Source organism: Electrophorus electricus, chromosome 11 (assembly GCF_041902795.1).
Source record: "Electrophorus electricus isolate QZ-2024a chromosome 11, ASM4190279v1, whole genome shotgun sequence".
Taxonomy (NCBI): domain Eukaryota; kingdom Metazoa; phylum Chordata; class Actinopteri; order Gymnotiformes; family Gymnotidae; genus Electrophorus; species Electrophorus electricus.
In genome coordinates, this window is record NC_137507.1 from 10612701 (window position 1) to 10684789 (window position 72089).

General features: G+C 41.2%; 1 protein-coding gene, 1 long non-coding RNA gene and 3 pseudogenes across 3 annotated transcripts in view; all 5 read left to right on the top strand.

Moving 5' to 3' along the window:
- Positions 1-7599, top strand: part of LOC118241740 (stabilin-2-like) — an 11467-nt pseudogene extending 3868 nt beyond the window's left edge. Inside the window, exons 7-24 of the transcript XR_014125966.1 lie at positions 402-578; positions 786-875; positions 1099-1245; positions 1425-1487; positions 1726-1849; positions 2022-2171; positions 2437-2541; positions 2647-2754; positions 3007-3200; positions 3335-3476; positions 4910-5043; positions 5138-5303; positions 5637-5743; positions 6039-6158; positions 6250-6399; positions 6561-6809; positions 6970-7077; positions 7188-7599. The product of XR_014125966.1 is annotated as a stabilin-2-like (transcript). The remainder of the gene's footprint in view (positions 1-401; positions 579-785; positions 876-1098; positions 1246-1424; positions 1488-1725; positions 1850-2021; positions 2172-2436; positions 2542-2646; positions 2755-3006; positions 3201-3334; positions 3477-4909; positions 5044-5137; positions 5304-5636; positions 5744-6038; positions 6159-6249; positions 6400-6560; positions 6810-6969; positions 7078-7187) is intronic.
- Positions 7600-9598: 1999 nt separating this feature from the next.
- On the top strand, positions 9599-21900 carry LOC118241716 (scavenger receptor cysteine-rich type 1 protein M130-like; annotated as a pseudogene).
- Positions 21901-28743: 6843 nt separating this feature from the next.
- Positions 28744-29346, top strand: LOC145659894 (uncharacterized). The gene is made up of 3 exons (XR_014126050.1): positions 28744-28822; positions 28912-29070; positions 29304-29346. It is a non-coding gene; the product is annotated as an uncharacterized LOC145659894 (long non-coding RNA).
- An 11096-nt stretch (positions 29347-40442) lies between these two features.
- Positions 40443-46389, top strand: LOC145659833 (stabilin-2-like; annotated as a pseudogene).
- Positions 46390-47982: 1593 nt separating this feature from the next.
- On the top strand, positions 47983-70332 carry LOC113568344 (scavenger receptor cysteine-rich type 1 protein M130-like). The gene is made up of 28 exons (XM_081723243.1): positions 47983-48093; positions 49970-50278; positions 52251-52553; positions 53056-53364; positions 53719-54021; positions 54684-54992; positions 55348-55647; positions 56304-56612; positions 56968-57267; positions 57914-58222; positions 58832-59146; positions 59272-59586; positions 59691-60023; positions 60411-60725; positions 64276-64581; positions 64873-64944; positions 65241-65555; positions 65753-65812; positions 65906-66058; positions 66185-66283; positions 67783-67845; positions 68296-68361; positions 68465-68542; positions 68867-68929; positions 69030-69080; positions 69200-69253; positions 69381-69443; positions 69949-70332. Exons 1-28 carry the CDS (start codon positions 48036-48038, stop codon positions 70062-70064), a joined length of 5646 nt encoding a protein of 1881 aa, XP_081579369.1. The 5' UTR covers positions 47983-48035; the 3' UTR covers positions 70065-70332.
- Positions 70333-72089: the final 1757 nt, after the last annotated feature.

Consider the following 72089-nt stretch of genomic DNA (forward strand, 5'->3'; position numbering starts at 1 on the left):
CTATTATAGAATATATGGATTATGTTCAAATACAAGGTGTGGATAGAGTTGTACATGACATAGTTGTGTCAGTAAAGGTTTAGATGTACTAGAATTGCATGGTATGATCTGTTCAGAAGTTGTCCCTGTATTGTACCATACACACGGCAGTATGGACGAGAGTGTGATGAAAGCTACAAGTCAAAGTTGGGAGTCAAGTTCATTTGTATTTGTTTGCTTGCTTTGTTTGCTTGTTTTGTTTTTATGGTTTGTTTTTATCAAATGGTTCTGGAATAAATTTTATTTTGAGCGTTCAACCATGTAAATGGACCACCCAAAGCAAAACCTTCAAAAAAAGTGTTGCTGGCTTCTGCGCTGCAGAAAACACTCCACACTTTTGTGACTTGGTCTGTTGTTGCCAGGACACGGAGGTGATGGAGCGGGTGCAGGACCGCCTCCATCAGCCTGTCACGCTCTTCCTCCCCACCGACTCCACCATGGCTGCCCTGCCTCAGGAGCAGAAGGACTTCCTGTTCGGCCTGCAGAACCGCGCCCAGCTGAAGGAGTACCTAGAGTACCATGTCCTCCATGATATGAAGGTAAGGCAGTAAGTTCATTCAGTGCAGATGGTAGCAGGCTGGACCCAGTTCAGACAGAGCTCAGGAGGACCTATGTCACTGTTTAGAGCTCCACATGCCTGCTGTGCATTGTGTTTCTGATGGAAGTTCCAGCCATAGAGGAAACTGAAGCTTGTGCCTTTGTAATCCTGGGTATATATGCAATGATTTTGTATGTGTCTTTTTTAGATGCAGTCTGCAGAAATGATTCATTTCAGTTCAATGAAGACCCTTCAGGGTTCTGACATCTCTGTGAGCTGCGTCGGAGAGGACCAAATAGTGAGTGATGGAAAAGTCTTGGACTCAGGAGAGGAGCTTCAGGAGAGCAAGGACCAATCAGGGAACAGAGAGCACTTTCCAATCTGTAGTTCAGTGTTGTGCTGTGTGTGAACTTGGGCCCTTCATCTTAAACAAGCCATGCTGAAAAGGATTGAATGTTATTTCTAAAGTTAAGTTGGCTACTTTACCATACTTAATATTATTGATATCATTCACTTTTTAGGGTGAACTGTACATCAGTGACAAAAGTTGTCGGATTGTAAAGAGGAACCTAAAGTTCAATGGAGGCTTGGTTTATGGTATTGACTGCTTGTTAACACCTCCCAGCCTTGGGGGGCGCTGTGATCAGAAGGACACTGTAGACATCACAGTAAGTTCCACATAATTCCGATCTATGCTGACAAAATCCTCTACTGATATGCAGCATGCATATTATATGCAAATTATATAAATTACATACTTCCTATTTTAAAAATGTTTCTTAACTATGCTGCACTCTCATTTTGTATTATATATAGATTATATAAATGGTTTCTTTTCCTGTGGTAGATGCCTTGCAGATATTGTGCTGTTACAGTGTCATCTGATTGCCCTTCAATAAGTAAACCAAAGGTATGTTTTCTCTAATCACAAATCCATGCCCATTTCACTATGTACACATAAATGACTACCTTTCCAAAAAATCAAAAATGCTTCATCCAACTCATACAAACACTATGTGAAAGATATTACATTTGTTTTATATGTATTTTTCCATGAAGATCTCTCATTTGAGTATGTTCCTGTAGTTACCTTAAGGCTAATCATTTCTATATGTTGCATTTTATTTTAATATGTTTTTGGAATGCAGTCTATACAGAGGTGCGACCTGCCCAGACGCTTCTCATCTGTGAATGCTGGATGTCAGTCTGTGTGCACCATGGTCATATGGAAGCCCAAGTGCTGCTCAGGTTATTACGGCAGGGATTGTCTCGGTACAGTAGTCCAGACTTCATTCACATTTTACTAAAACTCACTAATCATGTTCTTGATGTCAGCTATATTTGGGCCCTTCTGGGTTCTTAGACATTGTTGCTTTTGCATAATAACAGTGAAAGTGATGGTGGCATTGTGCGTGTGATATTGTCACTACAACCTGTTCTCCAGCCTGTCCTGGAGGACCAAGATCCCCCTGTAGTAACCATGGACAGTGTGATGAGGATCACCTAGGCAACGGCACCTGCACATGTTTTCCTGGGTACCAGGGAGTGGCCTGTGAATTATGCATAGATGGCCACTTTGGACCAGAGTGCAAAGGTCACATTCTCTACTGAACATGTAATAATCTAGTTGAAAAGTGTTTGCAAAGCTGAATAGTGAACTACAGCATGTGAATTTATGTATGCATCTTACTAGACTTTTTGCTAGTATGAGACAGTTTCATTATACATTCAGCTTTCCACACATGAATGACACAAGCACTGTGCCATAATCATATCCATGAAAAGCTTTTTCAGGTGGAGTGGAGGAAGTGGAAATTCTATTGAATGTTTTTTCTCCCCCTCACTTCCTGTCCCCACAGCCTGTAACTGTTCTGAACATGGATCATGTGATGAGAGTCCAGATGGTACAGGTTCCTGCTTCTGTGATGAGGGCTGGACTGGTCCACAGTGTGAACACAAGCTGGGTACGGCACACACCCACCACATCTCCACATTGTTTGTACAGCATAGGGGATGTGAATGTTCCTTGTATCTGTGCTGAAACCCTCGCTGCCTTTCTGATGCCGTAGTCGACAGCCCTGTGTGCGTCCCTGCTTGCCATGCAAAGGCGGTGTGTGCCAAGAACAACTCCTGTGTTTGTAAACCATTTTACGAGTGAGACGGGCTCACCTGCACAGGTAAACACTACACTTCTCCAGTCTGGCCTCAGCTCTCATCCTCCTATAACCACTCCTTCAATGTAACTACTTCTCCAGAAAGGAACAACCTGACAGACAGAAGTAGTGGCTTGTGCTCCCTTAGTCTTTGGTCTGTGTAGGAAATGAGATGCGATCGAGAAAAGCTCGACCTCTCTTTCAACAGACATATCGGACCAGCGGAGATGATGGCTCACTTGAAACCATTCTCCAATCTCTTTCCCCTGCCTCCAGTGGCTGACCTGTGCGGGTTCTGGAATGGAGGCTGCTCGAAGAACGCCAACTGCTCCCAGAAGGACGAGAAGGTGAACTGCACCTGCTTGACGGGCTACTCTGGAGACGGCCATGTCTGCTCCCCGGTGGACCCCTGTGTTACGGATGATAACGGAGGCTGTCACGAGCATGCCATCTGTACAATGACTGGAGCAGTGAGCAGGCTTCTCTTCCTCTACACCTACACCTTCCTCTATATATGTATATTTTTTATATGCTGTGTGTGTGTGTGTGTGTGTGTGTGTGTGTGTGTGTGTGTGTGTGTGTGTGTGTGTTTGTAAAACCCCAGAATAAGAAGAAGTGTGAGTATAAGCCTAACTACATTGGTGATGGTCTGGAGTGTGAGCTGAAGGTGCTTCCAGTGAATCACTGCATGCAGGATAATGGCCAGTGTCACTCTGATGCTCAGTGCACTGACCTGCACTACCAGGGTGAGAGTTTCAGCCTCTCTCTGTGTAACTGGAATGTCCTAATATACAATAGATTTGGTAAGTGATTGGACAGTAGTACTGTACACCTTTTCTGTAATCCGGTTCTACACGTAGTCCATTTCATGGTCACAGGAGTAGTAGGATGTGCAAAGAAGCCCAGGTGTCTGTTTCTTCTTCCAGCTTCTCCTGTGGGATCCAGGCTTCCCCAGGCCAGCTTGAAGACGTAGTCCCTCCAGAATGTCCTTGGTCTACCCATAGTCCTCCTCCCTGTTGGCCATGTCTGGTATACCTATGGCAGGAGGTGACCACATGGCATCCTTATCAGATGCCTGAACCACTTCAACTGGCTGCTCTTAACAGCGGCTCTGCTTTACGCTCCTCCAAAGTTCATGAGCAGGTTATGGTTGGGAAATAGCAAATTGAGAACTTGAATTTATAGCTCAGCTCCCTCTTCACAGCTACAGTCTGCCACAGCGACCACATTACAGAAATTGCTGAACTTATCCTATGGTTGATATCACAATTCCTCTTGCCAACACTTGTGACCTCAGTTACTTAATCTCCTCCACTTGGGGTCAGGTTCTCGCCCAGAGGGAGTGTGCCACTCTTTCCCAGGAGATCACCATGTCCTTCAACTTGCCTCCTTTTCTGCTTAATGGTGTCCCTCACTGTTAAAGTCCACAACCGGGTTTTTGGGTTGACGCTATACCAGGCACTGAAAAAGATTTAGCCACAATGAACCTGCTTCCACAATGGAGATTTTGAACAGAGTCCACCCATACTCAGTGTCCCCAATTACTCCAGAAAGTACAAGAAGCTCTCTTCAAATCATTTGGGAAAGTGTTTCCAAGCAGACCCTCACTATATGTTTTGGGCTACCAGGTCTGACCGAGAATGTTCCCTGCCATCTGATCCAACTCAGCACCAGATTGTGATCTATTGACAGCTACGCACCTCTCTCCACATGAGTGTTCAAAACATGGCCTCAGGTCAGATGACACAACCACAAAGTTAATCACTGACCTTTGGCCCAAGGTGCTCTGATAATATGTACACTTATGAGCAGCCTTGTGTTCAGACTTTGTCTTTGTTGTACACCAATCATGGATAGTACAGAAGTCAAATAACATCCCACCTCTTGCTTCAGATTGGGCAGAACATTCCTCCCAGTCACTCCTCTCCAGGTTTCCCAGTCATTGTCCACCATATTTGTTTTGTAATAAAATACTGTCTGTATTACTGTTTGTTCAGAATATCAACTTTCTTTGCTTTGTATTAGGGAAACCCTGCAAGAATGAAAGTTCTCACATTGTTTCTCTATTTGAGTGAAATATAAGTAACTGTTTGGATAATTGTTTATTTCTTGGCCATCAGGGTGAAATTGTATGGTTGAGGCTAAATGTGTAATCTACACTTTATCTGCTTTACCTCAGATAAGACCGTTGGGGTCTTCCACTACCGTTCTCCACTGGGAGTGTAAAAACTCAACTACACACAGGCGCAGGAGGCCTGCAAGCAGGAGGGAGGCACTATTGCTACATACACACAACTGTCCTACGCTCAGCAGGTGGGTGTAGATGCAAGTAGGCACGCTGAGCATCTGAGCAAGAGATAGAGATGGCTGTGCAGTATGTTTGACGTCCTATCTGTGGGCCATGCAGGCTGGGTACAGTCTGTGTTCTGCCGGATGGCTCGAGCAGGAGCGCGTGGCCTATCCCATGAGCTATTCCCACCTCAAATGTGGCTTTGGTCACGTGGGCATCGTGGACTACGGCAAACAAACTGACCTGAGCAGGACCTGGGACACGTTCTGCTACCGGCCAAAGGGTAAGACCATGCAGCTTATGACGGTGTATGACAAACATAAAACATGTTAAACATGTTAAACCCCATAGTTCAACTATGACTCCAAACTCAAACCATAACCTCAGCCTCAAACCATAATCCCAATATTTAACTATAACACCAACCTTAAACCTTAATTCCAACTTCAAGCCAAACTATACTGAGCCTCAAGTTTGCATTTAATACAACAATCCATGCTGTTAAATATAGATGGTGTGTGTGTGTGTGTGTGTGTGTGTGTGTCTGTGTGTGTGTGTGTGTGTGTGTGTGTGTGTGTGCATGTTTATTTATTTGTTAATATTATTCTTTTACCAGATGTGAAATGTGAGTGTAAGATGGGCTACATTGGTGATGGATACACTTGCACTGGAAACCTGCTACAGGTTCTCTCCTCCAAGCCCAACTTTTCCAACTTTCTGTCAGTGAGTATAACAGCTTACAAGCTGCATGAAAAACATGTTCTGCACTTTCCAAACAGAATCCCTGGAGTATTAAAGAAAACACTCCTGAGTAAACTGCATTACAGCCAGTTTGTTGTTACCAGAACATATTACTTCTGGTTTTATCAGAGTAGTTCTTAAGGACTAGCATTCTATGCTGTGTACATTGATGCACTGATATCAGATGCACTCATATCAGACTATTTCCACCAGATTTGGCTCTGATGTTCCCCAATAACTGACACTGACTGGTCTCATAAATTGTTCCCATCCCCAGCAAATCTTGAATTGCTCCAGAACTTCAGCATCAGGTCAAGAGTTTGTGAGGCGTCTCAGCAACATAACCACCCAGTCCACCCTGTTTGTGCCTGATAATGACGGTCTCTATGAGAACGAGGTAGCTTGGTCCTCTCCATACCACACAGATGTCTGCATTCTTCATGAGTCAAGATTAAAGGTGTTTCACACTCCCCCTCTCTCTGGAATAGACACTGTCCTACAGGGATTTAGAGCACCACCTGCTGGATGGGAGAGCTCTGGTGCTGCAAGCTCTCATTAACGTCAGCCATGTTCGAACACATCTGGGACATACACTCAGTGTGAAAGGGGTTCCTAGCCTGCAGAGCCCCCAGATACTGGTAAACATTTACCTCCTTTAAGCTGCATTATAGCTAGTGGATGTTCTAAACAATTACATTTACTTCAAGTCTAAATCAGGCATGCACAATGTCTCCTGAAAACTATGTTAGTGGATGCAAATAATTACCAACAAAGTTTAACAGATCCTTTCTGCCTCCAGGCTTCCTCTGGATATGTCAATGACCGTTATATTATCGAATCTGACATTTTTGCATCCAATGGGATCATCCATGTGCTGCATGGACCACTGAAAGCTCCACCCCCTCCGGCCCCTTCCCTCCACCCCGCCCACAAGGCAGGGATGGGCATCGGTGTTCTGTTACTCGTCATCCTTATCGTGGCTGGAGCATTTGTGGCCTACCATTTCTACACCCAGCAATCCAAGCCTTTCCAGTTCCACTACTTCAAGGTTAGTGTGGACACGATGCGTCACAAGATAGCAACATGTTTTCAATATGCAAACAGAAAAATTAATCCAAACATGTGAAGAAAGATTTAATAAAAGGAAAATGAATTAGACTGTTATAGTGTGTATATGCAGTATGCAAGTATGTGTGTTTGGCTTTCAGGAAGATGAGAATGAAGACAGCAGCCCTTCTGGATCAGCCCCGTACATCTCCAACCCCACGTATGAGTCCACACCTGCTCCCACTGACCCCCACCTCCCAGCAGATGAGGTAATTAAAAGAATTACAGTTACAGATTACAGTTATGCATAATTACAGTTACAGACTGAAACGGAACAAAACTTTGTGCTGCCCGGTTCTAACACTGGACTGTGTTACAGAAGGATGACGAGCAGCAGATGGTTGCCAGTGGCTCTTATGATCTTCTGCAGGATAGCTGAAGAGATGTGGGATCTCACTCAGACACTCTCGGTACAGCTCAGAGCCTGAACTGCTGTAGAGCAGCAGGACACTCAAGTGCTGCAGTACCTTAGTAGACCATAAGAGGGCCGAAGAAAAAAAGAACAAAGCTTGAACTGCAGTTTCATAAAGTTGAACTGCAATGAACTGGACATTGACGACCCAGTAAAATGGGAAGTACTTTTGTGATTATGTGTGTAAAACTGTTTACGTCTCTATGTGCATGTGTTCTGTGGTTGAATGTTTACATGTTTGTTGGCCTTTATTATTCCTTTGGTATAACAAGTTTATGTTCATGTTACCACTACATGCACAAATAAACAAACAAACGCATTTGTATCAGTTGTGATTCATAAACTCTAAGGTATATTTCACTGAACATAAATTTCTAATCAGCTGGATAACTTGAGACAAAAGTCGAGGCTATAATGTGCCCCTAGCCCTTCTGCCACTGTCTTCTCATGTGTGTAGCCTGGTCCAGGCTGCACACGGTCTGTGATTTGGGAACAAGCCAGAATGGTGCAAGTTTCAGATACTCTGGACAGGGTTATAACAGGGTTATAAATACAAGTCTTATCTGATAGAAAAAAGTGTGTATTTAGTCTTTGATGCATTTTGAAAGAGCTGTATTCAAAATCCTTTTAGAATACAATAATACTCTGTGCCAGTATCACTTGTTCTCTTTCTCTCTTGGTTTACTTAAAAAAAACTGCCCATTGAAGAATAGAGCATTTCTTATGTGTTTTTAGTGAGGGCGAATTTTTCTCTCTTTTTTCTGTCAGTAGAATAAAATATCTGTTTCACCACCGTGATTATAAAATTCATAATCCTCTTCTGCCATCTTGTAGATGAAATATGTATTACAGTTATACAGCAAAATGATTTTGTCACATCTTATCATTATCTATATAAAAGTTTTTAAAACTTTTACATTGAATTGTAATAAAACATATTCTAAAGTCTTTATTAAATTATCTACTGTTTTACTATTTTTGCAGTCATAATTTCATTATTATATGCTTCCTTTCAAATAACTGAAAACCAAGCGTCATCTTTCTCACTTTAGGCTATTAAAATATAAGTCTTTGGATGTTTTTCTATTCAATTTAGTTTATTTTGAGTGATAAACTAGTGCTTTGAGTGATAAACTAGTGTCTTTCTAAATCCGTATCCTTACCCAAACTAGCTGTGTGTTTGTCTGTCAGATACAGTATTAATCAGTGTTTAGATCAGCTCTGCGCAGGTGGCATTAAAGCTGAATCTACACTGAGTGCTTCCTCTCTCTGAAATCAGTCTCCTGTATGCTGGTGACTTTCTCACCACTCTCTCCTCAGTCAGACGCCTCTAGAGACGGGAGGTGGAGTTCTGTTCATCCGCGCTGACGTTCTTTTGATATATATGGAATAAGTCAAACATGCATCCTCTGATTTGTCACTGTAGAATGTTTGATGATTTCCCCTTCTCTGTCTAATAAGGTAACAGTGATTGTGATTGGCAGCTGTGAGGAGCTCTCTCTCTCTCTCTCTCTCTCTCTCTCTCTCTCTCTCTCTCTCTCTCTCTCTCTCACTCTCTCTCTCTCTCTCTCTCTCTCTCTCTCTCTCTCTCTCTCTATAGGGGGCTGAGGGGACACAGTTCCTTCAGTCTCTCTGGGGTAGTGGAGGTGAAGCTTGTGTTTCCTGCTGAGTTGAACAGAGTGTGTGCAGGGCAGAGGGAGATGGACAGCTGTCTGACTTTAATTCTTCTGATGTCCACAGTCTCACTCACTACTGCTGGTAAGTACGCACTCAATTATACAAACATTCTCAGATCAGTAGGAACTAGTCAGTTAGTCCTGCCTAAGGTAAAGACTAATCATGGAGAGGCAGCATTTAGCTATTATACTGTTCTTAAATGGAACAGTGTGTTAGACAAGCCCTGACACCAGATACTTTTAAGTCTGTACACAAAAAAACTTTAATTTTAACAAGTTTTCAACTTCAACAGCATTTTTTAACTTAATTTAAAATGTTTTCATAATTTTCATAATTAAAATGCACTTGTATATTTTTCATTCTTATTTGATTCTTTATTTTATTTTGTCTCAGCTCTTTACATGTTTCATTTGAAATCTGTTAGCATTTTAATTTAACATTGAATGTTAATTTAACATTGAGTTGTAGTTAGATCTCTCTCTCGCTCTCTCGCTCTCTCTCTCTCTCTCACACACACACACACACTTCTGTCTCCTTTAACAGACAGTGTGAGGCTGGTGGACGGTGGTGGTCGCTGTTCTGGGAGAGTGGAGGTTCTTCATAGAGGACAGTGGGGAACAGTGTGTGGTGATGACTGGGATATGAGAGATGCTGCAGTGGTGTGTAGAGAGCTGGGCTGTGGGGAGGCTGTAGATGCTGTATATAATGCTTACTTTGGACCAGGATCAGGACCAATCTGGATGGATGAGGTGACCTGTAGTGGATCAGAGTCTACACTGAAGAACTGTAGATCAAAAGGGTGGGGGGAACATGACTGTGAGCATGATGAAGATGCTGGAGTAAAGTGCTCAGGTAAGATTGAAAAAATACATACAAAAATATCATATCAAATATTGCTAATTATCACATCAAATATAAAACATATCTTTATCATACTCATTTTATTTTAAATTAGCTTTTCAGAATTTTTCACTTGAGTCTTACATTTAATCAACATTAAAACAGTTTTGGCTCACATTTTTAGTTTCTCATACAATTATTAGCCAGGAATGAGCCAAATATTTCTAACAGAGAATATTTCTCACCACTGCAGCTCCAAGGCAAGAGTGAAAGATTAAAGAGAAAATAGAAGACTGGCTGCGAAAGAGAGAGAGAGAGAGAGAGAGAGAGAGAGAGAGAGAGAGAGAGAGAGAGAGAGAGATATCGATATCGATATCGATCGATCGATCTACAGACTTGGTAAGACAGTTACCGGAGGCAGATTGTCCAAGCATTATTGAGACCATTCCACTGAGAACTTATCACACTTTATTCTTATTCAGGAATTAGTGAAATATGTCACTTCTTGCACTGATCAGTGCAGTTATTCAAATTATTTAAATGCACAGCTCACAGGATGTCCAGATTTACAGACAGTCCTCACCTGTGCTCTGAGAGAGTGGGGGTGCTTCATGGAGAGACCTGGGGCATAGCAACATTGTTTACGTTGTTTTGATGAAACCATAAAACAGAATTTGAATTCTGTAAAATTAATCATTTCTTAAATCGGTGTGTTCACTTAGAATTTATATAGATGTCACATGCAAAGAAACGTTTAATGAAAGTAACAAAACTGAACATAAAAGTGCACTAACTAAAAAAAAAACGAAGCCAGCGTAACATACAATGACCGATAACAACTATTGCAAACAGAACAAGCTTAAATAATGTGTAAAATAATTACATAACAGCCTCCAGGTGGTCTGGCGAATGAGGGAACACACAATACCTGAGGGAGGAGTGGTACAAAGTAAAACAAAGACACATGTAAGACAAGAATAACAAAAATAAATGCCACATGCAGAACCACCGCTGAATGACACAGGCTACAGCAGGGAGGCTACATCACAATAGATATTTATAAAGAACCTTTTAACAGGGTTTTAATTATTCCTTTTGTTGTTCATGTGGTTTAGATCATTATAATACATAGATTTCAATCCCAGTTTTAACTAATGACCTGCACCAGGTCTCTGGGAGAGTAGATTCACCCTATAGGAATATCTGATCATTGTACAGTATTTTAGTCCGTGTGCGTTCATTTGTACAAATGGTCCTCACCAGTGCTGTGAAATAGTAAAGGTGTTTCAGGACTTAAAAGGTGTTTAAAGACTTTTGACCAGCAAGTTACAGATGTTTGTTGAGAGCTGGACTGTACATTCATTATAAACTTGTCCAGAATGCAGCAGCACGACTGGTCTTCAATCTTCTGAAGTCCACACATATCACTCCACTCCTGCATTTCCTTCAATGGCTTCCAGTAGTTGCCCACATCAGATTTAAAACTTTGATGCTCGCTTACATTGCCAAAAATGGACCAGCCCCTCCATAAGTGATGTCAATGGTCAAAGCCCGATCTGAACCTTCAGTACTTCAAACCTCATGTATTGCTCGGCTTGAAATACAATGCTCCAATTCTCATGGAAGACAAGCATCAAGATTATTCTTTTTCCTGGCTCCCAGAAGGTGGATTGAAAACTTCCCCTGGCTGTCCAACAGCAGAGTCCCTTGCAGTCTTCAAATGCAGACTGAAGACCCAACTATTTGTGCAATATTTAAATGACCATTGATCCTGCAGCCATGTTGAGTAACTGAAACGCTATTACTTGTTGTAGGGTATTGTTTGTTATTGCACATATTATTTTCTGAGCTTATGCATGTTTTGCACTTCTAGGCATCAACCTAGAAGTTGTTGTACTGTTGTTGTACTTCAGCAGTATTCTAACTCAATAGTATCTTGGACTTCATAAAGGGACCTGGACCACAGTGTGTGATGCTGACTTTGACCAGCAGGATGCAGAAGTTGTGTGTAGACAGCTGGACTGTGGGCTTCCTGTGGAGGTGCTGGGAGCAGCTGCTTTTGGCAGAGGGGAGGGCCAGGTGTGGACAGAGGAGCTTCAGTGTAGAGGCAACGAATCTGAGATTTACTCCTGTCCAACAACATCTTCACCCAAAAACTGTTCCCATGACAAAGATGTGGGACTAATATGTTCAGATTATTTGTCAATATTTATCTTTATTCTTGCTATTTACATACCCATTATATAGCTTGCTGTCAATTTGCATACACATATAATGACATTAAATATGAATGCAAGTGCTGTTCCCATAAGATGTCACATGTTTGTTCAGGTTACACAGCAGCACGTCTGGTGAACGGCTGGGACTCCTGTTCTGGTCGAGTGGAACTTTAGTACCTCAGTGACTGGGGCTCAGTTTGTGGTGATAGCTGGGATATGAGAGCTGCCAGTGTCCTCTGTGGACAGCTGAAGTGTGGGAGTGCTGTGGCTGTGTTGGGGGCGGACTGGTTTGCGGAAGGAAGTGGCCGCGTTTGGGCTGATGTGTTTGATTGTCATGAGAACGAGACACACCTGTCAGAATGTCTCATCTCATCATGGAGTCGAACAGCATATTCTCATGAACAGGATGCTGGAGTCATCTGCAGTGGTATGCTCTTCCACTCATGTACACCACATTATTGAAGTTTTAAAACATTAAATATATTTTGCATGCTAAAATAAAAACCTTTTTAATTTTCAGATTTAATTATATTCCAATTCAGGTTCCTCTCAGGCCTTTCATGAGGGGCGAGTGCGGTTGTCTGGAGGGAGGGAGTGTGAGAGGCAGGTTGAGGTTTACTTCATCCAGGACTGGTGGAGAGTTCTCCTGGACTCCCGGAGTGTGTCTGAGGCCTCAGTGGTCTGCAGACAGCTGGGTTGTGGCTCCGTGCTGAACATCTCCAGGTCCTCTCCATCCATTCCTGATCAACACAGCCACATGTGTATGACGGGTTTCAATTGTTCTGGGAGTGAAGCTCATCTAGGGAACTGCAACAGTACAAACCTCCTCAACCTCTCCTGCAGCTCCAGGGAACAGCTGTCAATCACCTGCTCTGGTATGTGTTACATGAACCTAAAACATGGGTACCTAATATGCTCTAAAATGTATCCCTGTTGTGTGAGGATTTATGATATTTATCACTTAGTATCAATAATAAGAACCTGGAGTCATTATTTTGGTAAAACAATTCCATGTGTCTCTTTCTGTGCATGCGTGCGTGCGTGTGTGTGTGTGTGTGTGTGTGTGTGTGTGTGTGTGTGTGTGTGTGTGTGTGTGTGTGTGTGTGTTTAGGTGTGTTTAACTCAGGCCACAGCTCCATCAGACTGGTTGGTTCTGGGGGAGATTGTGCAGGAAGGCTGGAGGTTTTCCTCAACGGCTCTTGGGGGACAGTGTGTGATGACTCATGGGACATTGAGGATGCCCAGGTGGTGTGCAGGCAGCTGCAGTGTGGAGTGGCCCTCAGTGCCCACGTACCAGCCTGGTTTGGTCCAGGAACTGGGCCCATATGGCTGAATGAGGTGCAGTGTGATGGGAACGAGATGTCCATGTGGAACTGCAGGTATCAACTCTGTGAACAAGATGAGTGTGGACATCAAGAGGATGTAGGAGTGGTGTGTTCTGGTAAAGTGTCTTAACTGCTGCTGTTCTCAATCAGCCTGATGTGGCTGATTGTCTTTCAAAGCTCTGTATATAGTGATCACTAAAAAATAGGCTTGTCACAATCATTAATTTTTTTTATCTTCATTAATTTTTGTATAAAATATGACAATTATTTAATTGTTTTGTTCCAGTAAAATAAGCCCAATAACACTGTAACAAGAAAAAGAAGAAAAACATGGCATATTGGTACATACAAAGACCCTTAAATTTGTAAATGGCTTTACAGAATTATGCTATATTGTAATTGTATAAATATCACATTGTGTTATTACCTTGTATAACTACATTGCTGTGGTTATAAGTGGCTAGCCTTAAAATGTATGCATTACCATTATCTTTTACTTGGCTGAATTGCTTTTAAATACTCGACACTGTCTCTGACTGAAGGTTTTAGCTGCTGAAGTGTTGGGAAATATGCTGGGTCATTATGAGAAATGTAGTACCTGTAGTTAATTTATGTGGTGTTAATGCTTTGGTGCATGGAAACATTTTACTGAGTCACTTGCTATATCATTTCTAGTGATGCCCCTGTTAAATAACAATTTTGAGGGAACAGCATTATTACCATTATTGAATGAATAATTGCTAAGGGAAAATGCAGCGACTGGGTACTCTCAGTTTTTTGTCCTACTGTGTGTTTTGTCTGCCTGTTTGGACACTCGAGGCATTATTCCTCTTTGGGAGAACTGAACGTTTGGAAATTGGTAGATGATGCCAACTTTATACACCTGATAAACTGAATTTTATCCCAGTGAAGCTATCCCACTGTTACGAACTCCTGGAACCACACTCATCCCCGCACTGCCACGCCTACCTCTTCTCACCGACATCTCTGATCTGGTTTGCCAGAGTACTAATTTCCCACCTGATAACTATTCTCTTCATTACTCCCCTTATTTAAGCTCCCCTCCCTGTCACTCTCTTTGTGAAGTGTTGCCATTCCCATGTTGGATACAGAGCCTTCCATATACGTGTTTGTCTTCCTGGTTTCCGTATCCTGCCTGTGTTTCAGACCTCGTCTCCTCCATGACCCCTGGTTGCCTGTTGACTCTGCCCCACGTTTTTGACCTCAGATCCACCTGACTGCAAGTACCCGCCTGACTCCTCTAACCTGCCCTGTTTCTTCAATAAAACCTCTAGCAACGGGATCCTCTCCTTTGTGTGTGTGTATTCATAACACCAACAGTGGTGGAGGAGGAGGCCGAGGAGGGATCGGAAGTAAAGGAGAGACAAAAGAGGAGAACTACATGCTAAACTACATGCTAAACCACATAGACCAGCTTTAAGAATGTCAATTTCCCAACCAGAGGCAATAATATACTGGATCAAATCTACACTTACATCCCGGGGGCTTCAAAGCTGCAGCATCCGCGCAGCTCAGCATGTCTGAACACATTGTGCTAGAATGAACCCCTATCTACAAACCTCTTATCTGTAGCCTTAAAATGATTAAAGACTACAAATGCAGTTACCAGCAGATCCACCATGATCGAGCACTACCTGACTCCCTGAACCAGCATTAAATGATCATTTCTGGGTATTTTCAACCTCTCACCATATCTGGCTGTAGGGTGGAATTGTCCCACAGATGATGCCATAGTGCTCCACACAGCCCTGTCTCACCTAGAACTTCCTAATACTTGGTGGTGAGAATAGGGGACTATGCATCATCTCTGCTCATCCTAAATACAGGTGCACTGCAGGAATGTGCGCTTAGCCTGATCCTCTTCTTCCTTTTCACATGACTGCACCCCCATCCATGCTTCCAACACCATTGTGAAGTTCACAGATCACACCACAGTAATAGGTCTCATATCGAATAATGATGAGACTCACTACAGAGAGGAGATCTCTCACATAGCCAGATGGTCCTCAAGCAACAATCTGGTTCTGAACACTAACAAGACCAAAGAGTTAATTGTGTTTTACAGAACAACCAGAAGAACAGGGCATGCTCCATTATTCATGGAAGTGGAGCATGTGGACAACATAAAAGTACCTAGAACTCCACATTATAGCCAGCCTTACCTTGGCATTGAACCTCTCCCACCTGGAAAACAACGCCCAGTAAAAGCTCTTTCTCCTGAGGTGGTTCAAGCATGCTGGACTCTCCCTCAAACCTTTATAGAAGCACCACTGAAGGTTTTCTCTGTCTCTGTATGACTGTATGGTATGCCAGCTCTACAGCAGAAGAAAGGAAGGACTTGCCTCAGGTGGTGAGAGTAGCCCAGAGGATGGCAGGATGCCCACATTCCAACCTGAACTCAGGATCATGGGATTGGGGGATACCCGCTCCCCGACCTGAACTCAGTGTATGATGCCCACCTCCAGAAGATAGCCTGTGGCACCAAGACCACAGACTGTGGTGCCTTCAGGATCAAGATTTCCAAGAATAAAAACCAGTGGACTAAGGAACAGCTTTTTCCCCAGAGCTGTGAACGCCATCACCCATCTGTACACACTCACCTCAGTCTCTAGAGACTGACACACTTCAATTGCACCCTTGCGCATGCACCTATTTTACACATTACTGTTTTTTATATTTACCATTGCAACATATTGCTGTGTGCTTCTGTAATTGATTATGTGTTTGTTTGTGCTCTTGCATATCTTTTTAATGTTTAATGTTTTCTTGGTCATGTTGAGGGTACAGCACAGAATTTTGTTGTACTATATGCAATGAAAATAGTGTTCATTCATTCATTTAATAATTTTCATATTTCTCTCACCTCACCAGAATTCAAAGAAATGAGACTCAGTGAGGGTTGTAAAGGGAATCTGGAAGTGTTCTACAATGGAACCTGGGGGAATGTGTGTGTGAATGGGATGAGTGAAGAAACACTAAGTTTGGTCTGTCGAGAGCTGAACTGTGGAAGAACAGGCAGTGAGTCCCCATCCAAAGCAAGAGTGGAATCATCTCCTAACTGGCTGGATCAGGTGAAATGTAGGAAACATGACTCCACTCTGTGGCACTGCCCATCTCAACCCTGGGGGCAGAACAGCTGTGAAAATCACAATGAGGTGGCTCACATTACCTGTTCAGGTAGGCAGATTCTCTCTCCAGTTTCTACTAGTTTTATGCACTTTTACTGTACTGATGAGTAAACTGTATAGACTTGTTTCCTGTCTATTACTTTGACAATAATCAATGCCATACAAAATGAAATATAACTGTCTAATATTGCTACCAACCTACTGTACTGGCAAGGTAAGATGACAAAGAACTTTTGTAATTTGCTCTGGATTGTCTGCTAAATGCCATAAATGTAAATATAAATAGCTACAGAACTGGATGCTCTTGGAAATTCAATCTGTGTCTTGCTCTACACACAGGAGAGAGAAATGATCGTGTGCAGCAAAGTCATGTGAAATGCTCCTCCTCTTCCTCCCAGAGCCAGTGCTCCAGTAAGGACTCTCACACAAAGAAGGTCCACATTTGACTCAGGAGAGCATTAATTACAAATGCTACAAGTGTCAGTCCTCTCCTCACCATGATCAATAAGTCTGTGAATCTGACATGTTCAAATTACAGAAAAATCCATAATTTACTATATTACTGTTCTGTTATGATTTCTGTAGCTAAAGTTGTCAGTGCAGCTTTGGCTCCTAATGTTTTGTGTTTGTGTGTGTGTGAGAACATGAACATGTATTTTGAATGTCTGGGTGTTCTGCTTTTATATTGACAGACCCTTATGTGTCTCCTACTACTGCACCCAGAACAACCACAAGCACCTCCACCTTTACAGGTTCGCTCTTTGTCTCTTGGTCATTTTCATAATTGACTGTGGAAACATTATTGCTTGTTCTTCAGAGTTGTTGGTGTGTATTTTTCTTTCCAGATGTTCAGAAGACATCCAGTCCTCTACAAACTACATCAGCAGCTGTTCCATGCACCACCCCTACAGTGGTCCTGCTGGTACTGGGAGTACTACTCTTCCTGGCCTTAGTGCTTCTCTCTGGGCTGGTTTACCAGAACAGAGTGCTCAGGAGAGGTGGGACACATTCACACATCATCTACAGTCCAGTTTCTGGACATTCTCTGAACATCATTAGTCCTTAAGTCTGTCTTCTGTTACACTGAAGTGACACCATGTTTCTGTCTGTCTCCACCCAGTGATCTCTAAGAGGAGGCGTAAGATTGTGCCTGAGGCAGTCTATGAGGAAATCAACCACAGATACATCAATAAAAGAACCCGTGTCTCCACTCGAAGGGGTGGGTGATGTTTGTGAAGTCTGCAAACTGAGATTTACTGAATTATATTTATATTATAATTGAGAGGTTTCTTCCAAATAATCGAATAACCAAACACATCTGAATGCATGGCCAGTGATCTAAACAATATTTAATTTCCAAAATTCTTTGTAATTTTGTTGTGCAGCACAAATAAGAAAATTATATAATGTAATGGCATGGGCCCCTCCTCTTCAAGTCCTGCTCAAGTACATGTGTGTGTGTGTGTGTGTGTGTGTGTCTGTGTGTGTGTGTGTGTCTGTGTGTGTGTGTCTGTGTGTGTGTGTGTGTGTGTGTGTGCGCGGATGTGTGTGTGTGTGTGCGCGCGTGTGTGTGCACGTGTGTGTGCGCGTGTGTGTGTGTGTGTGTGTGTGTGTGTGTGTGTGCTTGTGTGTGTGTCTTCATCACCATGCCCCGACCTCATTAATCGGTTATGTCACTATTTATCATTGTCTGTCATTATCTTTCTTGATAGTGTGCGTATTTAAGGTCCTGTTATAAGTATGTCTTTTGTCGGTGTTTGACCCCTTGTTTGACCCCTTGTTTAACCCCTTGTTTAACCATTTGTGTGTCCTGTTATCACTTAGTTTTCTTTGTGTTTGGGTTTTGTTTTATTTGCTGTGTGCGTTAAATGTCTTTGTTCATCACAACAACGGCTCACCTCGGCAGCCTGCCTCTGCCTCCAAACGTTACATATAACACAATGAGAGAGAGAGAGAGAGAGAGAGAGAGAGAGAGAGAGAGAGAGAGAGAGAGAGAAAGAAAGAGAAAGCATGTATGTGTGTGTGTATGATAGAGAGAGCTTGTGTGTAATGGTGTAAAATGGTAATAATAGCATTTGGACATGAGAGAGAGAGATGAAGCGAGATAAAATGAGAGAGAGAGAGACAGACGAAGCGAGAGAGAGAGAGAGAGAGAGAGAGAGAGAGAGAGAGAGAGAGATTGTGTTTGATTTTCCAGATGCTTTGGAATTTTTCTCAGATGTACAAATAGTAATAAAATAATGTAAAATAATAGGAGCCAGTGGGTGAAAAGAGTGTTGAATGTGTATTAGAGTAAATGTGTCTGTGGCTGCATGTGAGGAGTGTGGTAATTCTGCTGATAATCATCTATTAGGCAGGGGAAGCTCAACTATATTATTCCTGTACACCTTTAGTTTAGGTACAGGATGAGAAAACCACAGAGCAGCAGGTGTGTGTAGAGAGAGAGAGACAGAGAGAGAGAGAGAGAGAGAGAGAGAGAGAGAGAGAGAGAGATTGTGTGTAAGTGAATGAAAGAGGGGTGTTTGTGTAGCCTCTATTCACTCTATACATCTCTGTACACCCTGGAAAGCAGTGTGCCCAAATTTTTATTATGCAGGTAAGTTTGGCTGTGTGTGGTTGTGTGTGTGTGTTTGTGTATGTATGTGTCTTCTGGTGTGGGGTCTTAGACTGCCCTCTACTGGCTGCAGTGTTATTATTTCCATCTTCTGTATCCAACCCAGTTGATTATGACCACATGAGACAGTTTGTGTTTGATTTGGTGTTCTGTACCTGTCACATTACTGTTCTGCTCTCCTCTAACAGGAAGTGTCCTTTCTGAATCCCAGCATTCAGGATATGAGGATGTGGATCAGGCGTTTGTCTCAGGTAACAGGGCCACCGCATGTGTGTGTCAAATTGGATCCCATTTAGAAATATTAGAATGATGGATAAGCAATAAAATAATTTATTATTAAAACTCACATAGCTGAACCTTATTTATAATATTCTGTGATGAATGGTTACAGAAAATTTAAAATTTTACCTAGCATGAAATATTTATTTGTTCTTTTAGATTTCCACTTTGTCTCATATGAGTCTATCTGGTAGTGTGTGTTCCTCTTTGTTAGATAAATGAGAGCTTTACTGCACTGGTCAAACATTTTATTCATCTGTAGATCAGAAGATGTTTTGCAGAAGTGCTTCCCCCATATTCTAACCAGAGTCACATGCAGTAGTTTACAAAAGACATATCAGAGAATTACAGTTTGTACATCATTCTCATTACCGTAGTTTGTTTTAAGTTATGTAAAAAACAAAGTTATCATCTTTTTCCAGAAAAGTCTGTGACTGTGGACCAGCCTGAGTATTACGATGATGTCACCACCATCGGTGACCTCATAAGTGAGTTCCTTTATTAACTGATCATGTGATTCTACTTCCTTAAACCAAACTATGAAAAGATGGCTGGACTGTTTTAAAGACAGTCTGCTTTTATTGAACTTAGGTGACATAGAAAGACAGGACATACCAGAGAACTACGATGATGTCATCACTGCTGGACCCAGCCCTGATATTGTAGCAGGTGTGGTTCTGTATTGGGGATTGTCTGTCAGACAGAACAAACATTCTTACTACAAACCCATAACTGTTCATTTGTTTGGTGTGAATACAAGTCTGAATTTGTATGGGGAGCACTTTTATATTCAGTCATCATTAAAAACTGAGATCACAAATAAAATAAAAATTAATAAATAACCAAAGAAATAAATCAATAAAAAAGAAGAGAATCATTAAATAATCTGTAAATGAATGATGCCTGTGCTACTATTATGGAGCTTTTCTATGTTTTAAGAGCTGCCAGCTCAGTAACATCTGTGTGTCTCGGTACATCTGTGTTTTGGTGTAGAGGACGTATCTGAGAATTATGATGATGTCATTACTGATGATCAGAACGCTGCTGTTGTGAAAGGTATGACTAGTAATGTTACAAGATTGTAGCCTCATACATAAAAGCAGTTAATGAAATAAATGCTAATGTACTGGTATTTTCCTCTATATCTCCTCTACAGAGAACTATGATGATGTTATTACCACTGGACCAAACCCAAACATTACAGCAAGTAAGATTTTAATACAAGGCCATTTATGTCAAATGCAAGCACTGAATCAGAACAATAGGTTGTAATGTAAAACATATTTTATTGATATCAGTATAATATGTCTTCTCCTGTTGGTATAGTGGCCACACCAGAAGACTGTAATGATGCTGCAACAAACCCAAATTTTACAGAAAGTAAGTTTTTTTTGTTGTTGTTTTTTTTTGTTTTTAAATGTATAGACTGTAATGCTGTAAATATATATTTATATTATAAAACATTATATATAGTCGTTATATTTTAACATCATAATTGATCTTTGCATGTTGGTGTAGTGGACACACCAGAGAACAGTGATGACATCATCACTGCTAGACAGGACGTAGGAGGTGTAAATGGTGAGTGGCTTCCCTTGTTGTGTCCTCCACTACATTCCACCTGTATGGTGGAGTCGGTGTGTCAAATCAAGAACACAGGCAGCACAGTGAAAACATGGTCACATTAGTGATGACATGAGATGGAAATGTAATAATGTTGATGCATGACAGAGGGCTCCTATTTATATATCAACTACAGTCTCCCTTCACTTATATAACAAGTGTACCCATATTTATACAAGTGGAGGCGATTGAGACAGTACTGGAGTTCAGTGCCATCTACATCTGTCTAACTGTGTCCTACAAATGCTGCGTCTGTCTAAGTGTGAGCTACAAATGATGTGTCTGGTACCTTGAATCATGCAAAGGCTTAAAACTAAGACAGAGCTGGTTGTCATAAATGATAATAGGCTACATTTTATTCTTAAGATATTTTATTTAAGGCACAGTATTTGTACATCTTCATATATTTCTTGGAAATCATGGAATTTCTTAGCACTGTAGTGGTGATTAGACAAGCACTGAGGCAATTTCTGTTTTACTCACTCATTAACATTTAACAAGCTTATTTAATACAAAAATAAAATATTTTAAGCTATTTTAAGATTTTAAAAATATTTCAACGTACTCTTTTTACAGACTATGAGGACATGAAGGAGGAGCCTCAGAAAGAGATGAATCACATGACGAAGAGACCACACCAAGTGCCTTTCCTCAGGAAATTACATTTGAACTACTTCAAACTCAAAAAATGATTTCTAGCATTTTGCACAATATGTAACATTTTATACCACATTGTTTATTTCAGCTTTCAGCTGGAATCACACCCAGGTATAAAAATACCAAAGTTTCTTTCGCAACCAATTGTTTCTCACCATTTTTAAAAATGGTAATATGTAGTACATAATCAAAGCTGAAAAGCTTTATCTCATCTATCTCTCTTGTTCTTCTATTGAAATAAACACGTCATCTTTTGCAAGATCTCCACATTTAATCATTCTGAATACTATTAGAGGCCTAAACTTACATTTTCAATTCTCAACATCTTAGCAGCCTAGTAAATTAACAAATAAACAAATAGACTAAATAAAACATTTATTGTAAAAGGCTCCTTATTCCTTTTTAATCTGTACTACTTAGGAGTCGCATCACAAAAATACACATGAAATAAAACATTTAACGTTTTACAACCTATATTTTTAACGAGGAAATTACACCTTAAAGGCATTCAGTACAGTTTCTAAAAATGAATTTTACAACTTCTGTGATATTTTGTAGTATTTTATGTAATCCTACTTTTTTTCTTCATCTACACTTTCACACATTTCAGAATTCGGTGAGCTATGCAGTTTCTGAGTTTAAGATAAATGGGAGAGTTTTGTTAATGGCACAAAAGTTACATTTATTAACATACGAAAAACACAACGGCACTCACATATAACGTAAACGGTGAACATGAACACACAACGACTAACATTACCGATGTGAACATTAACACAGACAACATGACCATCGTGAACGTGATCAATAACCGCCAGCGAAGCAGCGTCCCACAGCGGTGTGAGTGCACGCAGACATTAGCAGACTAACCACGTGCAGGCGCGTGCTCAGTACAAAGGCGTGGGGGGTGGGGAGGTCCGTGACAGTAGTTAATCAAAATGTGAAGACTTAATAACTGACTTCATTTATCATAACATAATATTCTATGGTCTTGGCTAATATTAAGGGTAATTAAAGGCAACCAAAGACATGCTACACTATATGAAGTGGAAGAGCTTAGCGATTGGCATTAGGTAGTCCAGTCATCAAATTAGTTTCCTCCAAGAACTGAATTAATATTTTTGGCAGCAGAAAGTCTTTGGCGTGCAGAGGTTGCAATGAGCTGTGTTTCAATACGGAGATGTTTGACCCACCTCCTAACCTTTTTGTTTGTTTTTGTTTTTTTGTATAGACAAATTATGTATGATTGTTGCGGAAAGATTATTACTTAAATGTGTTTATAATCATGTAGGGCAAGTCTGAAAAAGTATCAAATTTTTTTTTTTCAAAAGTATTCTTGACTCATTACAAGCACATCATTTTTTCTAATTTATCTGCATAGAGGAGATCAGGGTTGGTTGTCACCTGGGTTGGTTGGCCCATTACTCATATTCTGTAAACTGTGGGTATATCTATAGAAGTATTGACACTGAAATGTTCAGATTTGAGGGCAGAAGCCAGTTTCCATATTTCCCTCTCTCTGACCTGAAGAGACCTGATGTAAGATCAGTTTTGTGATTTTCCATACCATAAAGTCTGATTTTTGGAATCATGTATTGAGAGGAAACTAAAATACCTTGAAATCAACTTTTTCACTAAAAACCGTGGGGAAAGTATTGTAGTACCAATTATTAGTTTGAACTGTTTCCTCAAATGTTGACGTCATTAACATGCCCTTTAGTGTAACTTCCTTTGTGGTGGTGGTTGTCACACTCATGATGACGATGATGGCACGTACCATGTCAATCAAGGTGTGTTCATGTTCCTTGAATTTATGGTGCAAATATCAATCAAACAGTTTGATATAACTGTAAATATTCTACTCGAAGCATTACATTAAGTGAACTGAACAGTTTTAGATTTAGTTCTATGGATATTTATTCACAGAAATATTTGCTACATTTTTCATTCATTTCTCTTTAATGAGAATGACATTTTGGTAAAATCTGTTATTCTTTTTTATACAGTCATTTATTAAAGATCTAATATAATTTCACCATGACAACCAGCCATATGCTGTGTGACAACCAACCCCACCATGCAGCTGGTCTTCACAAATGCACATGTATTCAACATGTATTCAAAATCTAATAGTTCATTATACCACTAGTGTAACTGTATAAGGTTCTACTGCCTTTGTGCAGGGAGACACTCTGCTATTTCATGATGTCTAGGTTTGTCTGATGTCTGATGGGAGCCAAACAAAAAAATATAAAAATAAAAATGTTCGCAGACCTGAGCGTTCCCCATTTTCATGGCTTAGTCACTTCCGGGTTTTCCAGTTTTCGTCTCCATGGTTCCATGTCTCCTCCCCTTTGTGTCCAGCTCTTCCTAGTTTGTCCCTGATTGTAGTCCCATGTAAACCCCGTTCCTACATCTCTTGGTTGTCGGTCATTGTAGCTTTCTCTCTTTGTTTTGGTAAGGTTGTCTTTCATGGTTTCTGGTTAGTTCTCGTTGTCCATGCTCATTGTGCTCATTGTGCATGGTTTGGACATGGATCCTCTTCATGTCACCTGATAGGACCGTCCATCCAGATAGGACTGAAACCATCTCCAAGCAGAGCCAGTCATACCAAGCCTGGAAAGAACAGAGAGAAGAATGTTGTGGTTCACTGTGTTAAAGGCTGTTGAAAGGTCTAGAAGAATCAAAACAGATGACTGTTTGGCAGCTTTAGCGGCATGAAGTTTCTCAGTCACCGCTACGAGGGCCGTTTCTGTAGAATGTGCTGGTTTGTCGCCAGACTGATTGGGATCATGCAGCTGGTTCTGGGTGAGAAAAAGAGCCAATTGATTATAAACTGCTCGTTCAAGGGCTTTTGAGAGGAAAGAAAGAAGTAATACTGATCTGTAGTTGGTAACGCTGGAGCTGTCAAGTGTGGCCTTCTTGAGGATTGGTACCACCCTGGTGGTTTTGAATGCAGTAGGCATGTATCCAGAAGATAAGGAGTTGTTGAGGATGACAGAGATGAAAGGAAGCAGATCTCTTGCGATTGTCTGGAACAGAGCAGAAGGAATCAGATCCAGCAGACATGTAGTCAGATTGCTGGAAGTCAGGAGTTGAAGAATTTCATCTGTGGAGAGAAGAGAAAAAGAAGTCAGAGAGTTGGATGTTGAGGAATGTACATTATTTGGAGGAGTGGGAACAGAGGAAAAGGACTGGTGGATTGCTGCAACCTTCTCCTCAAAGAAGGTGATAAAATCTTCCAGAGTAAGAGATGAGGATGGGGCAGGGGGGATTAAAGAGAGAAGAAAAAATAGTGAAGAGCTTGCATGGATCAGATGATGATGATGATTCGAATTTCTCCCTGTAGTAGGATGACTTTGCAGAAGTTACTTCCAGTGAGAACTTGGAAAGGAGAGACTTGTATAAGCTAAGATCTGAATCTATGTGAGATTTCCTCCACCTCCTCTCTGCAGTCCCTAGTTCTCTCCTGTGGCAGCGAAGTGTTTCTGTTAGCCAGGGGGGAAGGACTTAGCGGGTCTAGAGGAGAGAGGGCACAGAAGATTCATTGATGAGGAGAGTGTAGAAATGAAAGTGATTTGTAACTTTATCCAAAGAGAGAGAGGATAGAGAGTCAGGGTGAGGAAGGGTGGACAAAATAGTAGAAGTAAGGGAAGAGGGAGTTATGGAGTGCAGATTGTGACAGAGGAAGGAGGAACATGTTGAAGAGGACTGGATGGAAAGAGAAGGAAGGGAGAGAGAGAAGGATAGAAAGTCATGGTCCGAGAGGTGGAGGGGGGTGACTGTGATGTCTGATGTTGTGGTGGTACGGGTGAAGATCAGGTCCAGAACATTGCCCGCTTTGTGAGTCGGAAGAGAGTGGTTGAGGGTGAGGTCAAATGCTGTCAACAGCGGAAGGATGCAGGAGGAATGCAGCTTGTCTGATGGAAGGTTGAAGTCTCCAAGGAGAATGAGTGGATTTCCTTCAATGGGGAAATGACTCAGAAGGATGTCGAGCTCATCAATGAAGTGATCTAGGGAACCTGGAGGGCGGTAGATGACAATGATAAGAAGTTTGGTGGGGAAAGACACTGTAATGGCATGAAATTCAAAAGAGGAGATGGAAAGTGTGGAGAAGGAAAGTGGAGTGAAACGCCACTCTCGGGACATTAGTAAACCTGTGCCACCACCCCTGCCAAGACACCTTGGAGAATGCATAAATGAAAAGGCAATGGACAGGGCAGCTGAAGTCGCCGAGTTCTCAGTGGTGATCCATGTTTCTGTCAGAGCCAGGAAGTGTATGAAGTGGAGGGATGCTAATGCTGAGATGAAGTCAGCCTTGTGGACAGCAGATTGGCAGTTCCAGAGCCCTCCTGCCACCACGATATGTGATGGTGTGAAGCATTGTGAGTCAGTGAGGTTGCTGAGATTACTGAGATTGCGACGTCTATGATTGTGTCGAGGAGATCTGTGGGATATGTGGACAGGAATTGTGAAGCACATTTCAAATGCTTGATTTGTGGAGGTATGAGATAAAGGATTGAGATAATATGAGAAGATACTTAGCTGAGTTTATGAAGTCCTGTAGGTGAGATGTAGATGAACTGTTTGAGAACACCACCATACCTTCTCCAGATGTTGAGTCGTCCTAATTTAACTCAGTTCAATAAGTGCTGAGCCCGCCCCTCAATTCACACCTAAGGTCAGGGTGAAACCACACCTGTAGTGAGTAATCACCGCTACCAAGCAACTAACAACTAGGTTTAGACAACAAGCCTTGAATTTCACAGAATCTAAGACAAAAGTAAGTGATCTCAGAGCCTAACTTAACCAGCCAGATGATAATCCAACGAGACAAACCAAAGCACAGAGTAGATAATTGTGCACTGTAGAGTCTCCCGATGTCATAACTGGTACAATCTTTGCAGGCACCATCAGACTATCATTACATGTGTGTCTGTAGAATTCTGTGTTGATGTGACAAACCTTTCCTCACATCTATCCATTTAGGTATTGAAGCAGAAGGCCAGTGATTAAAGGCAACATAGGTAATTGTGTACTGTAGAGTCTCCCGATGTAATAATTGGTTCAATCTTTGCAGGCAATATCAGACTATGATTACATGTGTGTCTGTAAATTTCTGTGTTGAAGTGACATGCTGTTCCTGACTTCTCCCTATTTAGGTATGAACACACAAGGCTAACGATTATAAGCAAAATGGGTAATTCTGCAATGTAGAGCCTCAAACTTTGCAATTTTCCTCAGAATGGTAGTGTGAATATATATTTCCATTCTGGTCAAAATCAGACAACCTATGATAGCATTTCAGTGATATGATAATGGTGCCCCTTTGATCAATGCCACATATAGTCAAAAAGTCAACATTATTTGATAATTATTTAGTTTCAGACTTTAAAGATTAAGTGCAAATTTTATAGTATTAACGAATGTGTCAAAACTAAACATGTTTGAAAAGCATTGCAATTGCAAAGTTGTTTGGACTCTGCAAAGATTCATTTGAGTCCAAGTTTGTGTTGCCAAATTTAACTATGTAGGAGATATACTAGATTTTTTAGTATAGTGGCCATTTCCCTTGAAACCTGACTATGTCTTAGAGAATGCATACATGACAATACAATTCAAGTTTGATGTGGATTGACCAATGCTAAGCCTGTGAAATCTGTACTGAATGCTGATTGGCCGATGGTATCAATCCTTTTTGGAGATATAGTATCCCTGTTTTAGGTCCTGCTCCATACGTGCATACAGATGTTATGTAGCAGTTTCACATTTGAAAATCCCCAGATTTTTTGATATTTCTTGTGAATGTCTGGAAACCAGATTTGTGTAGGTTTGGTGAAAATCCTAGGAGTTAGTGTTCCTACATGTGTGTGATTTTGCATATTATGCAAATTATCTCAAAATATAAGTGGTTGGAGCTTATGGCTACTTTTTGTAGACTGGAAGACTAGTAATTACCTGAAAAAAGAATTTTGTCTGTGTAATGTTTGCCTGAGTGCCGCAGGACGCAGAACAGGATGCACATACTCCCTCGACTTTGTGAAACATTTAATAACATCGAACGTATAAGACAATGGTGGCACTCACACATAACATGAACAGTGAACATAAATATACTTTCAGAAGCAGCTATGTCCTGACCTCTGACGTCACACGGACAGTTCACTGTTTTTGTACCATGTAACAAAGCTGTCAAATCAAATCCTCTCATGGCATGGTACACACACACACACACACACACACACACGCACACGCACACTCGCACACACACACACACACACACACACACACACACATGTGCACACACGCACACCCCACTTCACAACTCTCCCTTTGTTTCAGTGCTTTGAGGGTATAGATGGCAATGGCACTTGTCAGTGTGAGCCCAACTTCAAAGAGTCCCATTGCCAGTACTGTGCTGACCCCAACAAATACGGCCCATCCTGTGACCAAAGTGCCACTCCAGAAGCAACGGAGTACCCTCCCATATCCATAGATCAGATCCATCTTTGTCAGCCTCGACTGTCATAAGAGCTTCAGTAATCTCCCTTCACCTCTCTTTCCTGTACCCGGGCCTGCAGGTGTGTGCAGGGTGTGTGTGACAACCGCCCAGAAGCCCACGGCACGTGTAATTCAGGCTCCTGCAAGCCAGGTTTCTCTGGGCAGCTCTGTGATAAGCACACCCAGCCCTGCGGGCCCAAGCAGCCGTGCCAAGCCCATGCCGACTGTGTCTACAGCGAAGGAGAGCTCATGTGAGTGCCCTGCGTTTGCCCCGTCCTTAATCTGCCCTTAACCCCACCCTTACACTACCGTTAACCGACTTGAGTGGTTGGAGAAGCAGGAGGGAAAGCTCCACCCTGGGACTTGGTAATGATGTTTAAAGGCAAGTAGTTATTTTCTTCTTTTAGTCAAGGGTTGTAATAGGTTTGGTTTCGGTTAAGATAGAAGTAAGGCTGTTTTTTTTTTATTCACTTCATCATATGGTATGAAGATCTAAAGGAACAAATTTTTCCAGTCAGGGAGATGTGTGTTTCATTTTTCTTGCGTATCTTCAAGGTGTTCAAGGTGTGTGTGTAAGCTGGGTTTCAAAGGGAGTGGATTCCTGTGTGTGGAGAGCGACCCGTTTACTTCACTTCCCAACGGAGGTTGCAGTAACAACGTAGGTCAAGAATGCATTCGTGTGTGTGTGTGTGTGTGCGTATGTGTGAACGCATGTGTGTTTCTGAATGCCTTTGTTCTCTCTCTCAGGCTAGGTGTATAAAAACTGGACCAGGCACCCACAGGTGTGAGTGTCTGAAGGGGTGGAAAGAGGATGGAGATGAATGCCAGCCTATCAATAACTGTGTGGAGCCCTCTAGAGGCGGGTGCCATCCCAACGCGTCATGCGTCCACGTAGGCCCAGGACAGGTGAGACGGGCTGCTGCTTAACCCAGACACTCAGTCCAGCACAGACTCTAGACTAAGGGCACTTGCACAGCACAATGTCTCATAAATGTTGCCTTAGAGCCACTTTTGCCTACTCTACATCAGTCCTTTGTACATCTCCATTGTTCCATCCAGCCATACATCCATCCATCCAGACGTTCATTCAGCCTCTTTGTTTGCTGAGCTTGTCAGTCATTCTTTCTATTTTTTTCCAGAATTACTGTATGTGCAAGAAGAATTACCATGGCAATGGGAAAGATTGTAAGGCTATCAATCAGTGTGTAGATCAAATGGGAGGATGTCATCAGCATGTTAGTGTGACACACGCGCAGACACACACTCTTTCAGATGTGTTAACATCATAATAGCATAACAGCATTACATAAGATGGTCATGCCATTATTGTGGGAGTTAAATGATCACATTATTCCTCCAGGCTTCTTGCTTGTATGGGAATCAAGCAAGGTTTGAATGTATGTCAGACGGGTTATTCAGGAGATGGGAGCATCTGCTATGGCACCCTGGCACAGGTATAACAGCAGAATACTATACGGTTTAGTAGTGTTTCAGTGATTTTAGATAATGCTCTGTCATATGTTAGACTTCACAGAATTTAGTCACACTGAATATGAACACCTGAACACTGAGAAACATAAATATCCTCACATAAAGAGGATTATTTACATTTTCTTCTAAAGGAAGTGGAAAACAATCCTGATCTGAGTGAATTCAATACCTGGTTGACTGTAAGTTTCAGTCTGTACTTTTTTGAGAATTAAGATATAAAGTCTATCTAAATTATTGCTAAAAACATTTTATTTTGTAAGTATTTATGAGTATTTTATGCAGATTTTGTTAATAATTAATATGTTCCTAACTAAGTAAAAAGTCACTTTTTGGAACTGATCTTTGAAGGACTGAGGCAAAGTGTATATCAGAGGTAAAGGGTAATATGTGTGCTCTGTGGGGAATTATTATGGGTGTGCTGAGTATATCCTTTGGAATGGGCTGCAGCGAGCAGACCTCAAGAACATGGTGACCGAGGGCCAGAACATGACTCTATTTGTGCCATCAGTACAAGCCATTGGCAACCTGAGCAAAGAGGACCAGGATTACTGGCTGGCTGCCAGCAACCTTCCAAGTCTGCTCAAGTGAGTTCACTATCACAGTGTAATCTGCACTAGTGTAATCTGGACAGTCACCTTGCCACATCTCTTTGGGTTGCATACACAGTTCCTCTTGGTGTAAAATCAACAGTGGTCAGTCATGAAATGCAGTGGAATGTCATATGATATTTAATGACTCTTAATGGTTGCTCATAAATGGTGTGTTCATTCTGTCCTCAGGAAACACATGGTTTCTGGGTTCTTTGCTTTGGCTGAGCTCTGGAGTTCACCTTCTCCAGAACTAGTTTCCCTTTTGAAAAAGACACTTCCTGTTTCCTGGACCAATGAGGTAAAAGGACTGTGGGGATTCTATCATTCTATCTTTATAGTCACTCACACACACACACACACGCACGCACACACCAACACCTACACATTCCAAGCAATTTAATTTTAAAAAAGGCTGTAATGAAGGGGATTTTCTCACTGGGTATATTCTGTATTCTTCATTAGACCACCAGAGTGGGTGGAGCTAAAATTGTATCAGAGAACATTGTTGCCAAGAATGGATTCATTCATCTGATCGACACAGCAAGTGTTAAAAAAAACCCTCAAAAATGCAGTGGAATCCTCGTACTGTTATGTAGTGGAAATGATAGACTGGTGTTTCTTTGCCAGGTTCTCATCTCTGATCGTAAGATGAGCGAAGGTTTACTTGAGGTGCTGAACCAGAGACCACAGTTCTCTCTCTTCAGGGACATGCTTCTTGTGGGTATCCCCTAATGCTCTTCTTGTAGGTCTGTCATACTGCCAGTCTCTCACAGGGAAGGATATGATTCTCTCCTTAGGTTTTATGGTGTAAGGATCATTAACGTGATTCAATTTAGCTTTACTTGACTGAGGAAATGGAGAGCGCATCTGGTTTTACATTGTTCGCACCTACGGACAGTGCTATTACTGAATATCTGAAGAACACCGGTGAAAGCTCATTGGTACTGTACACACACACACACACACACACAAACACACACACATGTTTGGTGTTTGTTTATATGTGATAGTGTCTGATTTCTCCAAACTAGGACCTTAATGTGACGCGTTACCACATTGTGCTGGGTGACACCCTGAGGCAGGCGGACCTGCAGGATGGCCTGTACAAAGACACCATGCTGGGTTTCTCCTATCAGATAGGCATTTTCTGCAAAGACAGTAACGTAGGTCAACTCTTTACCCCTGTGAACGGGGAAATCATAGGAACATATGGGATGTAGGAGAGATGTGCGTTAAACCACCCAGTACACATGAGAAGAGCTACTCTGTTCCCAGTCAGCTGTGGAAAATGGAGCCTAAATGCTCACAGACATGCAGACAGACACTCACAGACAGAGACTCAAAGACACTCAGAGACCCACACAAACATGTCTCCGTCTTCCCACAGTAACGCTAGTGAGTGAGGAACAGTCGAACCCTTTCATACAAAGAGGGCATCGAGAGCCGCACATTTTATAAATCTCTCTCTCTTTCTGTCTTTCCTTCTCAGTGGTGGGTGAATAAGGCTCTGGTGACTGCTACGGACATTTTGACTTCTAAGGGGGTCATCCATGAAGTGTCTGCTGTACTGAAGGTGCCCAGGAACCGCTGTGACACAGCGTCCACCAAGATCGTCCAGGTGATCTCAATCTCCTCCGACCTCAATGACTACCGCCCTGTCGCCCTCACATCAGTCGTGATGAAGTGCTTTGAAAAGCTAGTCAGAGACTTCATCAAATCTTCACTGCCAGCCTCCATGGACCCACTGCAGTTTGCATACCGCCACAACCGCTCCACTGACGATGCAATTGCACATCTGCTCCACACTACACTGACTCACCTGGACGAAGGGAGGGGAAATTATATTAAAATGCTATTTGTCGACTACAGTTCAGCATTTAACACTATTATCCCCTCCCTACTCACTACTAAGTTGGGAGATCTAGGACTGCATACATCCCTGTGCGACTGGATCTCCAACTTCCTAACAGACAGACCACAATCAGTATGGGTGGGCAACTGCCCCTCATCCACCCTCACCCTCAGCACTGGAGCTCCTCAGGGTTGTGTCCTAAGCCCCCTGCTCTACTCACTGTACACCTATGACTGCACAGCCACTTCCAGCTCTAACATCATTGTCAAGTTTGCTGACGACACAGTTGTCGTGGGTCTGATCTCGGACAACGACGAGAGGGCCTACCTGGAGGAGATTAAACACCTGGAAAACTGGTGCCAGGAAAATAATCTCCTCCTAAATGTCAGTAAGACAAAGGAGCTGATCGTGGATTGCAGCAAGAAGCAGGAGCGGCACTACCAACCTGTGAGGATCAGTGGAACCACGGTGGAGAGAGTAGATAGTTTCAGGTACCTTGGAGTTCACATCTCGCAGGACCTGTCCTGGTCCCGCCATACCAACTCCCTGGCAAAGAAGGCTCGTCAGCGTCTTTACCCCCTCAGAAGCCTAAGGGACTTCAGACTGCCCTCCAAAGTACTGCGGAACTTCTACACTTCTTTTATGGTGTTAACTGTGAGAGCTGTCCAGGGCCAGAAGGCCAGCCCTGTTTTGGTAACGGTGTGTGTGGACGGAATTAATGGTACAGGAGCGTATCGGTGCAACCCTGGCTTTAAGCCTGCAAGTCCTGCCAGATGGGAAAGTACGGCATCCACTGTGACCAAGGTATTCCGCCGTGGAATCTACCTTTGTAACGTACAACAATGTAAGTTCCCAATACACTACGGGTAAAAGCTTGTTAAACCTCCACATATTTCTCTCAGTCGTATTTGTTCCCTTTTTCTCTCTTTTCCTCTAACTGCAGACTGTAAGTGTGTGAATGGTCACTGTAATGATGGTCAGGAGGGGGATGGCACCTGCGAATGTGACATTGGATGGAGAGGAACACTCTGCTCTATAGGAGAGGAATTACACACACACACACGCACACACACACACACAGACAAATTTAATTTCTTTTCTGTGGTGAGAAAAGAAACTTAGCTCCGTGTTTTATTTCAGCCATAACCACAGACTCATGTAAAGGGACGTGCCACACCAGTGCAAAGTAAGTGAGACCCTCTCACTCTCAGCCCCCTCTCACTCTCAGCCCCCTCTCACTCTCAGCCCCCTCTCACTCCCTGATCCCTTGCACTCTCTGAAACATCTCATGCTCATACTCCTCTTTCTGGGACCTCTAATATACCTTTATATTTGTCTTAAAATGTGCGTGTTTTGTTATAACTTTGTTTGAATGTGTGTGTGGTTTTCAGTTGTCTACTGAACGTATCAGATAATTCATATTACTGTAGATGTGCAGCTGGTTACCAGGACAACGGTACATACTGTACAGGTAGGTAGTGGTTTAAAGCTTTGCCCCCTGTCACGTTACAAAGTGAAATATGAGACTCGGCTCTGTTTGTATTTGTGTGTGGGTATGTGTTTCCTCAGCGGTGAACGCTTGCGTGAATTATAATGGCGGATGCTCCTCCAGCGCTGTGTGTAAGATAACTGTCCCAGGACGCAGGAAATGTGTGTGTAACCCAGGTTATGCAGGGGATGGAAAAGTGTGTGTGTGTAAGTCTGACATGTCTCAGTTTCAGTTGTGATGTTTTTTGAGTGTGCATGTTTGTGTGCATGTTTGTGTGCATGCTTGAGTGTGCATGTGTGCGTGCGTGCGTGCGTGGGCACTGTAATGTGCTGTTGGGGCCAGTGTACTGTTCATTCCTTTGTGTGTCATGTTGATGACTTTGGCCCTCTGATTCTCCAGCAATCAATCCATGTCTGGACGGTAGCGGAAGCTGCAGTACCTATGCAGACTGTGTACACACAGGCCCAAACAAGGTTGGGTCCCCGACCATGTGCATGCGCCGGAGCAAAGATAAAGAACCATTGCCTAGTAGCAGAACTGTTGGAAGCAATCCAACTACCAAAGAATGCTGCACATTTTATGATGGCCACTCACACAAAAGCAGGGGACCCTGTGTCGAGAGGAAACGCTTATGCAGACAAAGTAGCTCAACTCACAGCCACACAACCAGTCCATACACAAATGGCACAAATAGATAATGGAACCAGGATAACAACCAAAGATATCCAAAAACAAGCTACTCCACAAGATTATGTGAAATGGAAAAAAGGGGGATGCAAACAAATAGGCGGGATATGGGTACACCCAGAGATAAACAAACCCTGTCTCCCCACGGCTTACATGAAAGGACTAATTGAGATTGCTCATGGGAGGAGTCACATGAGCAAAGGGGGGATAGTGGAAAGTATAACAAAATATTGGTATGCACCAGGAATAAACACACACACCAGTAAATTTTGTTCCCGATGCTTGGTATGTGCACAAAACACACCACACGGAGACAATCATACCAAACACGCACCCGCCGGACACCCGCCGCCTAGTGAGCCATTTCAACATTGGCAAATAGATTTTGTAGAACTAACACCAGCCAAAGGGAAGAGGTACATACATGTGTGTGTGTGTGTGTGTATATGTGTGTTCAGTAAGTGGGTGGAGGCCTTCCCAACAGGGAAACAAGATAGTGATGCAGTAGCACAAGCGCTACTGAGAGAAATAATTCCCAGATGGGGGTTACCACAACGAGTGTCCAGTGACAATGGGACACCCTTCGTACATGAAGGGCTAAAGTCTCTGACTAAATACCTAGGGGTGGATATGAGAAAACACTGCAGTTATCACCCTGCTAGTGCAGGGGCAGTAGAACGGGCAAACGGTACCATTAAAGGGGGTCTAGCTAAATTAATGCAGGAAACGGGCATGAATTGGGTAAAATGCCTTCCCCTCGTCCTGTGGCAATGTCAAACCAGGTCGCAGGCACGAACAAGCTTATCAGCTTTTGAGTGTTTGGACGGCCTCCCAACACGGGGATAGGTCCGCCCGACTGGGATACTAACCTGATCAATGAATCGCTTTTGCAGTATTGTGTGTCTCTGCACAAATCTCTTTTCCATGTGTCTAAGCAGGTGAAGGCAGTCCTTCCTGAGGTGAAGGAAAATCCCCTCCATACACATCAGCCAGGCGATTGGGTGCTGATTAAGGACTTCAGGAGGAAGCGGTGGAGCCAACCCAGGTGGAGAGGACCATTCCAAGTACTACTGACGACACAAAACCGCATGGCCTTGGACATGCTCCTCGCTAAGGAAGGGGGAGTGTGCTCGATGATAGGCGACCACTGTTGCACGTACATACCGCCCAGTGATGCACCTGGAGGTAATATCTCCATGGCCTTGGACCACATGAGTAAGATTGCTGACCAACTTCGTGCTGAAGAAGCCGGAGTGAGACCCTGGGACTGGAAACAGGGATCTCTATTCTCAATGTGGAAAAGTATTGTAATTATGATTCTCCCATCCATTTTACTACTTGCCTTGATTATATGTTGTGGACCCTTGTTATGTCAATGTATGCTTAGTACTATTCGCATGAATATGGATACCAGATACCAACTTATTCAGGTCACTAAAGAGGACCTGGATGAGGATAACACCCTGTACCTGCACACTGTATTCTCTGATAATTAACAAATGATTGTATAAGAATCAAAGGGGGGAAATGTGATGGAAAATGATATGAAACTATGTATTATGTGATTCATATAAAATCACACTGATCCTTTTGTTCTTAAATTAATAATGCTGTTTGCACATTTGTATCCACCTGTTTCTGATTAAGTTGAACATGTATCAGGAACTGTTAACATCAAGGTCAACTTGACACACAACCCACACTGTTTGGAGTCAGTTTGGGTTGGTTTGTGGAAAAAAAACCAAGCCGAGAGCTGATTGGCTTATAGCCACAGCAACAAAGGAAAGAAGAGCTGCTTAAGAAAAGATGATTGGTTAAAGACAGCACAGGAGTAGTATAACTAGCCACGGTTTTGTATACTCGGGGCTCCCTACCTGAGGAGAGCCAAACATTTATTTTATTCTTTTTCTTATTAAATTACTCTCTTAATCACGTCTGACTTGCTGTTTGTTCAAAATTCCACAACAATGCGCATGTGCATCTGTGCTTGGTTTTCATATGTGTAACCTAGGGGTCGTAAGGGCAGCACAAAACAATCAAAACCCTGCCATTAAGCAATCTAACAAGCAGAGCATTACAGGCTAAGAACACTTGAGAGAGTGAACATAAGACTTAAAGCTTAACGCCAAATACAACAGGGGAGTATACGAGCAGCCAAGGGAAATGGACGGCTAAAGAGGACTACTTAGAAGAGGAGTAAAGAACACCTCGCAGGAGGAGCAAGGAGCCAACCAAAGCAGGAGGTGTATGGTTAGGCAGAAAGACTCGAGAGGTGCCAACACCAAAGACACAAAAGACAGAGGAGATCCTGACAGAATGCTAGAGTATTGCTTTTTAGTAGATTCACAACAACAACAACTATGACTACTATTACTACTACTGCTACTACTACTACTACAAATACTTATTCTAATACTAAAACTAATGCTGCTACTAGTACTTCTATTAATACTAATACTACTACTATTATTAATACTAATACTTCTAAAACTAATATTAACTCATGTAACAAACTTAACTTATGAACCAGCTTCTGATTCTCAGTAATGGAGCCTGCAACCCAGTTGGTTTTAAATACCTGAATTTGACTTCAATCGCAAAAATTAAGTGAAGAAATAAAAGCACTGTTCACTATGCTTTCAGACAGCATGTGTGTGCAAAGCAGGCTACTCTGGAAATGGACAGCAGTGTAATCCTATCAATTTGTGTTACAAGGTAAGAAAGCCTCTGGACTATGAGCCCAGCACAGCAAAACCCATTTGCCTGTAAAATGCACTCAGCAGCCTATCTTGTACTTACACTCACTAGAGATTAGGTACAGAGTGTTATCATGCACAGGAGTGTTGCTGGGGTTTTTACATGTGGAACTGAGATCCACCGACCAAAATTAACCAGTCAGCTGCAGCCTTGTAAATCATACCATTAATCAAGAGTTTAATGATGGCCAACATAAACTATGTACAGCAACCAGATATTCAGTCTCTAACTGTGCACTGGCCGTTTCTACCTTAAAGTGGCGATCAACTAACTAAATGATATTTTAGGACCTCTTCTAAAGGGTTCTGGATCATATTAAGAAGTCTGGAGTTCCCTTTGTCCAGATAGGTAGTAATGAAGACAGCTGTAATGTGGAATCCCCAGGGATCTGTTCTTGGTCCACTTTTATTTAAGCTATATATGCTCCGATTAGGCCAGTTCTACAACACAATAAGATTTCCTATCAATGTTATACAGATGAGACACACATATACACTTAGTTCTCTCACTGGATGATTATCCTAATAGACACTCTGTTTGTAGCACATAAATAACTGAATGACAGAATTTCCTGAAAGTAAATAAAGACAAAACAGAGGTTATGATATTTGGCAACAGAGCAGAGAATCTCTAAATTGTTCCTCATCTTGAATCTAGGGATCTAAAAATGTAGTAAGAAATCTCAGCCTTAGAAAGTTCTTGGAGATCTAATAGAACCAGGACTGACCTTTACTGGCCATATCAAATGAATATTAAGAAACTATAAGGGTATTAAGAAAGGCTTAATGTTCCAACAAGACCTTGGACACTTTTGCGTGATTTTATCTCCAACCAGGTTGACTAATACCAGTTCACTACTAGTATATATTTTTTGATGACTTGCTCAAGGAGTAAAAATCCAGTAGGTCCCTGAGATCCAAGGATACAAGGCCCAGAATGTGGAGCCCAGAATTTAAACCAAATACGGAGAAGCAGCATTCTTTTTTTTTTTTTTATACATGACTGATAATAACTCCAAGATGAATTTAGATGTGGCCCAAATCTTTTTAAATTGAGGTTAAAAGTGTTACTGGTCATAATTGAGCTCTCTGTATTAATTTATATCTGCAGCAATTTATTTTATCATTATATATTGTTCATCTTTTATTTTTATTTATTAGTTATTGCTGTGTAGATCAGATGTAACTATTTTTCACAAAAGCTTCCTGAGGTTATAGATCTCAGGATGAAAAACAATAAAATTATTTCATTATTTTGTTTCATTCACTATTTTTGTGTGTTTGTCTGACGCGCTTTGAATTGGCACTGTGTATGAAAAGTGCTGTACACATAAGCTTGCCTTGTTTTGCCTTCACCTAAAGTAGCTGGTGTATGCATGTAATCTGGCATCACAGGGTTTGGCATGTGTGATTGCACTTAGCCCTAACGTAATAAATGAATGTGAATAGCTGTAATCTATTCATCTGATCCTTGTCAGAAAAAATGGAGGCTGCCACAAGCAAGCCATTTGAATGATGACAGGGCCAGGGGAGAGGAACTGCACCTGTCGCAAGGACTACATGGGAGATGGGATGACCTGCAAAAGTAACGTCATGCAGGTGAGAGCCAAGGAGCGTTCTCTCTCTCTCTCTCTCTCTCTCTCTCTCTCTCTCTCTCTCTCTCTCTCTCTCTCCCTCACACACACACACACACACACACAAACTCTCTGCCATCTCATTTTCACTAACTTAAATGTGTCTCCCATTGTGCCTTCAGGAGCTCCGAAACAGAGAGCTGACAAGTTTCTTCTACAGTGTTAGTGAGTCTCAGTCATTCATTTGAATTGTATTATTGATGTGTTTTTTAATCATTATTTTTCTGTTTTCCTGAACCCTGTGTTACAAAATGTTAGTTAATGCAGGCAAGAAATAATCAGCATAAATTTATGCTTTCAGTGGTCTGATGCTTATTTCCTACAAGGACGTGGTCCATACACTGTGTTTGCTCCTAACAATAAGGCACTTAAAAAGGCAGAAGTAAGTCCAAGTGTTTTATGAAACTGCCAAGTGTGCATGTTGAATGACTGGACCAACAGTCCTCTCGGTCACATCATAATCCTGCATCACTTCCCAGTACCAGAAGCCAGAGAATAAAGAGAGCAACGCAGCGCTGGTCCTGTACCACATCGTGTCATGCCGTATCCTGATGCCGGAGGACCTGATGCAGCCCCGTAACCTCACCACGCTCAGCAGGGAAACGCTCACCATCTCCTACTCAGAGGTAGGCGTGTTGACCTCAACAGAAAAGAGCCACTTCACTCCGTGCAGTCCTACTGAGATGTATAAACTGTGCTTTGTGTCCAGGGCTCGATATATATCAATAACAAGGCCAAAGTGGTGTACAGCGATCAGGAGAGCAACAACAGGATTTTCCATGAGATCGACACGGTTCTCATTCCCCCCAGCTTCCAGAAGCTGAATGGAATGAATAAGCCTGCCAGCCTCGTAGGTGTCGGCATTTATCTTGAGACTGTCTTGCGTATGGAAGATGCAAACCACTAGTTCAGTGATATTATCATGCAGCAAAGTAAATACCCTGAAAGGTTTAGCCTCTTTTGACCAACTTTGTCAGACAAATCTCTTGATCTAATGTTAATGGTGTGAATAAATCCAGGTTTCCTCATCTATCAAATGATGCTAAGAATTATTTTGTTATTATTTATTTAAAAAAACCTTTGAAGAAATGAGGTTTCACATAGCAAACCCCTGACCTCAGCACCTGTTATTGCCTCTTTTACAGAAGTAGCTTCAGAGGAAATTTAACTTCCACTGTTAGATTAAGTCACTTTAAACTACTGAGAGCACAGGAATGAAGTTTAGATTCCACATGTTCCCAAACATAGCAAACAACACCAGCTGTACAGGGAGTGCACTTTGAGATTTATTCAAAAACACCAAATGACCTCTAACCTGAACTTTATATCACCATTTTTTTCTGGCAGCCTGACCTCAAAGATGTAGCAAATGAACACGGCTTCAAGACATTTTTCAAACTGTTGGAGGTGCGTACAAGTAAAATCAAATCAAATCATTTTTTTTGTTGTCACTTTAGCACAGCTGTGAAACTGAGTGAAAAGCTTGAGTAGATAGTCCCGCACAGTCTGTAAGTACACAATGTATACACATTAACTACAGAATATATACACATTAACATACACCCTTTATGCTGTGTTTCCAGAAGGTATAAATATATAAGCTATTAAATATACAGATGTACACATTTCTAATATAGAATATATAGATTATGTTCAAATACAAGGTGTGGATAGAGCTGTACATGACATAGTTGTGTCAGTAAAGGTTTAGATGTACTAGAATTGCATGGTATGATCTGTTCAGAAGTTGTCCCTGTATTGTACCATACACACGGCAGTATGGACGAGAGTGTGATGAAAGCTACAAGTCAAAGTTGGGAGTCAAGTTCATTTTTATTTGTTTGCTTGCTTTGTTTGCTTGTTTGTTTTTATGGTTTGTTTTTATCAAATGGTTCTGGAATAAATTTTATTTTGAGCGTTCAACCATGTAAATGGACCACCCAAAGCAAAACCCTCAAAAAAAGTGTTGCTGGCTCCTGCTCTGCAGAAAACACTCCACACTTTTGTGACTTGGTCTGTTGCCAGGACACGGAGGTGATGGAACGGGTGCAGGACCGCCTCCATCAGCCTGTCACGCTCTTCCTCCCCACTGACTCCACCATGGCTGCCCTGCCTCAGGAGCAGAAGGACTTCCTGTTCGGACTGCAGAACTGCGCCCAGCTGAAGGAGTACCTGGAGTACCACGTCCTCCATTATATGAAGGTAAGGCAGTTCATTCTGTGCAGATGGTAGCAGACTGGACCCAGTTCAGACAGAGCTCAGGAGGACCTACGTCACTGTTTAGAGCTCCACATGCCTGCTGTGCATTGTGTTTCTGATGGAGGTTCCAGCTATAGAGGAAACTGAAGCTTGTGCCCTTGTAATCCTGGATATATATGCAATGATTTTGTGTCTTGTTTAGATGCAGTCTGCAGAAATGATTCATTTCAGTTCAATGAAGACCCTTCAGGGTTCTGACATCTCTGTGAGCTGCGTCGGAGAGGACTAAATATTGAGTGATGGAAAAGTCTTGGTCTCAGAAGTGGAGCTTCAGGAGAGCAAGGACAAATCAGGGAACAGAGAGCACTTTCCAATTTGTAGTTCAGTGTTGTGCTGTGTGTGAACATCTTAAACAAGCCATGCTGAAAAGGATTGAATGTTATTTCTAAAGTTAAGTTGGCTACTTTACCATACTTAATATTATTGATATCACTCACTTTTTAGGGTGAACTGTACATCAGTGACAAAAGTTGTCGGATTGTAAAGAGGAACCTAAAGTTCAATGGAGGCTTGGTTTATGGTATTGACTGCTTGTTAACACCTCCCAGCCGATCTATGCTGACTAAATCCTCTACTATGTGAAAGATATTACATTTGTTTTATATGTATTTTTCTATGAAGATCTCTCATTTGAGTATGTTCCTGTAGTTACCTTAAGGCTAATCATTTCTATATGTTACATTTTATTTTAACATGTTTTTGGAATGCAGTCTATACAGAGGTGCAACCTGCCCAGATGCTTCTCATCTGTGAATGCTGGATGTCAGTCTGTGTGCACCATGGTCATATGGAAGCCCAAGTGCTGCTCAGGTTACTACGGCAGGGATTGTCTCGGTACAGTAGTCCAGACTTCATTCACATTTTATTACAACTCACTAATCATGTTGTTAATGGCAGCTATATTTGGGCCCTTCTGGGTTCTTAGACATTGTTGCTTTTGCATAATAACAGTGAAAGTGATGGTGGCATTGTGTGTGTGATATTCTCACTACAACCTGTTCTCCAGCCTGTCCTGGAGGGCCAAGATCCCCCTGTAGTAACCATGGACAGTGTGATGAGGATCACCTAGGCAATGGCACCTGCACATGTTTTCCTGGGTACCAGGGAGTGGCCTGTGAATTATGCATAGATGGGCACTTTGGACCAGAGTGCAAAGGTCACATTCTCTACTGAACATTTAATAATCTAGTTGAAAAGTGTTTGCAAAGCTGAGCAGTGAACTACAGCATGTGATTTTATGGAAGCATCTTACTAGAATTTTTGCTAGTATGAGACAGTTTCATGATACATTCAGCTTTCCACACATGAATGACACAAGCACTGTGCCATAATCATATCCATGAAAAGCTTTTTCAGGTGGAGTGGAGGAAGTGGAAATTCTATTGAATGTTTGTTTTTTCTCCCCCTCACTTCCTGTCCCCACAGCCTGTAACTGTTCTGAACATGGATCATGTGATGAGAGTCCAGATGGCACAGATTCCTGCTTCTGTGATGAGGGCTGGACTGGTCCACAGTGTGAACACAAGCTGGGTATGGCACACACCCACCACTGGAGCAGTGAGCAGGATTCTCTTCCTCTACACCTACACCTTTCTCTACACCTACACCTGCATAATGAACTGTATATTTTTTATATGGTGTGTGTGTGTGTATGTGTTTGTAAAACCCCAGAATAAGAAGTGTGAGTGTAAGTCTAACTACACTGGTGATGGTCTGGAGTGTGAGCTGAAGGTGCTTCCAGTGAATCGCTGCATGCAGGATAACGGCCAGTGTCACTCTGATGCTCAGTGCACTGACCTGCACTACCAGGGTGAGAGTTTCAGCCTCTCTCTGTGTAAATGGAATGTCCTAATATACAATAGATTTGGTAAGTGATTGGACAGTAGCACTGTACACCTTTTCTGTAATCCTGTTCTACACGTAGTGCATTTCATGGTCACAGGAGTAGTAGGATGTGCAAAGAAGCCCAGGTGTCTGGTTTCTTCTTCCAGCTTCTCCTGGGGGATCCCCAGGCTTCCCCAGGCCAGCTTTGAGACGTAGTCCCTCCAGAATGTCCTCGGTCTACCCATAGTCCTCCTCCCTGTTGGCCATGTCTGGTATACCTACGGCAGGAGGTGACCACATGGCATCCTTATCGGAAGCCTGAAGCACTTCAACTGGCTGCTCTTAACAGCGGCTCTGCTTTACGCTCCTCCAAAGTTCATGAGCAGGTTATGGTTGGGAAATTGAGAACTTGAATTTATAGCTCAGCTCAGTCTTCACAGCTACAGTCTGCCACAGTGACCACATTACAGAAATTGCTGAACTTATCCTATGGTTGATATCACAATTCCTCTTGCCATCACTTATGACCTGTAAACTCCTCCACTTGGTGTCAGGTTCTCGCCCAGAGGGAGTGTGCCACTCTTTCCCAGGAGATCACCATGTCCTTCAACTTGCCTCCTTTTCTGCTTAATGGTGTCCTCACTGTTAAAGTCCACAACCGGGTTTTTGGGTTGACGCTATACCAGGCACTGAAAAAGATTTAGCCACAATGAACCTGCTTCCACAATGGAGATTTTGAACAGAGTCCACCCATACTCAGTGTCCCCAATTACTCCAGAAAGTACAAGAAGCTCTCTTCAAATCATTTGGGAAAGTGTTTCCAAGCAGACCCTCACTATATGTTTTGGGCTACCAGGTCTGACCGAGAATGTTCCCTGCCATCTGATCCAACTCAGCACCAGATTGTGATCTATTGACAGCTACGCACCTCTCTCCACATGAGTGTTCAAAACATGGCCTCAGGTCAGATGACACAACCACAAAGTTAATCACTGACCTTTGGCCCAAGGTGCTCTGATAATATGTACACTTATGAGCAGCCTTGTGTTCAGACTTTGTCTTTGTTGTACACCAATCATGGATAGTACAGAAGTCAAATAACATCCCACGTCTTGCTTCAGATTGGGCAGAACATTCCTCCCAGTCACTCCTCTCCAGGTTTCCCAGTCATTGTCTACCATATTTGTTTTGTAATAAAATACTGTCTGTAATACTGTTTGTTCAGAATATCAACTTTCTTTGGTTTGTACTAGGGAAACCCTGCAAGAATGAAAGTTCTCACATTGTTTCTCTATTTGAGTGAAATATAAGTAACTGCATGGATAATTGTTTATTTCTTGGCCATCAGGGTGAAATTGTAGGGTTAAGGCTAAATCTGTAATCTACACTTTATCTGCTTTACCTCAGATAAGACCGTTGGGGTCTTCCACTACCGTTCTCCACTGGGATTGTACAAACTCAACTACACACAGGCCCAGGAGGCCTGCAAGCAGGAGGGAGGCACTATTGCTACATGCACACAACTGTCCTACGCTCAGCAGGTGGGTGTAGATGCAAGTAGGCACACTGAGCATCTGAGCAAGAGATAGAGCTGGCTGTGCGGTATGTTTGACGTCCTATCTGTGGGCCACGCAGGCTGGGTACAGTCTGTGTTCTGCCGGGTGGCTCGAGCAGGAGCGCGTGGCCTATCCCATGAGCTATTCCCACCTCAAATGTGGCTTTGGTTATGTGGGCATTGTGAACTATGGCAAACAAACTGACCTGAGCAGGACCTGGGACACGTTCTGCTATCGGCCAAAGGGTAAGACCATGCAGCTTATGACGGTGTATGACAAACATAAAACATGTTAAACATGTTAAACCCCATAGTTCAACTATGACTCCAAACTCAAACCATAACCTCAGCCTCAAACCATAATCCAAATATTTAACTATAACACGAACCTTAAAGCTTAATTCCAATTTCAAGCCAAACTATACTGAGCCTCAAGTTTGCATTTAATATGACAATCCATGCTGTTAAATATAGATGGTGTGTGTGTGTGTGTGTGTGTGTGTGTGTGTGTGTGTGTGTGTGTGTGCGTGCGTGCGTGCGTGCATGTTTATTTATTTGTTAATATTATTGTTTTACCAGATGTGAAATGTGAGTGTAAGATGGGCTACATTGGTGATGGATACACTTGCACTGGAAACCTCCTACAGGTTCTCTCCTCCAAGCCCAACTTTTCCAACTTTCTGTCAGTGAGTATAACAGCTTACAAGCTGCATGAAAAACATGTTCTGCACTTTCCAAACAGAATCCCTGGAGTATTAAAGAAAACACTCCTGAGTAAGCTGCAGTACAGCCAGTTTGTTGTTACCAGAACATATTACTTCTGGTTTTATCAGAGTAGTTCTTAAGGACTAGCATTCTATGCTGTGTACATTGATGCACTGATATCAGATGCACTCATATCAGACTCTTGCCACCAGATTTGGCTCTGATGTTCCCCAGTAACTGACACTGACTGGTCTCATAAATTGTTCCCATCCCCAGCAAATCTTGAATTGCTCCAGAACTTCAGCATCAGGTCAAGAGTTTGTGAGGCGTCTCAGCAACATAACCACCCAGTCCACCCTGTTTGTGCCTGATAATGACGGTCTCTATGAGAACGAGGTAGCTTGGTCCTCTCCAAACCACACAGATGTCTGCATTCTTCATGAGTCAAGATTAAAGGTGTTTCACACTCCCCCTCTCTCTGGAATAGACACTGTCCTACAGGGATTTAGAGCACCACCTGCTGGATGGGAGAGCTCTGGTGCTGCAAGCTCTCATTAACGTCAGCCATGTTCGAACACATCTGGGACATACACTCAGTGTGAAAGGGGTTCCTAGCCTGCAGAGCCCCCAGACACTGGTAAACATTTACCTCATTTAAGCTGCATTATAGTTAGTGGATGTTCTAAACAATTACATTTACTTCAAGTCTAAATCAGGCATGCACAATGTCTCCTGAAAACTGTGTTAGTGGATGCAAATAATTACCAACAAAGTTTAACAAATCCTTTCTGCCTCCAGGCTTCCTCTGGATATGTCAATGACCGTTACATTACCGAATCTGACATTTTTGCATCCAATGGGATCATCCATGTGCTGCATGGACCACTGAAAGCTCCACCCCCTCCGGCCCCTTCCCTCCACCCCGCCCACAAGGCAGGGATGGGCATCGGTGTTCTGTTACTCGTCATCCTTATCGTGGCTGGAGCATTTGTGGCCTACCATTTCTACACCCAGCAATCCAAGCCTTTCCAGTTCCACTACTTCAAGGTTAGTGTGGACACGGTGCATCACAAGATAGCAACATGTTTTTAATATGCAAACAGAAAAATTATTCCAAACATGTGGTGAAAGATTTAATAAAAGGAAAATGAATTAGACTGTTAGTGTGTATATGCAGTATGCAAATATGTGTGTTTGGATTTCAGGAAGATGAGAATGAAGACAACAGCCCTTCCACACCTGCCCCAACTGACCCCCACCTCCCAGCAGGTGAGGTAAGTAAAAGAATTAGTTACAGATTACAGTTATGCATAATTACAGTTACAGACTGACGAGCAGCAGATGGTTGCCAGTGACTCTTATGATCTTCTGCAGGATAGCTGAAGAGATGTGGGATCTCACTCAGACACTCTCCGTACAGCTCAGAGCCTGAACTGCTGTAGAGCAGCAGGACACTCAAGTGCTGCAGTACTTTAGCAGACCATAAGAGGGCCAAAGAAAAAAAGAACAAAGATTGAACGGCAGTTTCATAAAGCTGAACTGAAATGAACTGGACATTGACGACCCAGGAAAATGGGAAGTACTTTTGTGATTATGTGTGTAAAACTGTTTACGTCTCTGTGTGCATGTGTTGTGTGGTTGAATGTTTACATGTTTGTCAAGTTTATGTTCATGTTACCACTACATGCACAAATAAACAAACAAAAGCATTTGTATCAGTTGTGATTCATAAACTCTAAGGGATATTTAACTGAACACAAATTTCTAATCAGCTGGATAAGTTGAGACAAAAGTCGATCTATAATGTCCCCCTAGCCCTTCTGCCACTGTCTTCTCATATGTGTAGCCTGGTCCAGAATCCAACACTGCACACAGTCTGTGATTTGGGAACAAGCCAGAATGGTGCAAGTTTCAGATACTCTGGACTGGGTTATAACAGGGTTATAAATACAAGTCTTATCTGATAGAAAAAAGTGTGTATTTAGTCTTTGATGCATTTTGAAAGAGTTGTATTCAAAATCCTTTTAGAATACAATAATACTCTCTATGCCATTATCACTTGTTCTCTTTCTCTCTTGGTTTATTTTAAAAACTGCCCATTGAAGAATAGAGCATTTATTATGTGTTTTTAGTGAGGGCGAATTTTTCTCACTTTTTTCTGTCAGTAGAATAAAATATGTTTCACCGCCGTAATTATAAAATTTATAATCCTCTTCTGCCATCTTGTGGATGAATCATGTATTACAGTTATACGGCAAAAATGATTTTGTCATATCTTATCATTTATCTATATAAAGGTTTTTAAAACTTTTAAATTGAATTGTAATAAAACATATATTCTAAAGTCTTTATTAAATTATCTACTGTTTTACTATTTTGCAGTCATAATTTCATTATTATATGCTTCCTTTCAAATAACTGAAAACCAAGCGTCATCTTTCTCACTTTAGGCTATTAAAATATAAGTCTTTGGATGTTTATTCTATTCAATTTAGTTTATTTCGAGTGATAAACTAGTGCTTTGAGTGATAAACTAGTGTCTTTCTAAATCTGTAACCTTACCCAAACTAGCTGTGTGTTTGTCTGTCAGATACAGTATTAATCAGTGTTTAGATCAGCTCTGCGCAGGTGGCATTAAAGCTGAATCTACACTGAATGCTTCCTCTCTCTGAAATCAGTCTCCTGTATGCTGGTGACTTTCTCACCACACTCTCCTCAGTCAGACGCCTCTAGACACGGGAGGTGGAGTTCTGTTCATCCGCGCTGACGTTCTTTTGATATATATGGAGTAAGTCAAACATGCATCCTCTGATTTGTCACTGGAGAATGTTTGATGATTTCCCCTTCTCTGTCTAATAAGGTAACAGTGATTGTGATTGGCAACTGTGAGGAGCTCTCTCTCTCTCTCTCTCTCTCTCTCTCTCTATAGGGGGCTGAGGGGACACAGTTCCTTCACTCTCTCTGGGGTAGTGGAGGTGAAGCTCGTGTTTCCTGCTGAGTTGAACAGAGTGTGTGCAGGGCAGAGGGAGATGGACAGCTGTCTGACTTTAATTCTTCTGATGTCCACAGTCTCACTCACTACTGCTGGTAAGTACACACCCAATTATACAAACATTCTCAGATCAGTAGGAACTAGTCAGCTAGTACTGCCCAAGGTAAAGACTAATCATGGAGAGAAAGTGTTTAGCTCTTAAAAGGAGCCAGTAGACACAGAGTATTAGACGAGCCCCGATACTAGATACTTTTAAGTCTGTACAAAACCCCTTTCATTTTAAGACTTCAAGTCAGATTAGTACAGAGCATTTTTGAATTTAAAATGTTTAAATTAATTTTCATAATTAAAATCCACTTTTATATTTTTCATTCTTAATTGATTTTGTTTTTTTTTATTTTGTCTCAGCTCTTTACATGTTTAATTTGAAATCTTTTAGCATTTTAATTTTTAACTTTTCTTTTAGTATTTGTTAGATCTTCATTTGAAATTTGTTCTGTTTAAATCTATTATTTATAAATGATTATGATTGATTATTGTTACTGTTTATAATTTTAATATTTTATGTGAAGCACTTAGAATTTCCACTGTTCATAAAAAGTGCTATAGAAATAAAGTTAGATTAATAAATTTCTATATAAGAAACTATAAAAGTCACTCAGCGCTGTAATGAATCAGAGTTCGTTGAGATCAGTTGGAACTAGTCAGTCAGTGCTGCACAAGGTAAAGACTAATCATGGAGAGAAAGTGTTTAGCTCTTAAAAGGAGCCAGTAGACACAGAGTATTAGACGAGCCCTGATACTAGATACTTTTATGTCTGTACAAAAAACTTTTAATTTTATGAAGATTTCAACTCAGATTAATACACAGCACTTTTGCATTTAATTTAAAATGTTTAAATTAATTTTCATAATTAAAATGCACTTTTATATTTTTCATTCTTAATTGATTGTCTTTATTTGATTTTGTCTCAGCTCTTTACATGTTTAATTTGAAATCTTTTAGCATTTTAATTTTTAACATTTCTTTTAGTAGTTGTTAGATTTTCGTTTGAAATGTATGTTTAAATCTATTATTTATAATTGTTTATGAATTGTTTATTATTGTTACTGTTTATAATTTTAATATTTTATGTGAAGCGCTTAGATTTGCCACTGTTTATGAAAAGTGCTATAGAAATCAAGTTGGATTAACAAATTGATATATAAGAAACTATAAATGTGACTCAACTCTGTAATGAATCAGAGTTAGTTGAGACAGTAGTGATCACCAGTCTGAACAGGCTGGATAAGCTGGTGTAGAAAGTGGAGTGTGTAGTGGGGTGAAGCCTGGACTCTCCACAGGCTGTGACAGAGAGGAGGAGGAGGAGGAGAAACTGCACTCAGTTCCTGAGCTCCTCCCTCCCTCCCCCACTGCACAGTAAACTGGTAGAGCTCAGGAGCTCCTTCAGTCCCCTTCATCAGGACAGAGAGCAACACTGAACGTCTTCAACCCTCTTTCAGACCTTCACTCCTTCACATTCTCAGTGCTAATGGGAGATGCCACCATTTCTCCCTGGTTTGTGTACACACAGTAATATCTAATCACACAGACGTCTGCAGGAGTTTTTATCAGTAGATCATCTGTGTCTCCTCAAGAGCAGTTCTAAGTTACTCATGTTCCAGTACAGTTCAGTACATGTGAATACTCTCTGTTCATTATTTATACAGTCAATAACTGGTATTTTGGAGCTAGTGTATGCATTTGTATATATACTATTCATAGTGTCATATGCTATTTTGTCACATTACCTCTGGAAATTAATAAAGTTCATATTATCTTATTTTATCAGAGTTAGAATCAGCAGTGTTTATTGTTCCTTCTTCTAGATGCTGTTCTTGGTATTCCAACCATGAACCTAACATGCTAAATCCACCCCCTCCCACCCCCCCCTCTCACATACACACACACACTTTTGTCTCCTTTCACAGACAGTGTGAGGCTGGTGGATGGTGGTAGTCGCTGTGCTGGGAGAGTGGAGGTTCTTCATGAAGGACAGTGGGGAACAGTGTGTAGTTTTCTCTGGGATATGCCAGATGCTGCAGTGGTGTGTAGAGAGCTGGACTGTGGGAAGGCTGTAGATGTATTGGGAAATGCTCACTTTGGACCAGGATCAGGACCAATCTGGATGGATGAGGTGACCTGTAGTGGATCAGAGTCTACACTCAAGAACTGTAGATCTGCAGGGTGGGGCAAACATTACTGTGATCATGGTGAAGATGCTGGAGTCATCTGTTCAGGTAAGATTTAAAAATACATGCAAAAATATCACATCAAATATCACAAAAATATCTTTATCATTCCAATTTCATTTTAAATTAGGTTTTCAAAATTTTTCACTTAAATCTAACATTTAATCAACATTAAAATCATTGTATTTAATCAACTGTTATTAAAGCAGTTAATTCTCATATTTTTAGTTTCTCATACAATTATTAGCCAAAAATGTGTCAAACATGTCTAACAGAAAATACTCATCACCACTGCAACTCCAAGGCAAGAGTCAGAAAAAAATAATGATGCAATAGAATTTGCATTTGTATATCATTAACTTTTTATACTAATTGTTATTAAAATGTATATTTCAAAATATATTCAAAATGAATAATGGCTCTACATATCAGATTATATAATTAGCAGAAAGTCCAAATTTACAGTTTATTACCTGTGCAGTGAGAAGTGTTTCACAGCCTTTAGAGGTGATTCAAGACAATATGATACTGATTATACATTATTATATACAATAAATCTAATGCTATTACAGTCTAAAAGGAATTAATGAAATTAATTAATGAGTATCATGAAGAAGATGCTGGAGTCATCTGTTCTGGTAGGCTGTAGCTATATTACACCATGTGGTACACATTCACTTGTATGTTTTTTACCAATTAATTACTCTGCCACAACCATGAATGTCCAACACAGCAACTATACTATTTGCATTGTTTTGATGTAGTCATAATATGCACAAAAAGAACGTTACTGTTGTGGTAATTTTAACATAAATCTGCAATATATATTGGATCTGTTAAATGTAGTACTCCTGAAGTGAGTGTGTTTACTTGTAGTTATGAAGAAATCCAGTTTCTCAAGTATATAGATAATGTACTATATGAAGTATTTCATTATTCTTATTTGATTAAATGTCACACTGTTTAGATAATACTAATACATAGGTTATAAACCCAGATATTAGAATAATGACCTCCACCAGATCTCCAAGAGAGTAGATTAACCTTCTATGAATATCTAGATGTGGTCTCCCATATTCTTGCTTGTTTTGATGTGGTGTTTTTCAGTGTAATTGTTTTCACTTGGGGTCATTTCAATGTCGTTAAACGTCACATTACTTCTGGGTATCAATAAAGTTAATTTTACAATCTTCTCTTATCAGAAGTAAAGCAGATCAATTAGAATCAGCTGCCTTTATTGTTCCTTCCTCTAGATTTTACATTTATGACATTTATCTGACACTTTAATCCAAAGAGATATACAACTATGACTGAGTCAGACTTGAGCAATTGAGGGTTAAGGGCCTTGCTCAGGGGCCCCACAGTGGCAATGTGTCACTGGTGGGAGTTGAACAAGCAACCTTCCAATTACAAGTCCAGTAACTAAACCACTGAGCTACCACTATTTATTTATATATGAATGTGTGTATTTTAGGTTTCTCTGCTATACCTCACATTACTCTGGGAATCAGTAAAGTTCATGTTATCATCTTCTCTTCTCTTATCAAAAGTAAAGCAGATGAATTAGAATCAGCTGCCTTTATTGTTCCTTCCTCTAGATTTTACATTTATGACATTTATCTGACACTTTAATCCAAAGAGATATACAACTATGACTGAGTCAGACTTGAGCAATTGAGGGTTAAGGGCCTTGCTCAGGGGCCCCACAGTGGCAATGTGTCACTGGTGGGAGTTGAACAAGCAACCTTCCAATTACAAGTCCAGTAACTAAACCACTGAGCTACCACTATTTATTTATGTATGAATGTGTGTATTTTAGGTTTCTCTGCTATACCTCACATTACTCTGGGAATCAGTAAAGTTCATGTTATCATCTTCTCTTCTCTTATCAAAAGTAAAGCAGATGAATTAGAATCAGCTGCCTTTATTGTTCCTTCCTCTAGATGCTGCTCCTGGTATTCCAACCATGATCCTACCACCCTAAATCCTCCTCTTCCCCCCCCCCCCTCTCCTTTAACAGACAGTGTGAGGCTGGTGAATGGTGGTAGTCGCTGTGCTGGCAGAGTGGAGGTTCTTTATGAAGGACAGTGGGGAACAGTGTGTAGTTTTGGCTGGGATATGAGAGATGCAGCAGTGGTGTGTAGAGAGCTGAGCTGTGGGAAGGCTGTAGCTGCAGTACGTAATGCTCACTTTGGACGAGGACCAGTACTGAAGGGGTTTGCAAACTGTGGGGGATCAGAGTCTACACTGAATGAATGTTTCATTGGTCATAATAATGACTACTGTGAGTCTAATGCTGAAGATGCTGGAGTCATCTGTTCAGGTAGGCTGCAGCTGATCTTAATATTCACTCCCCCACCACAACAGGTGGTGCACTTGTCTTTTAATATTCATTCTTGTTTGATTCAATTTCACATAGTTTAGATAATACGAATACATCAGTTACAAATCCAGACATTGGAGTAATGACCTACACCAGGTGTCTGAGTAGATGTACCTTGTACCTGGACGTGATCTCACATATTCTCTTGTGTGTGATGTGATGTTTTTCATTCTGCTTGCGTTGACTTGTATTAATTTCTGTTTGGTTATATTTCACATTCCCTCTGAGAATCAATAAAGTTCATGTGATCCTCTTTAATCAGAGGTAAAACAGATCAATTAGAATCAACAGCATTTATTGGTCCTTCCTATAGATGCTGCTCCTGGTATTCCAACCATGGACCTAACACCCAAAATACTCCTCCTCTCTCTCTCTCTCTCTCTCTCTCTCTCTCTCTCTCTCTCTCTCTCTCTCTCTCATACGCTTCTGTCTCCTTTAACAGACAGTGTGAGGCTGGTGGATGGTGGTGGTCACTGTTCTGGGAGAGTGGAGGTTCTTCATAGAGGACAGTGGGGAACAGTGTGTGGTGATTACTGGGATATGAGAGATGCTGCAGTGGTGTGTAGAGAGCTGGGCTGTGGGGAGGCTGTAGATGCAGTGGGTAATGCTTACTTTGGACCAGGATCAGGACCAATCTGGATGGATAATGTGACCTGTAGTGGATCAGAGTCTACACTCAAGAACTGTAGATCAGCAGGATGGGGTAAACATAACTGTAATCAAACTAATAATGTTGGGATCATCTGCTCAGGTAAACTACATTACATCTACATATGACATCTGTAATGACTTTAATTCACAACATAATATAATAAACTAAAAGTTTTAGTCACTATGATTCTACTTTCAAATGTCTTTGGCAAATTTGATGCTATGGAGAGATATTACATTCTTAAACTTTCTTGAATATTAGTTTTAGTCATATCTTCTATGTTGGCAATATATACTTTTTACCTAAAGGTTTGTACTGATATTTTATGACATTAAAGAAAAACACATGAGCCATCCATTATTTAGTGCATTACCTTAATATTAATCTGGTTAAGCATTTCTTAGTCATTACAAAAATTTACATTTGTCTCTATTCCCTGTACTAATATTTTAGGAGTCAGACTGGTCGGTGGTCCTCGTTGCTCTGGGAGAGTGGAGGTGCTTCTTGGGAAGACCTGGACCACAGTGTGTGATGCTGACTTTGACCAGCAGGATGCAGAGGTTGTGTGTAGAGAGCTGGGATGTGGGCCTCTTGTGGAAGTGCTGGGAGCAGCTGCTTTTGGCAGAGGGGAGGGCCAGGTGTGGACAGAGGAGTTTCAGTGTAGAGGCAACGAAACTGAGATTTACTCCTGTGAAACAACATCTTCACTCAAACACAACTGTTCCCATGATAATGATGTGGGACTAATATGTTCAGGTGATGTCAATATTTATCTCTTTCTCTCTATTTGCATACCTTTAAACTTTTCATTCTTAATTGATAGTTTTTATTTTATTTTGTCTCAGCTCTTTAAATGTGGAACGTGTGGCTTGAGTGCCAAAGGGTGTGGAGCAGGACACACAGACTCTCTCAACGTGGACAAACATTTATTTACATAAAATATAAAGACTATAGTGGCACTCCAGTGTAACACAAACAGTGAACATAGACACACTTAACACTAACCATTTTTAAAATTAACACGAGCTAGACAAACATGATTACAAATGTTACATTCAGATATTAACTGACAAACAACACGCTACATCAACAATGACAAACAACACTGCACACACTGATGTGGGTTTAAATACACAAAGACAAACAAGGTGCAGGTGTGTGCAGGCATGGTTGCAAACAAAGACCCTCCCACTGCACGTGGCAGGCCAAACCACGTGACTCGTGAGAGGCGAGCATTCTGTGACAAAATGTTTAATATGAAATCTTTTAGCATTTTAATTTTCAACACTTCTTTTAGTAGTAGTTAGATCACAATTTGAAATTTGTTCTGTTTAAATCAATTAATTATGATTATAATCACTCTCTCTCTCTCTCTCTCTCTCTCTCTCTCTCACATACACTTCTGTCTCCTTTAACAGACAGTGTGAGGCTGGTGGATGGTGGTGGTCGCTGTTCTGGGAGAGTGGAGGTTCTTCATAGAGGACAGTGGGGAACAGTGTGTGGTGCTGGCTGGGATATGAGAGATGCTGCAGTGGTGTGTAGAGAGCTGAGCTGTGGGGAGGCTGTAGATGCTGTATATAATGCTCACTTTGGACCAGGATCAGGACCAATCTGGATGGATGAGGTGACCTGTAGTGGATCAGAGTCTACACTCAAGAACTGTAGATCAGCAGGATGGGGTAAACATAATTGTAATCAAACTAACAACGTTGGGATCATCTGCTCAGGTAAACCACATTACATCTACATATGACATCTGTAATGATTTTAATTCACAACCTAATATAGTAAACTAAAAGTTTTAGTCACTATGATTCTACTTTCAAATGTCTTTGGCAAATTTTGATGCTATGGATAGATATTAAATTCTTAAACTTTCTTGAATAATAGTTTTAGTCATATCTTCTATGTTGGCAATATATACTTTTTACCTAAAGGTTTGTACTGATATTTTATGACATTAAAGAAAAATACATGAGCCATCCATTAATTAATGCATTACCTTAATATTAATCTGGTTAAGCATTTCTTAGTCATTACAAAAATTTACATTTGTCTCTATACCCTGTACTAATATTTTAGGAGTCAGACTGGTCGGTGGTCCTCGCTGCTCTGGGAGAGTGGAGGTGCTTCTTGGGAAGACCTGGACCACAGTGTGTGATGCTGACTTTGACCAGCAGGATGCAGAGGTTGTGTGTAGAGAGCTGGGATGTGGGCCTCTTGTGGAAGTGCTGGGAGCAGCTGCTTTTGGCAGAGGGGAGGGCCAGGTGTGGACAGAGAAGCTTCAGTGTAGAGGCAACGAATCTGAGATTTACTCTTGTGAAACAACATCTTCACCCAAACACTGTTCCCATGATAATGATGTGGGACTAATATGTTCAGGTGATGTCAATATTTATCTCTTTCTCATTATTTGCTTACCTTTAAACTTTTCATTCTTAATTGATAGTTTTTATTTTATTTTGTCTCAGCTCTTTAAATGTGGAACGTATGGCTTGAGTGCCAAAGGGTGTGGAGCAGGACACACAGACTCTCTCAACGTGGACAAACATTTATTTACATAAAATATAAAGACTATAGTGGCACTCCAGTGTAACACAAACAGTGAACATAGACACACTTAACACTAACCATTTTTAACATTAACACGAGCTAGACAAACATGATTACGAATGTTACATTCAGATATTAACTGACAAACAACATGCTACTTCAACAATGACAAACAACACTGCACACACTGATGTGGGTTTAAATACACAAAGACAAACAAGGTGCAGGTGTGTGCAGGCATGGTTGCATACAAAGATCCTCCCACTGCACATGGCAGGCCAAACCACGTGATTCGCGAGAGGCGAGCATTCTGTGGCAAAATGTTTAATTTGAAATCTTTTAGCATTTTAATTTTCAACATTTCTTTTTGTAGTAGTTAGATCACCATTTGAAATTTGTTCTGTTTAAATCAATTAATTATGATTATAATCACTCTCTCTCTCTCTCTCTCTCTCTCTCACATACACTTCTGTCTCTTTTAACAGACAGTGTGAGGCTGGTGGATGGTGGTGGTCGCTGTTCTGGGAGAGTGGAGGTTTTTCATAGAGGACAGTGGGGAACAGTGTGTGGTGCTGGCTGGGATATGAGAGATGCTGCAGTGGTCTGTAGAGAGCTGGGCTGTGGGGAGGCTGTAGATGCTGTACATAATGCTCACTTTGGACAAGGATCAGGACTAATCTGGATGGATGAGGTGACCTGTAGTGGATCAGAGTCTACACTCAAGAACTGTAGATCAGCAGGATGGGGTAAACATAACTGTAATCAAACTAACAATGTTGGGATCATCTGCTCAGGTAAACCACATTACATCTACATATGACATCTGTAATGACTTTAATTCACAAACTAATATAGTAAACTAAAAGTTTTAGTCACTATGATTCTACTTTCAAATGTCTTTGGCAAATTTTGATGTTATGGTTAGATATTAAATTCTTAAACTTTCTTGAATATTAGTTTTAGTCATATCTTCTATGTTGGCAATATATAATTTTTACCTAAAGGTTTGTACTGATATTTTATGACATTAAAGAAAAATACATGAGCCATCCATTAATTAGTGAACTACCTTAATATTAATCTGGTTAAGCATTTCTTAGTCATTACAAAAATTTACATTTGTCTCTATACCCTGTACTAACATTTTAGGAGTCAGACTGGTCGGTGGTCCTCGCTGTTCTGGGAGAGTGGAGGTACTTCTTGGGAAGACCTGGACCACAGTGTGTGATGCTGACTTTGACCAGCAGGATGCAGAGGTTGTGTGTAGAGAGCTGGGTTGTGGGCCTCCTGTGGAAGTCCTGGGAGCAGCTGCTATTGGCAGAGGGGAGGGCCAGGTGTGGACAGAGGAGCTTCAGTGTAGAGGCAACGAATCTGAGATTTACTCCTGTGAAACAACATCTTCACCCAAACACTGTTCCCATGATAATGATGTGGGACTAATATGTTCAGGTGATGTCAATATTTATCTTTTTCTCAGTATTTGCTTACCTTTAAACTTTTCATTCTTAATTGAAAGTTTTTATTTTATTTTGTCTCAACTCTTTAAATGTGTAACGTATGGCTTGAGTGCCAAAGGGTGTGGAGCAGGACACACAGACTCTCTCAACGTGGACAAACATTTATTTACATAAAACATAAAGATTATAGTGGCACTCCGGTGTAACACAAACAGTGAACATAGACACACTTAACACTAACCATTTTTAACATTAACACGAGCTAGACAAACATGATTACGAATGTTACATTCAGATATTAACTGACAAACAACACGCTACATCAACAATGACAAACAACACTGCACACACTGATGTGGGTTTAAATACACAAAGACAAACAAGGTGCAGATGTGTGCAGGCATGGTTGCAAACAAAGATCGTCCCACTGCATGTGGCGGGCCAAACCACGTGACTCATGATAGGCGAGCGTTCTGTGACAAAATGTTTAATTTGAAATCTTTTAGCATTTTAATTTTCAACATTTCTTTTAGTATTAGTTATATCTCCATTTGAAATTTGTTCTGTTTAAATCAATTAATTATAACTGATTATATTCTCTCTCTCTTTCTCACATACATTTCTGTCTTCTTTAACAGACAGTGTGAGGCTGGTGGATGGTGGTGGTCGCTGTTCTGGGAGAGTGGAGGTTCTTCATAGAGGACAGTGGGGAACAGTGTGTGGTGATTACTGGGATATGAGAGACGCTGCAGTGGTGTGTAGAGAGCTGAGCTGTGGGGAGGCTGTAGATATATTGTTTAATGCTCACTTTGGACCAGGATCAGGACCAATCTGGTTGGATGATGTGGACTGTAGTAAATCAGAGTCTACACTCAAGAACTGTAGATCAACAGGATGGGGTAAACATAACTGTAATCATGCTTTAGATGCTGGAGTCATCTGTTCAGGTAAGATTTAAAAAATCTATACAAAAATATAAAAAATATCACATCAAATATAAAAAAAAATATCTATCATACCAATTTTATTTTGAATTAGGTTATCAGAATTTTTCACTTCTAACATTTAATCAACATTAAAATAATTTAATTTAATCAACTGTTATTAAAGCAGTTCTTGTTCATATTTTGAGTTTCTCATACAATTATTAGCAAAAAATGAGCCAAACATTTCTAACAGAGAATATTCATCACCACTGCAGCTCCAAGGCAAGAGTCAGAAAAAATTTATGATGCAATAAAATTTGAATTTGTATATCATTAACTTTTTATACTAATGGTTATTAAAATGAATATTTCAAATATATATATTCAAAATGAATAATGGATCTACATATCAGATTATATAAATAGCAGAAAGTCCAAATATACAGTTCTCACCTGTGCAGTGAGAAGTGTTTCACGGCCTTTATAAGTGATTTGAGACAATAAGATACTGATTATACATTATTATAAACAATAAATCTAATGCTATTACAGTCTAAAAGGAATTAGTGAAATATGTCACTTCTTGTGTGCACTACTCAATTTAATAATTTAAATCAATTAAATGCTCAGCTCACAGGAAATCCAGACTTACTGACGGTTCTCACCTGTGCTCTGGGAGAGTGGAGGTGCTTCATGGGAAGACCTGGGCCACAGTGTGTGATGCTGACTTTGACAAGCAAGATGCAGAGGTTGTGTGTAGAGAGCTGGACTGTGGGCGTCCTGTAGAGGTGCTGGGAACAGTTGCTTTTGGCAGAGGGGAGGGCCAGGTGTGGACAGAGGAGCTTCAGTGTAGAGGCAACGAATCTGAGATTTACTTCTGTCCAACAACGTCGTCGCCCAAACACAACTGTTCCCATGATAATGATGTGGGACTCATATGTTCAGGTTATATGTCAATATTTATCTCTTTCTTATTATTTACATACCATGTATGTACATTTGCATGCATGTATAATGACAATAAATATGAACTGAATGCTGTTGCACTAAGATGTCAGTTATGTGTTCAGGTTACACAGCGGCACATCTGGTTAATGGCTGGGACTCCTGTTCTGGTCGAGTGGAGCTCCAGTACATCAGTGACTGGGGTTCAGTTTGTGGTGATAGCTGGGATATGAGAGCTGCCAGTGTCCTCTGTGGACAGCTGAAGTGTGGGAGTGCTGTGGCTGTGTTGGGGGCGGACTGGTTTGGGGAGGGGAGTGGCCACATCTGGGCTGATGTGTTTGATTGTCATGGGAACGAGACACACCTATCAGAATGTCTCATCTCATCATGGAGTCGAGCAGCATGCTCTCATAAACAGGATGCTGGAGTCATCTGCAATGGTGAGCTCTTCCACTCATGTTCACCACATTATTGAAATTAGTGATGTTTTGCAGGCTAAAAAAATAGCTAATTAATTTCCATGTTTAATTATATTCCCATTCAGGTTCCTCTCAGGCCTTTCATGAGGGGCGAGTGCGGTTGTCTGGAGGGAGTGAGTGTGAGGGGCAGGTGGAGGTTTACTTCATCCAGGACTGGTGGAGAGTTCTCCTGGACTCCCGGAGTGTGTCTGAGGCCTCTGTGGTCTGCAGACAGCTGGGCTGTGGCTCTGTGCTGAACTTCTCCAGCTTCCCTCCATCCAGTCCTGAGCAACACAGCCACATGTGTGTGACGGGTTTCAGTTGTTCTGGGAGTGAAGCTCATCTGGGGAACTGCAGCAGTGCAAACCTCCTCAACCTCTCCTGCAGCTCCAGGGAACAGCTGTCAATCACCTGCTCTGGTAAGTCTTACATTAACCTAAAAATAGATAATTGTTAACAATATTAGTAACAGAGGTACCTATTATGCGCTACATTACCCTTAAAAAGTGGTTTACAAATTTAATATTAATAATAATTGATAACTGAACATAACATGGACACCTAATCTACATTAAACTATATCCAAATTATGTGATGATTTCTGATTTTTATTTCACAGCAACAAAAATAATAACTTCATTATTTTGGTAAAACAATTCCAAGTATTAACAAAACCAGAGAGGTTAAACTGTCTGCACATCTTGTACACTTAAGATGTGATTGCACAGTGTGTGTGTGTCTGTGTGTGTGTGTCTGTGTGTGTGTGTCTGTGTGTGTGTGTCTGTGTGTGTGTGTGTTTAACTCAGCCCACAGCTCTATCAGACTGGTTGGTTCTGGGGGAGACTGTGCAGGAAGGCTGGAGGTTTTCCTCAACCGCTCTTGGGGGACAGTGTGTGATGACTCATGGGATATTGAGGATGCTCAGGTGGTGTGCAGGCAGCTGCAGTGTGGAGTGGCCCTCAGTGCCCACGTACCAGCCTGGTTTGGTCCTGGAACTGGCCCCATATGGCTGAATGAGGTGCAGTGTGATGGGAACGAGACTTCCATGTGGAACTGCAGGTATCAACTCTATGGACAAGATGAGTGTGGACATCAAGAGGATGTAGGAGTGGTGTGTTCAGGTAAAGTGTGCTGACTGCTGCTGTTCTCAATCAGCCTGATGTGGCTGATTGTCTTTCAAAGTTGTGTATATAGTGATCACTAAAAAATGGGCTTGTCACAATCATGAATTTTTTTTTATCTTCATTCATTTTTGTATAAAATATGACAATTATATAATTGTTTTGTTCCAGTAAAATAAGTCTAATAACACTGTAACAACATAAGAAGAAGAATAAACATGGTATATTGGTACATACAAATACCCTTAAATGTGTAAATGTGCTTTACAGAATGATACTATTTTGTAATTGTATAATTATTACATTGTGTTATTACCTTGTGTTTGCTGTGGTTATAAGGGACTAACCTTAAAACATATCCATTACTATTATCTTCTACATGACTAACTTGCTTTTAAATACTTGACACTGGCTCTGACTGAAGGTTTTAGCTGCTCAAGAGTTTGGAAATATGCTGGGTCATTATGGGAAATGTAGTACCTGTAGTTAATTTGTGTGTGTTAATGCTTTTGTTTTGTAGCTAAATCTGATCAGCAATACAGCAGAAGGCATTAAGACTGCATGATTATACTGGTGCATGGAAACATTTTACTGAGTCACTTGCTACATCAGTTCTAGTGACACCCATGTTAAATATTAATTTTGAGGGAACAATTGTTGTTACATTTTTATTGAATGAATAATTATTAAGGGGAAATGCAGCTGTAATGGTATTCAAACCCAGGTCTGATAGGTGATGACTCCAACAGTCCACTGGGTGAGCCACCATACTTTAATGATGGGGGGCCCGTGAGCAAAACAGTTAGATCTTAAAACAGGTAAAACGAGAGCAGAAAAAAAAGGGTGGGGAGTTGGACCCTGCCGCTTTGCTGTGCGGCAAATGAACTCCTGCTAGACTGCAGTGGCCATCGAAATGACCTGCATGTATATCGCACTTAAAAGGAATGGAGGAGGACAAAATGAGAGGAAAAACTAAACAACACGCCGAGCGTGGAAAAAGAGAGAACAAAGGATGCCACGGAAAGAATGGCGGTCCCCATGCACTCGGGAAAACCAAACTAAAAGTTCCCAAACAAAACCAGAAAATAGGGAGGAACTTTAATGGCTAAGAGAAGCCTTGGGAGAGAGACAGACTCGAGAGGGGAAAACTGGAGAAGGGAGGGGATGTGTAAAAACAGATACCCTCGCAGAGCAGAAAAGAGGCCTAGCACAAGGGCTCGCGGACCTTGATACCCAGAGTTATCGGCTAGGAGCTTGGCTCAAAACTTTAGCAAAGACCTCAGCACTGAGTGACTGGGTGACTGGGCTTATATAGATCTAGCCCAGCTGTTGGGCATCAAGCTTGATTAGTAGTGTGCCTGACTTGAGGCCTCACTCTGGCGGCCAGAGGGGGCCTTGGCCTGGTGCCAACCCTTACAGCAGTGGCTGGGTACTCTCAGTTTTTTGTCCTACTGTGTGTTTTGTCTGCCTGTTTGGACACTTCAGGTGTTAATCCTGTTTGGGGGAACTGAACTTTTAGATATTGGTAGATGATGCCAACTTTATACAACGGAGAAACGGGATTTTATCCCAGCAAAGCTATGCCACTGTTATGAACGCCTGGAACCACACTCATACACACACTGCCACGCCTACATCTTCTGACGGACATCTCTGGTCTGGTTCGCCGGAGTACTAGTTACACACCCGATAAATATTCTCTTAATTTCTCTCCCTATTTAAGCTCCCCTCCCTCACACTCTCTTTGCAAAGTATTGCTATTGCCACGTTGCATACCGAGCCTTTCATATACGTGGAATCCTGCCTGTGTTTCAGACCTCGTCTCCTCCATGACCCCTGGTTGCCTGTCGACTCTGACCAGCATTTTCAACCTCGCACCGAACTGAATATGAGTACCCACCTGACTCCTCTAACCTGCCCCGTTTCTTCAATAAAACCTCTAGCAACTGGATCCTCTTCCTCATGTGTGTGTGCATTCATAACACCCACAGTGGTGGAGGAGGAGGCTGAGTTGGGATCGGAAGTAAAGGAGGGACAAAAGAGGAGACCTACATGCTAAGCTACATGCTAAACCACATAGACCAGCTTTAAAAATGTCAATTTCCCAACCAGAGGCAATAATATACTGGACCAAGTCTAAACTAAAATCCTGGGGGCTTACAAAGCTGCAGCATCTGTGCACCTCAGCATGTCTGATCACATTGTGCTAGAACGAACCCCTACCTACAAACCTCTTATCTGTAGAGGCATTAAGATTATTACAGACTACAAATGCAGCCACCAATAAATCCTGATCAGCAGATGATCACGCACTACCTGACTCCCTCAACAAGCATTAAATGATAATTTCTGGGTATTTTCAACCTCTCACTGTATCTGGCTGTAGGGGGAATTGGCCCAAAGATCATGTCATTTCCATAGTGCTCCACACAGCCCTGTCTCACCTAGAACTTCCTAACACATGGAGGTGAGACTAGGGGACTATGCATCATCTCTGCTCATCCTAAATACAGGTGCACTGCAGGGATGTGTGCTTAGCCTGATCCTCTTCTTCCTTTTCACACACGACTGCACCCCCATCCATGCTTCCAACACTATTGTGAAGTGCACAGATGACATCACAGTAATAGGTCTCATATCAAATAATGATGAGACTCACTGCAGAGAGGAGATCTATCTCATAGCCAGATGGTCCTCGAGCAACAATCTGGTACTGAAAACTACCAAGACCAAAAGGTCATTGTGTGTTACAGAACAAACATAAGAACAGGGCATGCTCCATTATTCATGGAAGTGGAGTGTGTGGACAACATAAAAGTACCTGGGACTCCACATTACAGCCATGCCTTACCTTGGCATTGAACATCTCCCACCTGGTGAAGAAGGTCCAGTAAAAACTTTTTTTCCTGAGGAGGCTCAAGCAGGCTGGGCTCTCCTCCAAACTTCTATAGAAGCACCATTTGAAAGTATTCTCTGTCTCTATGACTGTATGGTCTGCCAGCTGTACAGCACAAGACAGGAAGGACTTGGCTTGGGTGAGAATAGCAGGATGCCCACTTTCTGATCTGAATTCAGGATGGTGGGATTGCAGGATACCCGCTCCCCGACCTGAACTCAGCGTATGCTGACCACATCATGAAGATGGTGTGCGGTACCAAGACCACACACTGTTTGTTCCTTGCCTTTAGGATCGAGATTTCCAACAATAAAAACTTGGACCAGTAGAAAAAGGAACAGCTCTATCCCTAGAGCTGTGAACTCCATCACCCCATCTGTACACACACACCCGTTTCTGGACACTGTGACACACTTCTGTTGGACCCTTGCGCATGCACCTATGTTGCACATTACTGTACTTTGTATTTACTTTTGCAAGTTACCGCTGTCTGCTGCTATAATTGATTAGGTTTTTGTTTATTTGTGCTGTTGTGTATCTCTTTTAACCTGGTTCATGTTGAGAGTACAGCATAGGATTTTGTTGAACTATATACAGTGACAATAGTGTTCATTCATTCATTTCATAGTTTTCATCTTTCTCTCCCCTCACCAGAATTCAAAGAAATGAGACTCAGTGAGGGTTGTAAAGGGAATCTGGAAGTGTTCTACAATGGAACCTGGGGGAATGTGTGTGTGAATGGGATGAGTGAAGAAACACTAAGTTTGGTCTGTCGAGAGCTGAACTGTGGAAGAACAGGCAGTGAGTCCCAATCCAGAGCAAGAGTGGAATCATCTCCTAACTGGCTGGATCAGGTGAAATGTAGGAAACATGACTCCACTCTGTGGCACTGCCCATCTGAACCCTGGGGTAATAACAGCTGTGAAAATCACAATGAGGTGGCTCAAATTACTTGTACAGGTAGTCAGATTCTCTCTCCAGTTTGTACTGGTTTTATGTACTTTTACTGTACCGATGAGTAAACTGTATAGAGTTGTTTCCTGTCTATTACTTTGGCAATAATCAATGCCATTACAAAATGAAATATAACTGTCTAATATTGCTACAAACCTACTGTACTGGCAAGATAAGATGACAAAGAGCTTTTGTAATTTGCTCTGGATTGTCTACTAAATGCCATAAATGTAAACGTAAATAACTACAGAACTGGATGCTCTTGGAAGTCCAATCTGTGTCTTGCTCTACACACAGGAGAGAGAAATGATCATCTGCAGCAAAGTCATGTGAAATGCTCCTCCTCTTCCTCCCAGAGCCAGTGCTCCAGTAAGGACTCACACACAAAGAAGGTCCACATTTGACTCAGGAGAGCATTAATCACAAATGCTACAAGTGTCAGTCCTCTCCTCACCATGATCAATAAATGTGTGAATCTGACATGTTCAAATTACAGAAAAATCCATAATTTACTATAATTTACTATATTACTATTCTGTTATGATTTCTGCAGCTAACGTTGTCGGTGTGACTTTGGCTCCTAATGTTGTGTGTGTGTGTGTGTGTGTGTGTGTGTGTGTGTGTGTGTGTGTGTGTGTGTGTGTGTGTGTGTGTGTGTGAGGTAGATCACCTGCCTCTCAGGCTGAGGGGAGCAGAGAGAAGCTGCTCTGGGAGGCTGGAGGTTTACCATGAAGCTGCGTGGGGCTCCATCTGTGATGATCAGTGGGACATCAGGGATGCTGAGGTGGTCTGCAGACAGCTGGGCTGTGGGAAGGCACTGAGGGCTGATGGGAGTGCTGCCTTTGGTGCAGCTGAAGGGGTGATCTGGCTGAACAGAGTGAAGTGTAGAGGGGATGAGATTCACCTGAGGGACTGCAGTTATTCACTGAAGAACCACACTGACTGCTCCCACAAAGAGGATGCTGGAGTCATCTGTGCAGGTCAAAGGATTTTTCTTGATCCTGAGGTTTCTGTGCAAAAATATTTTCTCCCATTGATAATAATTTGCAAAAGTTTATTTTCATTGTCATTTTGGGTAATGAGAGTTAAATCAGTTAGTGCTTAATTTCTGTCCAACTTCTTAGAGAACATGAACATGTATTTTGAATGTCTGAGTGTTTTGCTTTTATATTGACAGACCCTTATGTGTCCCCTACTACTGCACCCAGAACAACCACAAGCACCTCCACCTTTACAGGTTCGCTCTTTGTCTCTTGGTCATTTTCATAAGTGACTGTGGAAACATTATTGCTTGTTCTTCAGAGTTGTTGGTGTGTATTTTTCTTTCCAGATGTTCAGAAGACATCCAGTCCTCTACAAACTAAATCAGCAGCTATTTCCTGCACCACCCCTACAGTGGTCCTGCTGGTACTGGGAGTGCTGCTCTTCCTGGCCTTAGTGCTTCTCTCTGGGCTGGTTTACCAGAACAGAGTGCTCAGGAGAGGTGGGACACATTCACGCATCATCTACAGTCCAGTTTCTGGACATTCTCTGAACATCATTAATCCTTGAGTCTGTCTGTTTTCTGTTACACTGAAGTGACACCATGTTTCTGTCTGTCTCCACCCAGTGATCTCTAAGAGGAGGCGTAAGACTCTGTCTGAGGCAGTATACGAGGAGATTGACCGCAGATACATCAATAAAAGAACCCGTGTCTCCACTCGAAGGGGTGGGTGACGTTTGTGAAGTCTGAAAACTGAGATTTACTGAATTATATTTATATTATAATTGAGAGGTTTCTTCCAAATAATCAAATAACCAAACACATCTGAATGCATGGCCAGTGATCAAAACAATATTTAATATCCAAAATTCTTTGTAATTTTGTTGTGCAGCACTAATAAGAAAATTATATAATGTAATGGCATGGGTCCCTCCTCTTCAAGTCCTCCTCAAGTACGTGTGTGTGTGCGTGCGTGTGTGCGTGCGTGTGTGCGCGCGTGTGCGCGCGCGCGTGTGTGTGTGTGTGTGTGTGTGTGTGTGTGTGTGTGTGTGTCTTCATCACCATGCCCCGAGCTCATTAACCGGTTATGTCACTATCTATCATTGTCTGTCATTATCTTTCTTGATAGTGTGGGTATTTAAAGTCCTGTTATAAGTATGTATTTTGTCGTTGTTTGACCACTTGCTTGATCCCTTGTTTAACCTCTTGTTTAACCATTTGTGTGTCCTGTTATCACTTAGTTTTCTTTGTGTTTGGGTTTTGTTTTATTTACTGTGCGTTAAATGTCTGTGTTCATCACAACATGGCTTACCTCGGCATCCTGCTTCTGCCTACCAACGTATACATATAAAACAATGAGAGAGAGAGAGAGAGAGAGAGAGAGAGAGAGAGAGAGAAAGCATGCGTGTGTGTGTGTGCATGACAGAGAGCACTTGTGTGTAATGGTGTAAAATGGTAATAATAGCGTTTGAACATGAGAGAGAGAGACGAAGCGAGATAAAATGAGAGAGAGACAGAGAGAGAGAGAGAGAGAGAGAGAGATTGTGTTTGATTTTCCAGATGCTCTGGAATTTTTCTCAGGTGTACAAATAGTAATAAAATAATGTAAAATAATAGGAGCCAGTGGGTGAAAGGAACGTTGAATGTGTATTAGAGTAAATGTGTCTGTGACGGCATGTGAGGAGTGTGGTAATTCTGCTGATAATCATCTATTAGGCAGGGGAAGCTCAACTATATTATTCCTGTACACCTTTAGTTTAGGTACAGGATGAGAAAACCACAGAGCAGCAGGTGTGTGTAGAGAGAGAGAGAGAGAGAGAGAGAGAGAGAGGGTGGGAGAGCGGAGGGAGAGAGAGAGAGAGAGAGAGAGAGAGAGAGAGAGAGAGAGAGAGAGAGAGATTGAGATTGAGATTGAGTGTAAGTGAATGAAAGAGGGGTGTTTGTGTAGCCTCTATACACTCTATACATCTCTGTGCACCATGGAAAGCAGTGTCCCCAAATTTATATTATGCAGGTAAGTTTGGCTGTGTGTGGTTGTGTGTGTGTATGTGTGTGTGTGTGTATGTGTCTTCTGGTGTGGGGTCTTAGGCTGCCCTCTACTGGCTGCAGTGTTATTATTTCCATCTTCCTGTATCCAACCCAGTTGATTATGACCACATGAGTCAGTTTGTGGTTGATTTGGTTTTCTGTACCTGTCACATGACTGTTCTGCTCTCCTCTAACAGGAAGTGTCCTTTCTGAATCCCAGCATTCAGGATATGAGGATGTGGATCAGGCGTTTGTCTCAGGTAACAGGGCCACCGCATGTGTGTGTCAAATTGGATCCCATTTAGAAATATTAGAATGATGGATAAGCAATAAAATAATTTATTATTAAAACTCACCTAGCTGAACCTTCTTTATAATATTCTGTGATGAATGGTTACAGAACACATAAAATTTTACCTAGCATGAAATATTTATTTGTTCTTTTAGATTTCCGCTTTGTCTCATATGAGTCTATCTGGTAGTGTGTGTTCCTCTTTGTTAGATAAATGAGAGCTTTACTGCACTGGTCAAACATTTTATTCATCTGTAGATCAGAAGATGTTTTGCAGAAGTGCTTCCCCCATATTTTAACCAGAGTCACATGTAGTAGTTTACAAAAGACCTATCACAGAATGACTGTTTGTACATCATTCTCATTACAGCAGTTTGTTTTAAGTTGTGTAAAAAACAAAGTCATCATCTTTTTCCAGAAAAGTCTGTGACTGTGGACCAGCCTGAGTATTACGATGATGTCACCACCATCGGTGACCTCATAAGTGAGTTCCTTTATTAACTGATCATGTGATTCTACTTCCTTAAACCAAACTATGAAAAGATGGCTGGACTGTTTTAAAGACAGTCTGCTTTTATTGAACTTAGGTGACATAGAAAGAGAGGACATACCAGAGAACTACGATGATGTCATCACTGCTGGACCCAGCCCTGATATTGTAGCAGGTGTGGTTCTGTATTGGGGATTGTCTGTCAGACAGAACAAACATTCTTACTACAAACCCATAACTGTTCATTTGTTTGGTGTGAATACAAGTCTGAATTTGTATGGGGAGCACTTTTATATTCAATCATCATTAAAAACTGAGATCACAAATAAAATAAAAATTAATAAATAACCAAAGAAATAAATCAATAAAAAAGAAGAGAATCATTAAATAATCTGTAAATGAATGATGCCTGTGCTACTTTTATGGAGCTTTTCTATGTTTTAAGAGCTGCCAGCTCAGTAACATCTGTGTGTCTCGGTACATCTGTGTTTTGGTGTAGAGGACGTATCTGAGAATTATGATGATGTCATTACTGATGATCAGAACGCTGCTGTTGTGAGAGGTATGACTAGTATTGTTACAAGATTGTAGCCTCATACATAAAAGCAGTTAATAAAATAAATGCTAATGTACTGGTATTTTCCTCTATATCTCCTCTACAGAGAATTATGATGATGTTATTACCACTGGACCAAACCCAAACATTACAGCAAGTAAGATTTTAATACAAGGCCATTTATGTCAAATGCAAGCACTGAATCAGAACAATAGGTTGTAATGTAAAACATATTTTATTGATATCAGTATAATATGTCTTCTCCTGTTGGTATAGTGGCCACACCAGAAGACTGTAATGATGCTGCAACAAACCCAAATTTTACAGAAAGTAAGTTTTTGTTTTTTTTGTTTTTAATGTATAGACTGTAATGCTGTAAATATATATTTATATTATAAAACATTATATATATTCGTTATATTTTAACATCATAATTGATCTTTGCATGTTGGTGTAGTGGACACACCAGAGAACAGTGATGACATCATCACTGCTGGACAGGATGTAGGAGGTGTAAATGGTGAGTGGCTTCCCTTGTTGTGTCCTCCACTACATTCCACCTGTATGGTGGAGTTGGTGTGTCAAATCAAGAACACAGGCAGCACAGTGAAAACATGGTCACATTAGTGATGACATGAGATGGAAATGTAATAATGTTGATGCATGACAGAGGGCTCCTATTTATATATCAACTACAGTCTCCCTTCACTTATATAACAATTGCACCCATATTTATACAAGTGGAGACGATTGAGACAGTACTGGAGTTCATTACCGTCTGCATTTTATTCTTAAGATATTTTATTTAAGGCACAGTATTTGTACATCTTCATATATTATATTTCTTGGAAATCATGGAATTTCTTAGCACTATAGTGGTGATTAGATAAACACTGAGGCAATTTCTGTTTTCTCACTCATTAACATGTTACAAGCTGATTTAATATGTGTATAATACAAAAATGAAATATTTTAAGCTATTTTAAGATTTTAAAAAGAAATATTTCAATGTACTCTTTTTACAGACTATGAGGACATGAAGGAGGAGCCTCAGAAAGAGATGAATCACATGACCAAGAGACCACACCAAGTGCCTTTCCTCAGGAAATTACATTTGAACTTCTTCAAACTCAAAAAATGATTACTAGCATTTTTCACAATATGGAACATTTTATACGACATTGTTTATTTCAGCTTTCAGCTGGAATCACACCCAGGTATAAAAATACCAAAGTTTCTTTCGCAGCCAAGCGTCACCAATTCTTTCTCAACATTTTTAAAAATGGTCAAATGTAGTACATAATCAAAGCTGAAAAGCTTTATCTCATCTATCTCACTTGTTCTTCTATTGAAATAAACACGTGATCTTTTGCAAGATCTCCACATTTAATCATTCTGAATACTTTGCTTACGCTATTAGAGGCCTAAACTTACATTTTCAATTCTCAACAATCTTAGCAGCCTAGTAAATTAACAAATAAACAAATAGCCTAAATAAAACTAACGTTTATTGGAAAAGGCTCCCTATTCCTTTTTAATCTGTACTACTTAGGAGTCGCATCATAAAAATACACATGAAATAAAACATTTAATGTTTTAAAAATTATATTTTAGCGAGGAAATTACACCTTAAAGGCATTCCGTACCATTTCTAAAAATGAATTTTACAACCTCTGTGATATTTTGTAGTATTTTATGAAATCTTACTTTTTTTTTCTTCATCTACACTTTCACACATTTCAGAATTCGGTGAGCTATGCAGTTTCTGAGTTTAAGATAAAAGGGAGAGTTTTGTTAATGGCACAAAAGTTACATGATGCGATTCAAATATCAGTCTTTTTTTTTTCAAAACAAATAGAAAAGGAGAAATCACATATGGAAAGCTTATTATATATCCTAAAATGAAATTAGTAATATAATCGTTTTTATAATTAATTTATAAGCGTAGTAGGGCTACATAGATTTATTTTATATTTATACTAATGATAAATTATGAGTGAAAGCCAAGGACAATGTTGTACTATTAACTTATTGTTACACTAGAATAAGTTATTTATTTTAGGTGTCAAAAGCATTAGTATTCACACATACAACACTCTTACATTTATGGCATTTAGCTGAGATTAAATTCAAATTTCTATTATGAATTTAAGAAACATAAATAAAATGGAGCCATAAAACCTACATGTGCCGCAGGACAAGCGCAGGACGTACAGACTCACTGGACGGAGACATTTATTAACATACGAAAAACACAACGGCACTCACATATAACGTAAACGGTGAACATGAACACACAACGACTAACATTACCGATGTGAACATTAACACAGACAACATGACCATCGTGAACGTGATCAATAACCGCCAGCGAAGCAGCGCCCCACAGCGGTGTGAGTGCACGCAGACATTAGCAGACTAACCACGTGCAGGCGCGTGCTCAGTACGAAGGCGTGGCTACAAACGAGACGATTAAGCGCCACTGCACGCGGTGGGCCGTACCACGTGACTAGTGGGGGCTCCATGACAGTATTTAATCAAAATGTAAAGACTTAATAACTGACTTCATTTATCATAACATAATATTCTAAGGTTTTGCCTAATATTAAGGGTAATTAAAGGCAACCAAAGACATGCTACACTGTATGAAGTGGAAGAGTTTAGCGATTGGCATTAGGTAGTCCAGTCATCATATTAGTTTCCTCCAAGAACTGAATGAATATTTTTGGCAGCAGAAAGTCTTTGGTGTGCAGAGGTTGCAATGAGCTGTGTTTCAATACGGAGATGTTTGGCCCACCTCCTAACCTTTTTGTTTGTTTGTTTGTTTGTTTTTGTATAGACAAATTATGCATGATTGCTGTGGAGAGATTATTACTTAAATGTGTTTATAATCATGTAGGGTAATACTGAAAAAGTATCACATTTTTTTTTTTCAATAGTATTCTTGACTCATTACAAGCATGTCATTTTTTTCTAATTTATCTGCATAGAGGAGATCAGCGTTGGTTGTCACCTGAGTTGGTTGGCCCATTACTCATATTCTGTAAACTGTGGGTATATCTATAGAAGTATTGATACTGAAATGTTCAGATTTGAGGGCAGAAGCCAATTGCCATATTTCCCTCTCTCTGACCTGAACAGACCTGATGTAAGATCAGGTTTGTGA

Bases quoted from the DNA above. Each gene is read 5' to 3' on its own strand.
- LOC113568344 (XM_081723243.1), top strand. From the start codon at position 48,036: ATGGACAGCTGTCTGACTTTAATTCTTCTGATGTCCACAGTCTCACTC. The intron at 60,024-60,410 runs GTAAGTCTTACA...TGTTTAACTCAG, and splicing joins GCTGTCAATCACCTGCTCTG to CCCACAGCTCTATCAGACTG. The intron at 66,284-67,782 runs GTGGGTGACGTT...CTCCTCTAACAG, and splicing joins CCGTGTCTCCACTCGAAGGG to GAAGTGTCCTTTCTGAATCC.